The following is a 72,089-nucleotide window of genomic DNA, read 5'->3' as shown; positions in this document are numbered from 1 at the left end:
CAATTTTTCATGAAGCTCATCAAACATTATTTTGGTGTCACGGGCTTGGACTGCACGAATGAGTTCTTTGTAGTCATCACCCAGCCCGTCCAGAATTGTGTCAGTGATGTCCTCATCATCCATAGGGGCGCCCAGAAGGGCCAGTTCATCAGTGTGAGACTTTACAGCCTGTAAAAAATCAGTGACAGATTGAGAGCCCTTGGTGAGTGATTTGATTTGATTCTTTACCTGTTTGATACGACCACGAGATGGTGTTGCATATATGGTTTGCAGTATTTTCCATGCCTCCTGGGATGTGGATGCCCGAGCTATGAAGGGGATTATTATAGGAGACAGAGAACCCACCAGGGCATTGAGGATCAATTGATCCTGTCTGATCCAGTTATGACAAGCTGGATTAGGGACAGTGGCATTATTGAGTGTTATGGTGGTGGGTGGGCATGGTTTTGTACCGTCTATATATCCTAGGATATCATAGCCGATAAAGAGGGTGTTAAATTGAAGCTTCCAAGAAGTGTAGTTCGTGGTAGTGAGTTTAATAGGAGCTTGAGCAGAGATATTGATGGAAATGAGAGAGCTGTTTGGGTCGGTGGGAATAGGTGCAGCAGCAATAGCATTTGGGTTAGTGATGGCTGGGTTTGATGCGGTAGCTGCAGGATTGGGTATGGGTCCTGTTTCATTGGTGGTTTCAAGATTAGTGGACATGATGTTGCTGTAAAAAAAAAAATGGCAGGCTAGGAAAGATTTTGAGGAAGAAGAAAATAGCAAAAAAAAACTATGCCCGCTCCGATACCATGTAGAAGTTGAATAACTTGACAAAGTTGTAAAGAATAACCTTGATTACTTCTGTATTATGTTCACGTATAAATACATGTGGGTTACAACAGTATTAGGCTTAGTATCTATCTAGTTTGTTATAGATAAGAGTACATGAAGGTATCTGATATGTACTACCTGGTATGAGAAACAGATTGAGGTTGGTACAACAAACTATAACACTCAATATTATCTGATAGGTTTGAGGTTTATATAGACCGGGATTACTAATATTTATTTGCAAACCCACTTTATATAAACCTCCAAACCCCTTCCCATCCAATTTTATTTACCAATATTGAATAAAATACCAAAAATATTATATTTAAGCTCCAACTACTTCTCATGCAACTACTTCTTTCACTGTCTCCACTACATGTTCCATATTATACTTTTTGTTCACAACAATCGAAGGCACTATATATCATACTTAAATTAGTCAAATAATTAAAGTTCATAGCATTGATTTGATATATATGACTACATTGTGTGTACAAATTGTGTCTTGGTTTGATGGTAGCTAGTTTTATACTTTGTAACAAAATTAATCTTGGGTTCCACCTTTATTACACAAAAAGTCAAGTCAAACATGTATTCTAATACAATCATATCAGCAAAACACATCTTCCAATACAACCACATCAACAAAACACAAATTTATATACACTTTCTCGTCCCACCCAACATGGAGGCCAACAACATTCCATTCCTCCAAATTATCCACAACAAAACTACACCAAAACACAAAATATCAATACATCCACTTCAACAAAACACTTCTGATGGGGACTAATTGCACCCCCAAATTAACTAAGTACACCTCAAAAAACCTCAATCTAATAACACCCCTATTAACCCTACCACATCTTCCCTTCTTTCTCCTTCTTCCCTCCTTCTTCCCTTCTTTCTCCTTCTTCCCTTCATTCTCAATCACATCTACACAAACACACATACCAACCGGAATCGGATCGCTGCAATCCGCTCCGATGATTTTGTCATAGCTAATATTAGCTTTTATGAACTGAAATCTACTTTTGGGATCTACCAACCGAGATCTACTCATTGCAATAAGCTTTTTACCAATCAGGATCTACTTCTGGGATCTACCAGATCTACTTTCGGGATATACTCGCTGCAAATAAGCTTTTACCAATCGGAATCTACTTCCGGGTCCATGGACCCATAAGAGAAGTCATGAAGATGTTGGACACAACTCGCCAGTGACTCTCAACTTACTCATATGCTCATAGTTATACTCGTCGTAGAATCATGGCTCATAATATGCTTGTGTAGATCAAGCACTAGTGCATGTGTGTCCACTGTCCCCATTCTTTTTGTACATGAAGAACATCAGCTTTTTGTAGATCAAGGGCTACTACGAAGAAGATGAAAGAACTTCAGGTTTTTAATTTTTTTTTAATTTCAACCGTTGATGAGATCCAACGGCTGAAATTATGGGGTGTAGATTGTTAAATTTGAAGAAAAATAGAAATTGGGGTACACTCATAAATGTTTTTTTTTGTTGAGGTTTATTTAGAATGGGGTGTACTTAGTTAAGTCAGGGGTGCAAATAGTCCTCATCAACACTTCTCCCAATACAGCCATATAAACAAAACACGTTTCACAATACAATCACATCAGCAAAAGACAATATCTTTGTTGGCCTAATAACACTTTACCATTACAAGTGCAAGTCTAAGTTCAATAGTCGTTGGCAGCTTCTTTTTGGTGTTATTTTTTAATAATTATGATATGTTTGTTTTTTCTTCTTTTGTATTCTTCGTGATTTTTGTGTTCTTTTCTAGTAATTATTTTTTATTTTTTTGCTTCTTTTGTGTTCTTTGTTTAATAATTATTTTGTTTTTTTTTAAAAAAAACTATTTTGTTTAGTCTTTAGGGAGTCTCATTTCCGATACATGTTTGTTTATAATTTATTTTCTTTAATGGATGATTAGATTAATTGTTCTATGTTGGGTGAGATACAATAGCCCACAATTATTAAAATTAGTAATTGTAAAATATGTTCTTTATTTTGCGTGTTCTCTATATAATTCAATTAAAATGGCTCTGGTCTTGTTGATCGAGTTATATTTACTCAATTCGATATTAACAAATGACACATAAATAGCCAAAAAAATTCGAAGATGCTACCACAAATCTTGTTGTGCACCCGAATTTTAAATCCTGGCTACATCCCTGAGGATGAAATTAGATAAATAATGTGATGATTATATGTTTAATCAATCTTGTTTTCGGTTTAATATCGCGCTAAATTTAGTATTGGTGCCTAAAGAGGCTATTTTAAAGCATTTGTATGATCAAAAGATGTGAAGATGTAACCTAAAAAAGCATTTGTTATAATTATATGTAGACATTGTTTATTGTGTCTCTCACATTAAATTCAAGGTTCTCAACTGCATTTCTTTCTATAAAATAGATATACGCACAATTAACTATCATATATAGGGGTGGCAAAATTTCGTCCGGTTCGGATGATCGAATTTGTCTGAACCGAATCAAACCAAGTTTGAACATAAGTTATATGTCCGAAATCAGGGTCCAAACACATAAATCTTGTATGATTTACTTGTTCAGACCCTAACCCGAATTAGATTATTGTCTTATTTAGTTGTCCGAATTTAAACCAATCTAGGTTTGGTCAATAAATACGTCCGAAATCCAATCCAGGTTTGAGTCCGAACATGTAAATATTTCGTAAACACGTGATGTTATCTGGCTTGGAACCGAATTTTTGCCACCCCTAATCATATACATAATATAAAAAAGGAAATGCTTTTGGTTGTGCCACATCAGCTTCAATATTCACTTTATGGTTGACACGTGGAATTTAGGTACAAAAGAGATTAAATTGAAAAAAAAAATCCAAGTTATACGCAATCATATACATCATATAAAAAGGGAATAAAGAAATGCTTTTGGTTATGCCACATTAGCTTCAAATCTCTATTTCATTTCATTTCATTTCATTCATCAATAATGCAATGAGTGATAGAGTTGGGATTAAGTGTAGAGATTAAATTGAATTGAAAGAATGCCTTGATTGGTGATATATTATAGTTAGTGCTGCTGAGATAGAGAGATGAATTAACTATTGATGGAGCACGATATTGAGATTTGAAAGAAAGTAACATTAGGTAAGTGAAAAAAGTTGGGTGATTGTGATGTACGGTGGATATCCATTCTCTTCATTGGATTGTCTGCTCGAAGAAATAATGCATTTAATGGTGATCCTCCGTAACACAAAATGGGGAGTTTTTTAACCTTTCCCTCACGATACAACTTCTTTATCGATTACTCAAGAGTATTTATCCTTGTAAGATGATCCTATTGATTCACACATATTCCAATGATTTACATAAATACCATTAGTGTTTCCAAGAACATAGCAAGTATGTTTCTTGTTTTAGTGATAAAAAAGAATGAAATTATTTTTTATTCTCAAGAACAATTAACTAAAAATACTAAACAAATATGTTTTCATGTTTTTCTATTTTAAAAACAAAAATATTTCTATAAATAGATACCAAATCGACCATCAATGATTCAAAATAATATTAGAGATTAATGGTGTATTTAGCCCACAATTTTGAGTAACATATATGCTACTCATGTGCCAAACACCAATTTTGACTCTAGGAAGATTGAGCAAAGAAATAAAGAGGAGTAAAAATGTAAGAACAATGCTACATCCCCATTTTGTGACCCAAAAAAACCTCAAATCTATGTGGTATTAAAATAGTTATTGATTAAAAGCACACATATAGAGTCTACTTCACATCCAGCACTCCATATTAAATAGGAATCTTTTAAGGGGTTCTTTTTTAGGGGTCTCAAACATTATCTAAAATGTAAAAATCTAATATAGATTCTAGAGAATGAAAATCAATCTAAATTTCTCAAATGTCTAGAAGGGTATTTTTTGTTTTAGGCCAAATTAAAAAGTTATTATTGACATGTATTAATCGAATGAAGAATAAATAAATATACGTATATTTTGATTAATGTCACATTGCATTGAATAACCATTGATCTCCATCAATGAAGGACATGTTAAGGAAAGGAGAAGCTTGTGTATCATTAAGTCTCTGAACATAGGAGGCTCTCATTGTCATATTGGCTCCTGCACCTGTACAATTGTACTCTCCATAAAAAATACTCCTGCACATAAAAATCAGCAATTATTGCCTAATTAATGAAATCAGCAATTCTTGCCTAGTTAAAGAATTGTTTCACATTGAACAAAATTAATACTAATTAAGTAGTAATCATATATATTTGATACATACTGGTCTCTTGCAGGATCATTGAAGTCATTCCAACCCTCAGGAGCTATAATATCAGTCATGCTTGTATACGCAAAAACGACACGCGAAAATGGCCTCCATGCTCTACCTAGCCATACCCTCCCATTCCCTCCGACGATGCAGTTCACGAACGCAAACCCAGAGTTCTCATCATTGGAAGCTCTTCCTTGTGCTGTCAAAGCTCCATTTATGCCCTTTTCTACCGGTTTCGCCATGGAAATCAATTGGCAATTCTATTCACAATCATATAATTAATTAGTGATCAAATAATGTCATTGACGATTTATAAAGAATGTCATTACCTCATAGAATGACCTTGCATTGCCAAAGATGAAATCAATGGAACCCTGTATATAACAATCCTTGAAGTAATGGCGACCCTTATCATCATGAAGTGTGTCTTGGGCTCCAAAGAACCCACAACCTAGAAAAGCAGACTGGTCTCCAGATATTCTAATGGCCACTGCTTGCGCACCAACATCACCTGGGCTTGGAATTGGTGCTACATTCTAGCACACATATGACCAATGTCGATGTTTTTAATTTTGATTAGTAAACATAATTATAATACTAATTAACTTGTATTGATCATTAGTCATACCATGAAGCTTATGTTCTTGGCAACAAAGTTGTTGGCGAAAACTTGAACCGAACCGCTATAAAATGTTCCACCAGCAGAATTGGCAGTGTCATTCCATGCGATTGCAGTGGTTGTGTAGCCTTGTCCTTGGAATGTTATGTTCTGTTTGGTTCTTGGAACCATAACTTTCTCGCTAAGGAGAAAAGGAAAAAAAAAAAAAAGGCAATGTCAATGACAAATTGTTTTCATATATATACTCACTAAAGATATATATATATATATATACACACACACGCACACAGAGACATATATATATATACTCACTAGTAAATGCCAGAGTTAATCCAAATTATGGTCCTTTTCATGCTTAAATTGGCAACAACATCAACAGCTGCTTGAACTGTTGTGAAATTGCAGCAACCATTTCGATCGACGCATAAATAAGAGGTAGTATTAGTGTCCGGAGGAGGTATGTCAAACGGAAAATCGTCGCAAACAGATACTACTTTACCCTTATCAGGGTGTCGTCGGTGATGATTGTGACGATGATAACTTTTAGGCTCAACGAGTGTGGTTGATGAGGATGTGGTGACAATCAATTTGGTAAGGTAATTGAGGAATATTGAAGGGTTATTTGTGGTTATAAGACTAGTTGTAGATGCCAAAATTGCTAGAGTTGCAACAAGAGAATTTAGAGAAAGTGTTAGAGGACTCATTTTTTGGAAAAAAAAAAATTTGATGGGAAGCTATGCAATAGAGGGAATGTAGATGGGGATGATAATATAACTGGTACCAACTTGAAGTGAAAGGGTTTGATAGCATGTCTTGCAAATCACCCTGTGCTATTCTTAGAGAGTATGTATTTTGTAACCTACCAATCTTGAATGTTAGCTATTCTTGGAATTTTTGGTTTTTCTATATATAGCTATTATTGATGCTTGAATTGAGAATCCAACGTCACTAAAGCTGGAAAATGGGCCAATAGAAGGAGCTTGGTGAAATCACTTTATGAAGTGGCCCAGCCCGGCCATTTTATTAAATGGCTCATGGCCCAACTATTCTAATGTCTCCATATCAAAAGCTATCCCCATCACCCCCTAGTTGAACGCGAATACATTGAGGGATTAGTAATGTTGTGCTCACTGAGTACTATTTACTTGGGTTTTCTTGTTTTTTTAAGTGAATTGAGAATTGATATTGCCTAAGTATTTCATTTGTGCATATTTCAAATGTTTGAGGCATGCATTGAAGAAACGGAGTAAAATCGAGTCAAAATCAGTCACTTTTAGAGATAGAGCCACATCCCAATCGATCGGGATTGGAGCCTGTTCGATCGGGCAATGTAAAGCTCAATTTTCATATTGTATTTCCAATCAATCTGAAATATTCTTGATTGATCGTAGTTACTATTTACAGCACAACAAATTTCGCGAAAAAACTCTAAATTTAAGTGGGTCCAAGCCGAAACGACCCAAACTTGTTAGAAAAATGGCATAGGGGTTTAAAGAGGTATAAAAGGATAGTTTTAGGGTCTTAGAGACATTCTTGGTTTGATCTTGGAGGCTAGGACTTAGAGCTCTCAAGAGTGGCAACCATTGAAGCTTGGGGAAGAAGGGGATTTCTTTTTCTCTCTCCTTTCCTTGTTATTGATGATTGTAATTGATACTCCTATGATGTATTTGCACTCTACGAGGAACTCAATCCTCAACTAGGGCTCTAATAGAGTCCCACCTTGAATATTAAATAAACTTTATTTGTGATTCTTGATTCTTCTTTCTTGTTGATTATCTATGAATGTTCTTAATGTTTTTGGATGCTTATCACTATCTAAATGATATTTTGCCTAGGTTGAGACTAGAAGGAGATACCTAGGGTTTAATTTATCATAGATGACATAGGTTGTATGAGCCATAAGAATATAGAGGCATGACATATGCAATCGCTATGCGATTATCCATTGTTCTTAATGGGTTTTTGATATTTGAATCCTATTGGTAGGAATGGTATTGAAAATACTTTTGATGTATCTAAGAATAGAATATTGAATAGGAAAAGAAAATCGATTGTCAATGATTGAATAGGGAATTGAGGATTAACGAACCAAGAGAGTTTAATTGGATAGGTGGTGGTGACAGTAGGTGCCCTAATATTTGTATTCTTTTTGATTTCAATCCTTGTTACATTAGTTAATTGTTTAATTTCATGTTTTAATGTTAGTTAACAAACAAACCCAATTATTCGATTCTTCATCTAGCATAGTTTTAGCTTAAATTGATATTAATTTGAATTATCAACACATCCTTGTGGGACGATACTCTATATTTACTCTTTATTACTTGAGCGATTCGTACACTTGCAAATTTGTACCAATAAGTAACTAGACAAGAACCTGGACTCTCCATGACAATCCACACAAGGCACAATCTACTAGGCGGATAGAATACGTAGTAGAAAAATAATCTATACATTTTGCTCCTTATTCAACTTTTTTTGGCTTGTTTTTCTGCTTTTCTCCTGGCACGTCTTTCCCTGAAGCTTAAAGATGTTTTGAATCCTCCATCTTCATATTCTAAATCTTCTAAGCTTAAAATGTAAACAAAACCAATTAGATAATTAACTAATGTTCCAAGTATCAAGTATCATCATCATGAATCATGAATCATGATGAGAAATAATGAGAATACTTTGTTAAGACCCCCTAATAACACCCATATGAAAAAGGAAACTTAGTTGTTTTTTGTGCTAAATGGGCTTATTGGCATTTACTGCCTTGACTCACAAAAGGTATGAAAAATTGGATGATGCAAATAATAGAAAAATAATAAAAAAAAACTTTTATGAAGAGAGAATGGGAGAAAGTTGATAGAAAATTGGATGATGCAAATGGTTAGAAAATAACTCTATTTATAGAGTTTGTGGTGACTCTTCACATAGGACATGTTTTTACAATGAATCATCATATCTTTACAATGATGACTCTTCATATAAGACACCATCAAAGGACGTGTATTTACAATATGAAGAGTTGCCTCCAAACCAATTTAAACATGTATTTTCAAATGAAAGAGGATGTTAAATGGTCATGACTTTTCAAAGGAAAACAAAAACAAAATAATTTTGAAAATCTCTAACACCTTCTAGTACTCTTTTCTCCTTTTTTGTATTCTACTTTGCTTTGTCTCAGTTTGGATTTTTTTTGTCTGTTTGGTGATTGGGTGGGTATCTTGGTTTCAAAAAAATTGGGGTTTAGGGTTGAGGAAATTGAGAAGGATAAGGAGATAAAATATGGAAGTCAATCTTGATGTTAGGTTTGTTTTGTTCGGACACAGAGGTGCCCTTATCAATTGTCCATCTGGGTATTATTGATATATTCAGTAAAATTTGAAGCTTTGATATTTGAAGAGATTTAGTAGCTGAGAAGTTCAAGAAAAGATAAAAGGAATAAAAAATTTCTTTACAATTCTTTGTCTGATGTAATAGTAAAACTTTTCAGTCAAAGCTAGATCATTGGAAAATTTTGACAACTGTGCTCCCAGTTTTGACATCATATACTCCATGTCCAATCAACATACATATTTTATAGTTCCACCAAATACCTATTAACATATACTCTAACATATATGGACAGCGTATACGCTGTCAACAATATAATACCCTCTATCAAACGCACTCTTAACCACTTCATGGACTAAGCCCTTCGCTGACCACTGCAATGAGAGGAAAAATATCTTGTTAGTAATCTTAGCATTTATGCATTGATGGAAAAAAAAATTGTTATTCCAATATCGTGTGATCTTAGCATTAATTGCGTTGAAGGGAAATTTTTTGGTATTCCAAAATTTTGGATTTTGTCATTCATTACGTTGAAGAATTTTTTTTTTAATATAAACAATAAACCAAAAGGATTATTATTCATTTCGTTTTAGGTTTTGAAAAAACTAAAAAGACTTCCAATGGCCGCCTTGAAGATTCACGACATCCCAAAAGATGTGTTGATGGATATTCTTACAATATTGCCAGTGAAATCGCTGAAGCGATTCAGTTGCGTATGCAAAACCTGGTTTAATCTTTTCAAAAACCCCAGTTTTGTTGCCAAACACCTTCATAATCAAACTAATCCCAGTGTTGTAGTATATCATCATGCCGATCCCGAGATGACAAAGACTTCTGTATCTCCATCCTCTCTTATTCTGACGGAGATGATGGAGGTATCGAGATGCTTACTGATGCAGGGAGCACGTGACCTCGCTGTTCAATCAGTTCAGCCTTTTCTTTTGTAGCCAGCTCAGCCTTTTGTCCTTGTCTAAGAGCAAGGCTCAATGTGTTGCGTATTGTCCAAAAAGCTGTGCTCTTTTGTCAATAGTCTTGTCTTGTTTTATAGCCGTTGTAGTTTTAAGCTTTTTAAGTTTGGTTGTTGTAGAAGTCCAGTAGTTTTTAGCTTATCAAGAAATCTCTGGAGAGATTATTTTGTAGTTTGCTCTTAACTTACCTTGAAGAATAGATCAATGCATTTTCATTTTCATTTTGAGATCACTCTTTCATGCTGTTTCTTTCACTTGTGCTGGTTTTTTGCTAAGTGTTGAGATTAAACGTAATAGCTCCACCCAGTTCCTCCGGGGGCTGCATCAAAGTGGTATCAGAGGATCAGTTGCTCATGTGCACTCGGAGTGGGCAACCTTACTTGCCTACAACCATGACCGATCCAGCACGTGATGAGGCTTTACTGGAGCTTAGCCAACAAATCCAAGCTTTGACCTTACTGGTCTCACAACGACTTGATATCTTGCCTTCCAATAGTGGTAACAAACCCTCCTCCTCCGCGGCTGTACCTAAGATCACCTCCAACGTTGGTGGTTCGCGTTTGTTTCCGCCAGAAGAACACAGTACCCCATCTCCCCCTTCTTGTGGTACCAACCGCAACCATACTCACCAATTTGACACCAATTTTCTACAACGCCGTAGTGATCCTACGGATGATGTAAAACGGCTAGTTCGATTAGATGTGCCGGATTTCTGGGGAGATCTTAACCCCACTACTTTCCATGATTGGCTCATCTCGGTGGAGGACTATTTTCGTTGGTATCGAATGCCTGTGGAATGTAAGGTTGATTATGCTGTTATGAAACTCAAGGGAAGCGCCCGAATTTGGTGGCTTACTATCGAAGAACAGACAGTGCGCTTGGGTCGGCCTGCTCTTAGTGAGTGGACAGAGATGAAATTTCATCTCAAAGAAAAATATAGGCCCACTGACTATGTGGGTGCCATATTAAGGGAGCTCTGAGGATTAAAGCAAGGATCCGCTTCAGTTACCAATTATACTACCCTTTGGCAAGAGTTGACTATCAGAAGTCAAATCATTGAACCTGAACGGCAAGCCATTGCCCGTTATCTAGCTGGTCTTCGAGAAGAAATCCAATATGAACTCCTTTCTAGATCTCTATCATAAGTGGATGTTGCGTTCCAAGCAGCCCTTCGAATGGAAGCCCATTTAGCTCATCAAGCGTCCCTGGCTGTTAGCATCATCGAACACCACCCCTTCTCAAGGGCGAGGTAACAACGTCAATTCCCATTTTTCTACTAACAATTCGGCTCCTCTTTCAGGTTCTTCATCCAGGAACCCAAACTTCCAAGCCTCTCAGGATCCTCGCCGACGGATGGGAGATGTCAATCCGGGCAGCTGTTTCACTTATGGGGGCAAGGGTCACTACTCAGTAGTCTGCCCAAGCAAATTCACCAAACTGGGTCTAGTATGTGAGGGTGAACCCCTCCAACAGGAGGAACCAGGGGACACCATTTCTAGTGAACCTGAAACTGAAAACCCTGTGGAAGAATCTTTGGAAGCCTCCCAACTTCCTAGTTGCATAATTCAACCTATTTTGCTTGGGGAAACTTCTTCCGCTGGCCCAGAATCGTGGCTAAGAACTTCTATCTTTCATACCCGGCTCGAAGTCGGCGACAAGGCCATCGATACTGTGATTGACAATGGTAGAGGAATGAATGCTATTGCAAGTGGGGTTGTTGAGAAATTGGGTCTTTCTAAAGAACCACATCCTAAACCCTATAAAATCAGTTGGGTGGATGCTACATCTAAGCCCGTTGCGACCCATTGTCGTGTTCGTTTTTCCCTGGGTCCAAATTATGTTGATGAGACCTGGTGTGATATTATTCCTATGACAGTGTGTCAACTCTTGCTGGGAAGGCCGTGGTTATATGATACGAGAGCTTAATATGATGGATTTCACAACTCCTACTCATTTCTCTACAAAGGCCACCGTATCACTCTCCAACCAACTCGGCCTCCACCGCGGTTTCTACCCACACCAATTGAGAAAACAGAGATCTTAACCGTAACTCGCAGTTCTAACATTCCTCAGGATGCTCCAATGATATTTCTCCTTTTGAGCAAACCCATCATCATGGCTGGGACTACTCCAACTAGTCAATCTAGTTCTCTTCATGAACTTCTTTCAGAATTCCAAGATCTCATGGGGTGCCCAACACGTTATTGATCTAATACCGGGGTCTTCGCTACCTAACTTGCCCGCATATCGATTGACTCCCAATGAGCACTTGGAACTCCAGCGGCAACTATCTCAGCTATTAGGCAAAGGTTTTATTAGAGAGAGCTTATCTCCTGTGGCAGTGCCCACTTTACTCATTCCCAAGCGGGACGGATCTTGGCGTCTTTGTGTCGATAGTCGGGCAATCAACCGTATCACCGTCAAATATCGGTTTCCCATACCGAATTTGGAGGACTTGCTTGATCAACTTGCGGGGTCAAACATATTTTCCAAAATGGATCTCCGCAGCGGATATCAACAAATCCCGCTTAAACCCTGGGATGAATGGAAGACGGCCTTCCGTACTAAAGATGGGTTGTTTGAGTGGATGGTCATGCCCTTTGGCTTGACTAACGCTCCTAGTACCTTTATACGTGTGATGACCCAAACCTTCAAACCTTTTTTAGGAAAATTTTTGGTGGTTTACTTTGATGACTTGTTAATATATAGCCGCAGCAAGGAAGAGCATTTGGAACACCTTCGCTTAGTTTTTCAAACTTTGCGATCTCATTCTTTCTTTCTCCATAAAAAAAATGCTCTTTTCTACAACCGTCGATTAATTTCTTGGGTTTTGTGATATCGCAGGAAGGACTTGCAGTAGACCCCGAGAAGACTCAAGCCATCTCTGCTTGGCCGACTCCACAGTCCTTCACGGAAGCACGCAGCTTTCACTGGCTTGCTTCTTTCTATGGCCGTTTCATTCGTAATTTCAGCGCTATCACATCACCAATTACAGATTGTCTTAAGGGTAAAGCGTTCAGATGGACTACGGCAGCTACTAAGGCTTTTGAGATCATAAAATCCAGGCTGGTTTCCGCACCTATCCTACATCTGCCAGATTTCTCCAAACCATTTGAAGTTGCTTGTGACGCCTCTATTACGGGTATTGGAGGAATCTTAAGCCAGGAAGGTCACCCCATAGCATTTTATAGTGAGAAATTAACAGAAACTCGCAAACGGTATTCTATTTACGACCTTGAATTTTATTCTCTCATTCAAACTCTGCGCCACTGGCGACCATACCTTTTGCATAGGGAGTTCATTTTGTTTACAGATCATAACTCCCTGAAATATATCAATACACAAAAAACTTTAAGTTCTAAACATGCTAGGTGGGTAGATTTTCTTCAACAGTTCACTTTTGTTCTAAAACATAAATCTGGATTGGAAAATAAGGTGGCCGATGCCTTAAGTCGGCGTGTTCACCTTTTGACTACTTTTTCTATCACGTCCACAGGATTTGAGCATATCAAAGACTTGTATGCTAATGACCCTGATTTTTCTTCGATTTGGACAGCTATTACTAATGGTGTTCCGAGGGACACATCTACTGTTTCTTTTGTACTACAGGATGGGTACTTATTTAGGGACAGTCGGCTTTGCATACCTCGAGGCTCACTGCGGGACTTTGCTATCAATGAACTCCATTCGGGGGGCTTAGCCGGACACCTGGGCCGAGATAAGATCTTGGCTCTAGTCTCTGACCGATTTTTCTGGCCTCAACTCCGAAGAGATGTAAGCCGAGTTGTACAACGCTGTCGCACTTGTGCTCTTCAGAAGGGTACCAAATCCAACAGTGGATTGTATACACCTTTACCCGTTCCGCAGCGACCTTGGGAGGATATTAGCATGGATTTCATCTTGGGTTTACCTCGCATAGCTCGTCACCACGATTCTATCTTAGTGGTGGTGGACCGTTTCTCCAAGATGTCTCATTTCCTTCTTTATGCCCGCACATTTGATGCTTCCCATGTGGCCTCCATTTTTTTCCAAGAAGTCGTCCGTCTCCATGGATTACCCAAGTCTATCACAACTGATCGTGATGTTAAGTTCGTATCATATTTTTGGAAAACATTATGGATGAAGCTGGGTACTAAACTCCAATACAGTGGCGCATTTCACCCACAAACGGAAGTCACTAATCGCAGTGTGGGAAACCTCCTACATTGTCTAGTGACTGATCATCTGTCTTCCTGGGATTTGGTGTCACCTCAAGCGGAATTTGCTTTTAACAACTCTATCAACAGATCTACAGGTAGTTGTCCCTTTGAAATTGTTGCGGGCCTTAAACTCAGGACTCCGGTTGACTTGGTACCATTGCCCGGAGTCCAACAAGCTAGCGGCGAGGCTCTAGAATTGGCCACGCACATCCAGCAAATCCATGCCGAAGTCAAGCAACGTATTGCAGCCTCCAATATTGCCTACACTTCGGCGGCCAATTCTCACCGCCGACAAGTTGAATTCCAACCAGGGGATTCTGTTTTCATTCGAATACATCCTGGGCGTTTCCCTCCAGGTTCCATCCACAAGTTACATTCCCGCCGGGCTGGTCCTTTTTCCATTCTTAAGAGGTTGGGTCCTAATGCATATCTCGTGGATTTGCCTCCAGAATATCATTTCAGTCCTATTTTTAATGTGGCCGACCTGCTCGCGTGCCATGAGGACTCTTCACATCAACCTGCTTAGCTTCCTACAGTCCCAGTTCAAGATCTTCCTGGTTCTCCTAGTGCTAACCTTCCTCTAGCCTCACTTCCAAACACCTCTAATGAAACCTGATTGTGAAACGTGACCATGTCACTACTTGCCGTGGAGGGTACTGGCGTTACTTGGTATTGTTTCGTAATAGGCCTATTTCAGACGGCGTGTGGCTCTCCGAGAATCATCTTCGTCACTTTTATCCAGCCCTACTGGATCAATTTCTTCAGTTGAACTCGCCGGAGTTGAGTTCTTCTTAGGGAGGGGCAGTTGATGCAGGGAGCACGTGACCTCACTGTTCAATCAGTTCAGCCTTTTCTTTTGTAGCCAGCTCAGCCTTTTGTCCTTGTCTAAGAGCAAGGCTCATGTGTTGCGTATTGTCCAAAATTCTGTGCTCTTTTGTCAATAGTCTTGTCTTGTTTTATAGCCGTTGTAGTTTTAAGCTTTTTAAGTTTGGTTGTTGTAGAAGTCCAGTAGTTTTTGTCTTATCAAGAAATCTCTGGAGAGATTATTTTGTAGTTTGCTCTTAACTTACCTTGAAGAATAGATCAGTGCATTTTCATTTTCATTTTGAGATCACTCTTTCATGCTGTTTCTTTCACCTGTGCTGGTTTCTTGCTAGTGTTGAGATTAAACGTAATAGCTCCACCCAGTTCCTCCGGGGGCTGCATCACTTACTCGCAGGGAAAGCGATTCCATACCATTTGTGAAAAGCTTTGCACCTATTCCACAGGTAATTGGTACTTGCAATGGCTTAATTTGTATTGGCGATTTTAGGGAGACAATTGTTCTCTGGAATCCAGCCATCAGAGAATTCAAATCTCTTCCTTCGTCCCCCGTTGAGCGCCCACCTACTGAAAATCTTTACATGTATGGATGCATTGGATTTGGTTTCGATCGAAATACCAACGATTACAAGGTACTTAGAGTTGTTACTGATGATCATTACCCTCCCGAACACCATCAAATCGAATTATATTCTCTAAACAGTGACTCTTGGAGAGAAATCCCTGATGTTTCTTTCGATCATTATCATATTAATTCTTTCGAAACATACAACAATGGAGTTTATTATTGGTGGGCCTATGACAACATTGATCATCTGATCATGTCTTTCGACTTTGCAACTGAAACTTTTGAGAAGTTGCCACTACCTGATTGTGAGGGTGCTTGGGTTGAGTATGCACAGGAAACAATGTATGGAGTACTTGCTATTAGGTATGATTACCATAAAGTACTTTGCACCTTTAATGGATTGCCTGCAGTTATATTTTCCCCCATACAGGCTACAGAGAAATTGTTTGATATATGGGTGATGACTGAACACGGAGTTAAAGAGTCTTGGGTTAAACAAATGAGTATTGGACCCATTTCAGGTGTTGAGAAGCCCCTGGGATTTTGCAAGAATAATGGAATGTTTTTCGAAGACTCCAACAAGCAGCAAGTCTTGTATGATTCTAATACTCAGGAGCTTAAGAATCTTCAGTTCCATGGCTTCCAAATGAGTCAAGGTGGATTGAAAGTTGCAAGCTATGTGGAGAGTCTTGTTCCAATTCATGGTGTAGGAGAGGATGATGATGAACCTCTCATTATGTCTTGTTATAGGGAACTTCTCTTCCTTGATCTATTGCAAGCTCTATGAAATTTTACAAATCCCACCACCCTAGTTTACTCTACATTGGGTATTATGGTATTAACACCCTTATGATCTATGTTAAAATCAACGCTTGTGAATAGGGGGACGAGGGTGAGATAAGATTGGGTGGGATCTAGAACGGTCCCATGTTTCATTCTTTATGTTTCATTCATGTACTGTATTGAGAACTAATTACTTTTTGCACTTCGATTTTTAAATACTTAGAATTTAAGAAGTTATTAGGTATTGTTCTCAAATTTATAACTATTTTGTTATTGTTATTGATAATAACAATAATTCTAATAATTTTAGTGGATAATAAAACCGAAAATGATATGTGTCCATAATATTGTCATCCTTTTCATAATCTAGATGAATGTCCAACTCAGCATGCCACCTAAATTGAAAATTAGAAAAGTTAAAATAAATTTCAAGCTTCTCTCCTATGTTTTTTTTACTTGTTTTCCCAGTAATGCACTCCCCAATAAATACTTGTTTTCCAAAAGACCTCTTATATCAAAAGAAATCTCACGCGCGTGATCACAATTTCTAATCAGACGGATGCGATAACGAGAGAGTTTGAGAGTGAACGAAAATTGAAGTGTTAACTGCGAGCATTTGATAAAGTGGGATTGTGTATAATTATAGGGTTCATCTAAATACACCATAGTTTTTACTCTATACACCCCCACCCTTTTTTTTTCTCTATACACCCCCTCGGTCCCACCATTGACCCCATGTCTTTTATATTTTCATAATTTTAAATTTATTTGGTTAAAATACAATATTATTAAAATAATTATTAAAAAACAATATTATTAAAATAATTATTAAAAAACAATATTATTAAAAAATAATACTATTGAAATATAATATTAGAATTTGATTTTAATACTTTGTGTTATGATGTGAATTTTTTTTGTATATTTATAATTATTTTAATTTGATTTTTTATGATGTGAATTTTTTTGTATATTAATAATGATTTTAGTTTAAATTTTTTTGTATGTTTGTAATTATTTTAGTTTGAATTTTTATGATGTGAATTTTTTTTGTATGTTTATAATTATTTTACATTGAATTTTTATGATGTGAATATTTTTTGTAGGTTTGTAATCATTTTAGTATGAATTATAATTTTTATGATGTGAATTATTTTGTATGTTTGTAATTATTTTAATTTGAATTTTTATGATGGATTTCACTTACAAGACAAATAGGTTTCGTATGTCACTTTTTGAGATTGTTGGTGTAACATCAACTGAGAAGACATTTTCTGTAGCATTTGTCTAGCTCCAATCAGAGAAGGAAGATAATTACACTTGGACACTAAGTTGTTTGCGCTCCATGATAAATCAATGTCTATTGCCAAGGGTCATTCTCACCGATAGAAGATTAGCTTTAATGAAGGCAATTGCATGTGTCTTCCCTGAGGCTACTGCTCTCCTTTGTCGATGACATATTAAGAGAAATATTTTTACCAATTGCAAGAAAAGGTTTTGGGACAAAAAAACATGGGGCACATTCAACCAAATGTGGTCAGCTTTGGTCATATCAGAATCAAAGTATGAATATGAATTTCATCTTGCAGAAATTGAGTTAGAATTTTATAATTATCCTATGATTCTTACTTACTTAAAGGACGTTTGGCTGACTCCTTACAAAGAGAAGTTTGTATCTGCGTGGAGAAAAAGGTGCATGCATTTTGGAAATACAACAACAAACAGGGTAGAGAGTCAACATGTAAATTTGAAACTCCAGCTTCGTACATCTCAAGGTAATTTTGAGTCGATATGGTGCACCATTCATAATTTGCTTGAATGTCAATTTACAGCAATAAAGAGTACCTTGGAAAAGAGCTTAAATGTTGTTCAACAAAGATTTCGAACATCATATTTCGAAGAGCTTAGAGGATTTGTGTCTGAACAAGCTTTACAAAAAGTCTTAGAAGAGATGGATCGGGCAAAAATTGTTGGACTCAACATCCAAGCTTGTAGATGTATTGTTCGGTTAATTCATGGATTTCCTTGTGCACATGAGATCACTGGCGGATGCACTTGTAAGGCATTGGGGGCCTGGGCCCCCAATGAAAAAAATTTTAATTATACTTTTATATATAAAACAATATGGGCCCCCACTGATACCTTAAGGTCCCCAATGCTCAAGTCCAATCTAAATGAAACGGTAAAAATATTTTTTATTTTAACCCATTCAATCATTCTAGCTCAGTGGTCTAGGGTCTCAGCCTTGGTCTCTACTATCTCAACCTAAAGGAATGTACCCATGGTAGACAATATTATCTATCATCGAAGAAATGTGCATGACTTTTGAGCATCAATTAGAGATATATATTACAGAACAAATGACACATTTATTATCTTCATGCCATATAAATAACCCTGAAAAAAAAAATTTCGGGGGCAACCCCCATTCCTCAATTGTGCCCCCAGTGAATTCGAATCCTGGATCCGCTACTGCATGAGATATCATTATATGCACACAAAAAACGTCAATTCCTTTATCTTCTGTTAATCATTTTCGGAAAAAACTTGACTTCAAGCCAATCAAGTTATTAGAAGATGATGGTCTCAGCTGTACAGTTGAGATGGAGCAAATTGTGGATCAGTTTCAAATGAAGCCACAGTCTGGTAAAATTGGACTATTGAGAAAGCTATGAGAGATAATCAAACCATCCACTACCTCACTTTTGGAACCAAAAGTCATACAATACAAAATACACGTGGTCGACCCTCATTGAGAAAGAAGGATAAATCGACTCGTAGAGATCCCTCTACGTTTGAGTATGTGGAACCTTCTTTAAAGACTTCATATGTACCTCATCGTCATAGTTGTTCATCAATTGACATTGCTTCATCAACTATATCAAGACGAGGACGACCAGTTCCATCACCAATTTATGTCAACCAATTTCCCCTAATACTGAGAAGATACGTCGTGAATGTCATCGATGTAACAGCCGACGATAATTGTGGGTTCAGAGCTATTGCTGGCTTGTTAGGTCTCGAAAAAGGTGAATTTGCTTGGTCTTCTGTTAGGCGTGATTTAATTGAAGAGGTAAGGACATTTTTGGGAAGAGTACGTATCTTTGTTTGGTAGTTATGAGCGGGCATGCTATATTCACAATGTGTTTGTATTTTTCGAGACAAATAAACCAGCACCAATGGACTGTTGGAATGAATATGCCTGATATGGGACACCTTATTGCATCAAGGTACAACTTCATCTTGCATCTCATAAGCGATGTACAATCTTTAACTTTTTACCATTACGATCCATCCCACCTCCACATGCAGAACATAAGGCCATCACTATTGGATATGTGAATGGTAACCACTTTGTTCAGGTATTTATGAGTGGGAATTATCCGATGCCCCCTATTATGATCCAGTGGTTTTCACACAAGTATGATTGTGCAACAGCATGGTCGACACCATATAAGAAACAACTCCGTGATTTTGAGAAACTTGTTCATTTGATAAATGTATCTCAATCCATTGTAGACATAACCTCTGATTAATGTACTTTTATTGATAATAATATTATTTTTTAATAATATTTTTTTCCAAATAAATTAAAAATTATAACTAAATAAATTAAAAATTAAAAATATAAATTATACAAATATAAAAATTTAATTATAAAAATATAAATTATATATTAAAAAATATAAATTATAAATTAAAAAAAATAAATTATACAAATTAAAAAATATAAAATATAAATAAATTGAGGTGGGGTTGAGGGTGTATAGAGAAAAAAAAATTAAAAAAAATTGAGGGGGTGTATAGAGTAAAATATGGGTGCATTTATACTTTGACATAATTATATTGCAATTTTATTTGGGAAACGTGTCAACTTGACTTCATACTGCTTATTTTTAACGAAATTAGTGTTAGAGTTGTTCTGAAATTCCTAAAATGCCATTGTAGATTCTTTGTCACTAACGTAACCTTTTGAGTTGTTCTGATTTTTTTTTTATCTTCGCATGTTTTTTTGGGTTGAAATCATCATCAATTTAATAAGGCAATTCCCTTTTGAGCAGTTTTGTCCCAAATGGAGACGATACTTTGACTCAAATGGATATAGTTCATTATTACATTATCTTAATGAACAGTGTAACTAATTATATTGACAGTGTAATAAGCCACTGTAAAGTTTGATTATGTTGTCCAAGATGGAGAAAGTGCCTTAGTGCGAGATTTCTTTTGGAAATCGATGATTAGTCACGCTGTTTGCAATTAGACAATGTAATAATACAATATCCTATTAGGATGCTTTGGCTCAAATGGATAGAGTTTCTTATTACGCTGTCGTAATGGACAGTGTAACTAATTATATTGACAGCGTAATTAATTAAATTCAATGTGTAATAAGAAGTCAGAGCATAAAATCCCATAAAAATTCTATCTAAAATAATTTCAATTCATTTTCTATGAAAACTAAAACACAAACAAATGCACTCAGTACCTTTTTTACACCGTCCAGATTGAACAGTGTAATAAGACACTATGCCCCTTCAGAATAATGTAATAAGGCATTGTACCCTTCAATAATTAAAATAAGCCCAGATCGACAACATGAATTGATGAGACAACAAGAAACAGTAAGCGATATTGTAGATCTTGGATGTTGAAGATGAAAATGTTGAACAAGAAACATCACGCGCCTTTTCTTCTTCTTGTAGGTCTCCTGATCTCCTTAGACGGCACCGTTGGAAGCTCAGATTTGCTAGTGGACACCATTAAGGATGGGGATGGAGAAAAATAGATGGAAACCCAAATCGCAAGGAAAAGTTTGAGAAGGAGACCGTCGATGGAAACCCGAGTTACAACATTGATGCCATGGATCTTGAGTAGAAGGCCGTCAATGGCAAGGATCTTGAGAAGGAGGGAGAGAGGTGGAGAGAGTAGAGAGAGAATGAGGGGATGGGTGGAGGATGGAGAGAGATAAGAGAGACGTAGAGAGATAAATGGATTTGAAAAATTTTCTTCTACTTTTACTCTACTTTTGTCTTTTTCTTTTGCAGGTAAGCTATTCAATTTATTTTTTTTAAATTGCTTTGTCATCATGTATATGTAGCATGTCACCTAGTTATGTAAAATTAGGAATGTACATTTTAGGGATGTCAGGTATTACCGTAATAAAACTCAATTACAAATTGTATTGTGCATCAATGTGCCTAATCAAACCCAGATTCACTCTCAATCAACTCAAAATATATATGTATATATATATTGCATAACTTCTAATCAAAAAATTTTAAAAATGAGTCTTGTATCACTTGTTCTAAGTTGTTTTGCAACTTTAGCAATTTTCGCATCTACAACTGATCTTATAAGCTCAAATAACCCTTCATTACTTGTCAATCACCTCACCAAATTAATTGTCACCATATCCTTATCAATCACACTCGTTAAGCTTGAAGGCTATGATCGTCAAAATCATCACCAATAACACCCAAATAAGGGCAAAGTAGTATCTGTTTGCGACAATTTTCCACCGAACATACTAATAATATAGTTATCTATTTTAGCATAAAAATAATGTTTAAATTTCTCCTCCAGCATAATTATTTTTGAAAGTCTAACTCTTATTAATTAATTAATTAGGATACCTTTTTTTCCTTCATGAGAAAATTATCGTTATGTAATCACACAGCTAATTTTGTCTTAAATTCATTTCCCTTATATAAATCAATCAACCATTCATGTGAGGTAAAAATCATGAGTAATCAACAAATAAAGGGGCTAAAAGTTCAATTGACTAAGATGATTTTTTTGTCACAAATTATAAGACCACACGCCTTCACGAGTGCTAAAGCGTGCATTTGCCTGCCAATCTATCACTAAGGCTCCGTTTGATAGAGCGGAAATATTGATTTTCAATACTAGTGGAAATGCTGTATGAAAAAAAACTGAGCTTAAAGCTGTGGAATATGTTGTGAGGTGTTTGGTCAACTAAACATTGATGTTAGCGTAAATGTTGTTGAAACGGTAAATGTGTCAAGCATACTAACAAATAAAGAAACGGTAGCACTTGTTATTCATAAAACTAGTGTCCATAATCATCCATAACCTATGTAGCATGTCACATGTGAAAGATGACGTGTTTTTTTTTATACAGAAATGCTCTTAAATATTAAAACAAAGAGTCCACTTTTCTCTCACATGAAATTATGATTTTTTTTTTACATTTTTCTTTTCTTAAACGAAACTTTAAAACGTTTTATCTCTCAAAATACATGCTAGATTTCGAAAAAAATTATATATTCGGAATTAGGATGTAAAAGTCTTTCCAACAACACCTATTATCGATATGTTTTACTGAGTCGTTCTTAATTACACTATTTTCATAAACAATGTAATAATATATGAAAAAATAAAAAAATGTAATAACAATATGTAACACTAAAAAATAATATAATAGCAATCTATGATACTAAAAAAATAATGGAAATACATTGTTCTTCAAAGTAGACCGTATAAGGTGAAATTTAGATTAAATTAACATTCCAAAGAAGCATAAATATTTATTTTCTATATTCTTGCTTAAATTACATTTGAAAAAATAATATAATTATTTGTATAGCATGAGAAATCTCATTGTTTATTTTAAAAACATTGAAATTATTTGTATAACATGAGAAATTTTATTATTTCAATACATGAATTTTTATCAACACAGACCTTTATTACATTGTTTCATATTCTTATTACATAGCATGAGAAATACCTCTGGTCTATTATAGAAACATTCAAATTATTTGTATAACATGAGAAATTCCATTATTTTATTACATGATATCAACACAGACCTTTATTACATTATTTCAACCTCTTATTACCTTATTTGAAACCTTTATTACATTGTTTCATACTCTTATTAAATAGCATGAGAAATCCTTTTATTTATTTTAAAAACATTGAAATTATTTGTATAACATGAGAAATTCCTTATTTTATTACACAATTTTTATCAACACAAACGTTTATTACATTGTTTTAACCTCTTTTTACATTATTTTAAACGTTTATCACATTGTTTCATACTCTTATTATATAGCATGAGAAATCCCTTTGTTTATTTTAAAATTATTGAAAATTGATTGTTAACATATTGAAATTTCTCTATTACATTTACATTGTTAAACATGACATATTGGGAACAATTCACACTTCTTTTTTATCAATACATATTTTTATTACAATGTTTTAGTCTATTATTACATTGTTTTCGATCAAAGACCCATCAAAACTCAAACCTAGAACCAGACCCATCTCTATTTTCCAGATCGACCTTATTTTGAGAATTTGTATTAGCTGTATAAGCCAAAAAATCATTGTTCCCTATGAATTTCCCTTCTTTGATCCATTCCTTCTCCCACTTTCACTTTCTCGTTTTCTTTTCCCTCTCATGGATGATAGCAAAACCTTTTTTTTCCTTCAAGTCTATTATCTTCGACAAGCTCTCTGTAATTAGCTACCCACACATGCACAATAATCTTGCAAGTTCACATATTCATCTCCCTTTCTTAAACATTTTTTCCTAGATCTTGTTTTCTCGACAAAATCACCGAAAAGAAAAACAGAGGTGGATAAACATGCATCTCTATGAACCTCGATCCTAGCTCTCTATACACAGTCGGCTATGTAAGGAGGCAACGAGAAAAAGGAGGAAGAAGAAGGAACTTTTGAGTCCCAAAGAGAGCAAAGGGTGAACGAGAGAGATGTGCGATGAATTGGGTGGGAGAGAAAGGGCACACGGATCGTTGATGAGAGAAATATTTTCTTTTAAATTTATGCCATGTCAACTGTTGTGAAGTGTTGTGCGGTGCTGTGAGTTATAAAACTACAATGCTGTGAGGTGTGTTGGAACGCAGAAGCTGTTTGGCGCATCACTTTCAAAATTGTGGTGAGGTACTGTCAAACGCAGTTTTGCGTTTTGCATATATAAATAAAGGTTATATTAGATAATTAATAATATTAATATAAGTTAACAAAATGTTTACATTGTATAGTAGTTTAACATAAAGTACTTTACATCATTGGATGACGTTGGACAATTCAGGAAAAAAAAGTAATCTAGTATGATGCAAACACTTTCGCCGCAATTATATCGTGGATAACTGCCATCTCTAGGTCCTCACTGATGAATGGTTGGTCCTCCGAAGTGCTCGCTCCAACTCCTTTGGTACTGGATTCCATGCTTGCGACATGAAGAGTGATGTCATCATCACTATATGTAGTGAAGTCCGGGTCATCCAATGCGCGCAATCGTATGAAATTATGTAAAACTGCGCAGGCCACCACGATCTTCACTTGAGTGCGAAATGAGTAAGGGGGCATTGTTGATAAAATGTGCCACTTATTTTTTAGCACACCAAATGTGCGCTCAATAACCGAGTGGAGAGATAAGTGAGCATGATTGAAGGCTTTCCGTGGTGTTGATACATCGTGACCATTTCAAAATACCTCTAAATGGTATCTCTGTCCCCTATACGGTGCTAGATATCCACTTTGATTCGGATATCCTGAATCAACCAAGTAATATTTTCCTATAATATATTATAGGGACAGTTAATGTTACTTACTAAAGAATTTTAAAGCAAAATAGTAGTTTATAAAAAATATGTTCATGTACCTTACCAGAGGGAGGGTGGGGAAACTTTGAGTTTCCATTAGAGAGAACCGTACTAAAAATTTGAGAGTCATGTGCTGATCCTTCCCAACCCGCACACACATATGTGAATAACATATCGAAGTCACATGTCGCCATCACATTCTGCGTGGTCATGCCTTTTCGCCCAATGAATCTTGTCTGATCATCATTCGGGACTGATGCATGAATGTACGTACCATCAATTGCCCCGATGCAATCCCTAAAGTATGGAAAATATCTCTCTTCTTCTTCTATGTACTTTGGGACAGTCGAATATGTTGGATCCCTTGGTCTGATAATATCGTCTGACATTCGAATCAAACAGCTCAATACATTATGAAACTGGCAATGGACTGTTTCCCCATAATGCTGGAATCTATCCTACACTGTCCGATTGTCGACCCCATTTCCTACAGTGTAAACAAACATCCCGACTATCTCTTTTACACTTAGTTCACGAGATGGTTTGAGGCCATACCTCATGCTCAATTCACTGCACAAGTCCCTGAACACCCACCTATCCATCCTCAACACAAACAAACATTTAATTCTATTACAACATAACAAGTCCATGATGAACATATGGCCTGTGTACCATGACGTCCAACAAGGTGTTCATGGAATTTGAGACATAACCTCACCGGCATATATATCCATATCCTATTAAGAGCAATGTCATATCTTAATGTTAATATTTCCTCATACTATATTCAGATTTAACACAATTGCATGGAATAACAGAACACCTAAGTAGAAATTCACATAACAGCTCCACATTGATATTTAATTCCAAACAGAACTTGATAAGTAAACTTATTGAAAAGATAAAACAAATGTCAAGCTCTAGAAAATTGAAAAACTCCACAAATGTTTAGTTTTAATAGTCTAAATAGAAAATGATTGAAAATTCAAGCTTTCTTTTTTTTGATTCTTCAGTTGCTACCCCCTGCACCACCCCACTTTGTGTCCGCGTACATCATCTTCAACCACGCAAGCTGTCAGTCCCTACGTAACATTGCAGTAAAGTACTCACGGTGTTCTTTGTTTTGGAACAGTTTCAAAGCAAACAAAAGCAAATCTCCCATCTCAGCAGTCTCTGGAATGTCCTCCAGAATACACATACAGTCAGTAATTTCAGCTTTCACCTCTAAAATAGGGGTACTGGCAATAGAATGAGTTTGGCTATTCACAGCGGACACAAAATTTCCCAAGGACTTGCTAATGTCTTCGTGATAGTCAGATGTAGATGCCCTGCGCTTTTTCTTCCCACGGGTCCCTGACGTGCCTAACCTCCTTCTAACTTGACGAAGTGGTGGAGTGCGGGAGCTAGTTACTTCATTACTTTGCTCAATGTTGATGTCAAACTCTGGATCAAGAGAGTAATCATAGCCGAGATGGAGATAATCCACATTTTCTCCGGTGCTTGTCCTTGGCAGCTCATCATTAGGGTTCACATCATTCTCGTTTGATGCTCCTGCAAAAAATGCAAATTCACTAATGGCCATAATTCCATCAAAAAGTGTCTCCAACTGCTCAAGGTTTTCAGGTCCCTGGATTCGAAACTTGGCAACTTTTTTGTCTTCCTGAAATGTAGTACAAGAACGTTATGTATTATAATGCAGCCAAAAAAATATGTTATTTAGCATTAACAAAGCTATGTACATTTGTAGAATCATAATATAGACAACATATACCAGCATTAAACAGCTACAAACACAGTCAGATATAGAAAAGTAAGAACAAGCATCGATTAAATAATGACACAAAAGGTTAGGTTTAATATAGTAAGCATAAACAACTCTTACAGTTGTATATCTTTTTTGTGGTTAGCCAGCATAAGGTTACAGGTTTAACTATTTGTCATGATATCTACAAATATTACATAAAGAGAGTGAAAGTGGTGACTAACTTACTAGGTGACACAAAGATCACAACACCCATAATATTATATAAAACTAACATTATATAGTCATGGAAAGATATTTCAGTCCCAAACATTATGTAAGTCAATAAAATTACTACAACATAACATCTAGTTATATCTGCCATTCACACAGTTATATATCATTAACAGAGTTATATAGCAAATCCATAAGTTATTGACATTCACAGAAGTTTTTAAAAATTAAAATGAAGTTAGTAAACATTGACAAAGTTATAAAACAGTTACGGAAGTTACCCTAAGGCTTGTCCTTACCTTAATTCTTCTCTCCCACCAATCATTGTCAGCAAGAATAGTGTCACGGACACTGTCCCATCCAGTCCCAGTGTCATGAAGCCGTAATTTCTTCCACAATTTGTACTCCTTCTTCAGATTGTCCCATTTGTTCTTCAACTGTGGTTGATCATAGTGCTTTCCAGTTTTCTCAACAAATCCAGCAACTATCTTTTGCCAACCTTCTTTGGTGAAGTGTGAACCAAGCCTCCTTCCTTCCTTAACTTGTTCGACACAAAGATCCAAAAAAATTTTGGTTTGGGTAGAGTCCCAATTGGCATTGTCTGCAACTTGCCTTGATGGTGCAAGAGGTGTGGTGGTATTACTCATACTACGTGGCAAGAATATAGGTACCCATAAAGGAATTATGGTAGATAACAAATTATGCATCCACTCATTCTACGACATTTTCACCAACAAGCATATATAAAGCAACAACAAGGTGTACTATGGGCATACAAAAAAATGAGGCAAGCAATCAAAATTTGATTTGAACTGTTTGCTACCCATAAATATGACATACATATCTAAGTACATATCTGATGTTTCAAGGTAATTTGTAACATATACTCACCAAAACTACATACCTTCTAGTATTATCTACATACGTAATCCTTCAATTAATCATTTAAAAATATTTTTTCAAGGAATAACATAACACAAGGTAGCTTTTATAAGATCTTAAACTCATCCTCGAACACTAAGCCATTAAAACAGAACATTTAGACAGCAAAGTCGTACTTTCCCATAAAACATTGATTAAAAAGGTTTTGTCGCCATATCAAAAGCTGGAATCATATGAGGTACTTTCTCATAAGCAATCTTAACAAAACATTAACCACTCCTTCAATCCTATTGAAGTATCGTAATGTATTTAAACTTTAATCCCTAATACAACTAGAAAGATAATTCATTAAGTAGAACATTAGTGAAAGGGGGAGTAAATTATCTCAAATTGCAGCAATTGAACCCGATGCACCTTTGAATCAATTGGTAGTGACGCCAATCTGATAAGTATAGGTGAACAAGATCAATTTTTAGTGCACAAAACAAGTATTTGAGTAGATGAAATTCAAGTCGCAGACCATACCTCTACTCTCTATCGACTCTCAGTTCTGCTTCCCGACTTCACTTCATGTTCTCCCGCGCTTCAGTCGAAAGCGAAAACGAAACACACGCAAACCCTAAACCGAAGAATAAAAAACCCATTACATAAAGCACTGACCCTCACATCGCGAACAACAAAAAAGGTCATGAAATTGTATAAAAAATCGAGTCATACCTTATTAGAGGAGTTGATTGACGACAGTCTCGTCGCGAATCAAGACGGTGGTAGATGTGTCATAGCAACGGACTCCGATTGCTTTTAGACGAGGTGGGAGCTGATGTACGATATGAGGTTGCGATGGAGGAGATGCAAAAATGCTTTTCATAAGAGGGCTGAAACGTGGTTGCTCAGCTGCATCCCGAAACGCGTACGTGGGCTAGACGTAAAGCTGTTTGGCCCATCGAGGCCCGTTGCGCCTCAACTCAACCAAGAGCGTGGGCCCATGAACATATACCCAAACCCACACTATGTATATTTATTTTATGGAAGGTAAGCATTTCCGATAAAGAAAACCCTTAGTAAAACTAAAGACACCTATCAATTCTCAAATAAAACTTTTGAAATGACAAAACTAAAACCATGTCAATGGGCCAATGGATTGGGCTTGACCAAATTAAAACGTGTCAAGCATCAATTAAAGAAAAGCATGTATAAATATGTTTTTCATTATTTTGATTTTAATTATGTATAAATAATATATAATTAAATATATATTAATTTATTTTGTATTATAAATAAGCAATTCAACCATCATCGTACGATCCAACCGATCCAACCTTAACTTAAACGGTTGGATGCACGGCTCAGTTTTAACAACTACGGTGTAAATCAGCGAGCCACAGGGCCACACCACTTTACAACGTTTGGCTGTTTCGTACCGGTACCACCATCACCACTGCTGGTTCTGGACTCCTGTGCTCTTGGTTCGTGTGTTTTTCAAAACCAAAACCGCTATTCCTACAACTGCACGCCGACCACCACTGACTGAGTTTTCGAGAGTCGTAAGCAAATCAATTAGCAAACCCTAGGAAAGCCGAGAATGCCATGAGCATTTACCGAATTTGAATGGAAAACCCGCCACAAACCCAATTCCGTTCTCTCGGACCCTCCAATTACGCCTGCTTTCGCATCCTACGCTTCTCCCTATTCTTCTCCGGGGGCTGAATTCACCACACACACACATTAAGTGACAGAGAGACTTTCGTTTTGTTCTGTATTTTTTTTTTGTTTTTTTTTTTTTTGGACGGGAGACTTGTTAGAAAGATAGAGAGGGAGGGGAGGAAGAGAGTGGGATCAGGGGGATGAATAGTTCTGGATCGGGTGCGGCGGATTGCAGCGTGGGGTCGATAGTTTGGGTGAGGAGGAGGAACGGGTCGTGGTGGCCGGGGAAGATACTGGATGCCGACGAGCTGGAATCTTGCCATCTTACATCGCCACGATCAGGGACTCCGGTCAAGCTACTTGGAAGGGAAGACGCTAGCGTGTAAGTCTGTTTTAGTCTCAAATTTATGCCGTCTGGTATTTGTTTTAATTTGTTCAAAGCTTCTTCCTTGTTTTTGAAGGATACGATTTAGAAGGATTGTTTAGCCTGTATGTTTCGTTTTGAGACATCTAAATATCTTGATTGATGTGCCCTTTAGGGTTTGTTGCCAAATATTCTTTTGAGTGAGCGTTTAGTCCATGTTGTTGGTTTAATTTGCGCAAAGACTATAGTGTCATGTTCTTCTGGGGAGTTTTTGAATCTTGTGCATTAAGGATTTTATAGTTTGTGGTTTGGGAAACAACTCATACAATCTCACCCTTCAAGCATTGACTACTATTCTGGATCTTGAAAAAAAAAGATAAGCACTATTCGTGGTTGTAGAGAATAGCAAGCTGCTTGTTACTTTTTTTAGCTAGAAAGTGTCACGATGAATATATATTTTTTAAAATTTGGTGTCTGGTTTCCTGTTCCTCTTTCCTTTTTCTTTTTGGTTTCGCTATTTCTTTAGTTTTCTGTATTTGCATTTGCATAGCTGTACAAAGTCATGATGTTAGGTCCTTTTTCCAGTGGAAGGACATTTCGTGTAGATTTGCAAATTGCAAGGATGTTTCAGTTGGTTCCGATACATAGAGGCTCTTTTGGTGCTGCTTTAATGTGTTAGTTTGTCATTTGATGTCCAGTCCTTGATGATGTCCACCTCCTCTCTTATATATACTTGTTTACTTATATCTTTTCATTTCAGAACTCAATATATTCAATTATAGATGTGCAAAGGTTGGTTGAAAACTAGCTTGACTGACTAATTGTAGCTTCTCTCAGTCCCTTTTTGACATGCAGCAAATGTATTAAACATCTGCAAAGCACCATATTAGCGAATAGGATTGTCACCTTCCAGCTTACGGTTAGCTGCAAATAGGAAATGGTTTTACTTATGACTCATTGGTTAAAACTAAGAAGTGTGTTCTTTTTGGGATTTGGAAGTCCATAACTGTAAAAAAAAAAACTCTTAGATAACAGTTATTCATCAAAAAAGATGTTCTATGTTAACTACTTATGAAAAAAAATCATATTTTGCTTTGATTGATAGTTATGGCATTGGTGGAACTGATCCTATGGCTCAGATCAGAGAAGTTTTTAACAGTTTTCCATGGAAATCAGAATTTTTTTTCATTGCTTCATATAATGGGTGATGGGAAGGTTTGTGCCTCATCTGCCACTATAATGATTGTAAGACAATAAGGGTCTAATTTTAAGAATATAACTTTTTCCTGAGTGGCCAATGCTTGTCAGAGCTGTACACTTGAATTATTGTATAGGACTATGGCATGAAGTGATGGGCAATTGTGCGATTGCGCTTATAAAGTGATGGGTTACTTACCAACTTACCGGTGGGGTGGTGGCATTGCAGGTCTCGTCGGTGCAATTGCATTCTTTGATAAAAATATGCCACTTGCTTTTGTAATATAATGGCTCAATGTGGTTTTAGGAAATTATGACCTATACTTTGTGAAATGTGTCTGGAAGAGGGACAGGGTGCCAGAATTTTAGAATTACTTAGTTTTGCTAGCATTATGATGGCATTTCCAAGGACCTGAGCCTTATGCAACCATTTCCACCAAGCACCCAAGACTTGTATGGTGAATTTTATACTTGCAGCTGCCTCTAAGTCCTTACTTATCTAATACATATCGAGTGTTTGATGGAAAGCTGTTAGAAAAGAAGGTTCTACCCCTTACCATGTAACTGTCATCATCTTCACATCTACAATATACGATGACGGCGCGGGCTGCCTATTATCCTACCATTTTCTAATTTTTGTTGTCGAACAATGGCTTTAAAGTCATGTAAAGAATTTTGTTCCATTTTACCTTTTTTTGTTGAGGTTGTATAAAACTTGGTTGACTTTCTTGTTGCTTTGGGATTTGCTCAATTTTAACTGGTGACTTTTTTCCCTGAGAAGTTGGATTTTGCTGCTCTACTTTTGTTGCCTTCTCTTTGGTATCAGTCACAATATAGGCTTATATCATCCTGAAGTATGTTGTCTCATATATGTCTAATCTGCATCTACTCAAAGCTGGAGTATAGAAAAAGAAGCCAAGTGGCCCATTTCTGTTGTGAAATTATTTTTTCCTGATATGGCCATCAGTTGTACTGCTACTGCTAGTTCTGCCTGACAAAGTACTCCTTTTCATTTACCAGTTATACTTATAGTGGCTAATTTTCTCTATTTCATTTGTAAGATGTCTTTTGTGGCATGTCTTTGCAGGGATTGGTACAATCTAGAGAAATCTAAGCGTGTGAAGGCATTTCGATGTGGTGAGTTTGATGATTGTATTGAAAGGGCTGAATCCTCCCATGGCATACCAATCAAGAAAAGAGAGAAATATGCACGGCGTGAAGATGCAATACTTCATGCACTTGAACTTGAGAAACAACAATTGAGAAAACAAGGAAAATTAGATTTAGCTTCTGATAACACAAGAAGTAAACCATCTGGCTCTGTCAAGGAGTCAGCCACATCTTCAGAACATTTGAGAAATTGTATTGGAAAACCAGGGAGTTCTAAATCTACTAAAATTTCAAAAAGAGTGGATACAACTGTCAAGGATGAGATTATCAGCAACCTTTCCTTTCCTCAAAAAGCGAAAGATGGAAATCTACCATCATGGGAAGATGATCATACTGAAGTCACCCCTCGAATGCGAGGCTTGCAGGACTTTGGGATTAGGACTGGCCCTTTAAAACGAAAACTTTCACCTTCTGTTTCTTCAGACGCCTCTCAGAAGCTTCCAGCTAATGATCACACTAAATCTCCTTCTGGGGCTTCTAAGATGGGCAGAACTGATTCTGCAAATGGTATAATTTCTTTAGATGAAAAGAACACATCATATGCATGGTTAAGAAATATAATAGGAAGCATCTTCTTGTTCTATTTTTGCAGAGTGGTACAAAATTAGATTTCCCTCGTTTATTGCAACCTTTACTGCAACCTGACGCTGGTTTTATTTTTCAGAAATGGATCAAACACGAGCTAGCTTTCGGGCAAAAAGAAGCAAGTGTGTTTACTTACCAGACTTATCTAGTGATTCTTTGGACTCTAAGGAAGTTCCTCCTGGCGACATTGAGATTTCAGCTTCCCAACTTGGAGACGATGATGGTTGTCCTCATCCTGATTCCCTGGCTGAGGAGAACGCTTCAGAATTATCAGAAGATGTTGAATCTGATTCAACAGAATCTGATGCCTCTGAATCTGAGACTGATTCTTCCAAGACTGAACCAGATATCAATGAGACGACTGTTCATTCAGGTTAGATGGTTAGACCTTGTCGCTTTTCAATCCTTTATATATACATGAAACATTTGTTGTTTTCATCGTGGCTGTGGGTATCTATCATGCTTTGGGTGTATGATTTTTTATACTGATAACAGAATCTTCCATATTTTAGGTGAGAACTTACCTCGTTTATACTGCAATTAAATTATTTCCAGTCTCAACCTCTATGCCCATATGTCATTCTTTTCATTGTTGGTATCAAATTCCTTTTTGAGCAATTCAATTCTTACAGTGCACACTATTCCGTAGAAAAAAGTTACTATTGCAAGAAAGTTAGGTTTCTAGACTTTACCCCTAGGTTCCTTGACATCATCACTGTTAGGAATTGATTGCATCGTACAATCAAAACAAGGAATGATTGAGAAGAGAAACTCTGTTCTGTGAACATCAGTAGTATGTATATTTAGCTTGGAGTGAATTTTGACATTCAAAGGTTGTTGATAACAGGTGAAGAGTAAGGGTGGTATTTGGAATTTCATTTTTTTGAAGTCTAATAAATGAAAGAAAATACTTGTAGGAAATCTACTTCCTGTATTCGTGATCTATCAGGACTTTAAAGAGAGACATAAAACTTCTATATACTCCTAGATGACTTTAGATACAACAAAGGGCACACCAAGAGGTCAGGCATTAGAAACCCAACTCCTTGCTTCCATTCTGGCACTCCTAATTCGAAATGCTCTAGGACAAAGTGATGGCATGTATGCTTATTCCTATCTTAATGTGGGTGGATAACCTAATTCATGTTATGGGAGGCACACACCTTGGATGTAAAGAAGTTAGATCTGGATGGGTTTATTAGTTTCTTTTTTTTTGAATGTAAAAGAATTTTAATCAAGCACCAAAGGGGAGCAACCCAACAAAGATTACAAGGGAGCAAGATTAAAGACAAACTGCAAAAGTTAAGGCATTCAAACCAACTATCTACGAAATTGTCAATGGAGGATTCTTTGTTGTTGAAGATTCTGTTGTTTCTCTGTATCCATATCATCCAAATCATAGACATTGGAATCAATCGAATGAAGTTTCTTTGGTGCTTGTCCTTGCCTAGGGACTTCCATGCTATGAACTCTTTAACCACTGTAGAATTTGTGACCCAACAAATGCCCAACATCAGCAAGGCATTTGTCCAACTTTTGTGGACCACGGGCAATGCAAGAGATGATGAATGATTGATTCTGAGGCCTCCTTGCATAAGCAACATCTATTCACCAGAAAAAACCCTCTCCTTTGCAAGTTGCAAAGTTGTCCATAGTTCAGATTCTACCCCAAATAGCCTCCCAACAAAAGAAAACAACTTTAAGAGGAGCCTTAGAAGATTTCCACAGTGCCAAGGAAAGTGCAAGTGGAGTTCATCCTGTAGGAGCTCCTTATAAAAAGAGCTCACAGAGAATAGCATGTTGTTTGATGCCTTCCACAATATTTTGTCATCAGCCGTGGTTTGATTTTAATGTTGTACACGAAACTCCAGAAACTTGTAAATATCTCAACTTCCCACTTCCCAGTCCTGAGAATCATGGATAAATGTAATGTTCCAAGAGGTACCTCCAGCAGAAATGTGGTATAACTGATTGATGGAAGCCTCTTTTATAGAAGCTAAACTGTATAAGTTAGGAAAAGCAGCCTTAATGGTTGTTTCTCCTGTCCAAACATCATTCCAAAAACTGATGGAGTTTCTCCTACTAGCTTGAAAATGAGTTAGGGCAAACCAAACATCCCAACCATTCCTAGTTGGCTTCGACAAACTGCATCCATAAGGTTCTCTATTTTGTTTGGTGGACCAGCCTTTATTATCAGTACCATACTTGCAAGCAATGACTTTCTGCCACAAGTGATCTTTGTTGGTGGCGAACCTCCACAACTATTTACCAAGTAAAGCCTTGTTGAATGTGGTCAAGCATTTGATCCCTAAGCCTCTAGCCTCTTTTGGAAGGTTGACACACTTCCAAGTGCATTCTTCTATTCTCCATAGAATCACCCCACAAAAATCTGCACATGATTGCTTCGATTCTACCCATGATGGAGGACGAAATGGGAAGGATAGACATCATATAAACAGGAAGGTTAGAGAGCGTATTTGATAAGCGTTAACCTTCCAGCTTTTGAGAGACTAATCCTCCTCCAACCTGGTAATTTTTTGGCGAAGTTAGTCACCACCATATTCCATATGTTCTGATCTTTGTATGTTGCACCCAAGGGAAGCTCCAAATAACTAATAGGCAGCAAGCTAATCCCACACCCAAGAACTGCAGCTAGGGTCTATACATCTGTAGTACAACCCAAAGGAATGATCTTGCTTTTGCTCAAGTTTACCCTCAAAGGTTGATAACTTGCTTAAAACTTCCTCAACAAAAGCACAAAGTCTCATCAGCCGTACAATAGATTTGATATTTTGATTTATTCTGATCTATTGTTGATATTGTCCCCATCTAGAATGCCATTTGAGACTGCTATATCTAGCATACAGCTCAAGATATACATTCCAAGAATGAATAAGAAGGGAGATAACGGGTCGCCCTGCCTAAAACCTATAGATGAATGGAAGAATACAGTTGCAACCCCATTCACCAAAATTGAAGAGGAGGTAGAAGTCATACACTTTTTAATCCAGGAGATCCATTTTGATCCGAAACCCTTTCTTTCGAGAACTTTTTGCAGAAAGTTCCAGTTTTTCAACCCGAAACCCTTTCGAGAACTTTTTCCATGTTGAGCTTGCACATGAAACCATATTTTTTGAGCTTAGAGTAATGATTTACAATCTTGTTTGCTATCATGGAAGCATCAATATCTGTCTATCTTCTCAATAAGCATTATGAGCGACACTCGTGACACGTCCTTGAACTTTCTTTAGCCTTTTTGCAAGGATTTTTGCTAGCCATTTGTAGATGCTTCCAAGCAGACTAATGGGTCTGAAATCCCTAATATCATGAGCCTCCGCCTTCTTTGCTACCAGAGCGATGAAGATGAAAATCCACGAATCCACGAACTCTGCATGCCTATGGATCTCATTGAAGAACTCCACTATGTCTCTCTTCATGATAGACCAGAAACTCTTGAAGAAATCCTGGAGCTTTTTCACCGTTGCAACTGTCTAGAGCAGCCTTCTTTTCCTCCTCTTCAAAGGGCCTTTCAAGCCAAAGTGCTTCTTCTGCGCTTAAAGCGCTAAGAGGCAAATCATCAAAGGATGGCCTCCAATGAAAATTCTTCTCAAATAAACTTTTATAAAAAGCTGGAATTTCAGACTCCCTTCAAGAGTAATTATTCTCTCATTAATGCGCATAGACTTGATGTAGTTTCAATTCCTGTGAATTGTGGCCATCCTGTGGAAATTTTTTTTGTTTCTATCTTCCATTTTGAGCCAATTAATTCTGGATTTTTGTCTCCTCCGCACTAATAAGATTAGAGAGTTCTCTTCTGCTAGCATCTCTTAAAGCTCGGTCATCTTCCATCAGACTGTTCCCCATATTCTCTTGATCATAAGTTTCTGCATACCAGACATAAGTGTAAGTATAGTGTCTTTTTTTCCTTCTCATTTTAGATTGTTATGCTTCAATCCACTCAGGCAAAGGAAGTGGATGATTTAACAAGTTATAAGTTTATGTGACTATATGCATAAGTGAAAGGAGCGAAGAAGCTTTTTGTTCTTTCTGTTTATCATAACCAAAGGATTGAACTTCTATCCCTGTCAGTTCATTTCTTTAGTAATCTCTTTGGGTCTTTGTTGCTTTTGTTTGAAAATATTTTTATACACTGCTATAGACGATTCATCTAAGTGTCCTACAGCCCTTTCTCAGTTTGTGCCCGGAATTTCAAAAATTTCTTACTCATTTCCTGTTATTTAATGGCTGTGCAGGTTCTGCTGCGCCTGCAGTGGCAGAATTGCACTCTCTGGGACTACCTGAAGTACCAGGAGAGCATAGAGGCACAAGTAGCGAGGAACCAGATGAGTCGGAACTTTCAGGTGAAATGTTTCAGCTACATCCTGATGACTTTTTTCATGCTAATGAAGCCGTGTCCAAATGGCAATTGAAAGGGAAGAGGAACATTCGAAATTTTACAAAGAAGTCTTTGGATGTTGCTGGTGAAAAAGGGTTCAATGGATCCATTCACGGAACTACTTATGGAATGAACCGAACCAATTTCGGGCAACGAGTGTCTGGGCAGAGTTTGAGATTACAAGGAAGTGATTATTTCGATGATGATATTGATGATATTGATTTTGATGAGAAGGATTTCGGGACCCATATGGTAGGCTTGTATAATAGAGGTTATTCTTATGCATCAATGTCTGTCCCCATGGGACGAAATAGTTCGGGTTGTACCATTGTTGATTCGGACGACCAGACTTGGGAGGGTCTTTCACCTTGGCAAGGTCAATGGAAAGACAGCAGGGAGTGTTTTGATGCAGCATCCATTGGCCGTCATCATTTAGGTGGAAGGTCGAGATCCATCTTATTTGATGTAGATTTGAAGGTGCAAGCAAGCTATCAAAAAGGACGTGTCCCTATTGTGTCTCTCATGAGCAAGTTAAATGGAAAGGCGATAATAGGTCACCCAATCCAAATTGAGGTGATGGAAAATGGCTCTACGGAAAATCTTCTTTCCACAACTGCTCATTTTGGCAATGGAGCGACTGAGCATGATGGAAATACAGTACTTCCACAAGCATGGAGGACTGCTAGAAGGACCAACTCTCGGGTCCCACGCCCTCTATCATCATCATTGGATTGTGGAGATGCTGCTGATGGTGAAAGCAGACCACAATTCAAGAAATCAAATTCTGGGAATTTTAATAAAAACACTAGCCTTTTTGTGAAGAAACTTCCTCAGATTTCCCGGCCTCCAGCAGATAGGAAGATAGCAAGAAAGCCAATGAAGAAAGTTAGCTTATCTTCTAGTCAGAAAACAAGGACTCTGTCGTCAATTGCTACTGAGCAACATCTCGGAAAGCCAATACATGGTAGCAGTAATTGTCAAATAGATGGGCTGCTTAAGCAAGAATCATCTGGTCCCCCAACAGTTGCTTGCATTCCTGTCAAGTTAGTATTTAGTCGGTTGCTTGAAAAGATCAATAGGCCACCATTGAAAGCAGCTAGAAAGGTGGTTTTTCCAAATAATGTTGCAGAGAGACAACCATCATAGGATACCTGTACAGTATTATATGGGAATACTAATCCTGTTAATGCAACAATTGGTGCTACTTTACTTTTTCTGACAATAGAATCATCTGCCGGAGCCTGTGCACACATTGACAGCATGGCCTGGGTAAGACTGCTTTCTTTTGGAATAATCTTGCGCCAGGGAAGAGACTTCTCCTAAGTGTCGATGTTGCGGAAGAATTTAAACAATTGCAAGAAGCTTTAGATAGGCAGGAAAAGGATTGTGGAAGTGAGTCGTATGGAATTGAAGTAGATTGATATCTTTTTTTCTTTTTTTCTTTGCGATATGTGTGTATGTATCTTAAGTCTTCCTTTTTTATTACTAATGTAAAGTATAGAGAGGGACTCAAGGTACGGGAATACCAGTGATAGGTGCAGACTTGGCCGATCTTTTAAATTTTGTAATTCTGTTAGGTAGGTAAGAGTTGCAGCCTGATGCTTTTGAGCACATAAAATAATCTCTTGGAAGAACATTGAAGCTTTATTAGACGTGATAAGCAAGTTCTAAACTCCTTGACAAGGGGATACTTTTTATGGGTGAAGTCTTCATTGATATGCTTTATGTTGGAGTTCTTTGTGTTTTGAAAATCTCTGAACTTGATCTTTGATGGTCAGATGCCAGGTAGAAAATGTTGGAATGACTTGCCTTTTGTTACTTTTTTTCATGATTGTGGTATGAAATAAGAATCATAAGTAGTTTCCATGGCATGTTAAGTTATTCTAGCCTCCATTTCTTGTGCCTGTACTCAGTCGGGCAGAATCAACTATAAGCATCCAAATGCAGATTGGAGAACTTTTTAACCATAGAGTCTGGTATATTCAGAAATGGAGGACATCTCAAGGAAATTAGGTAAGAGGAGATGAATGTTTGAGAAAAAACCCCCATAAATTATTGAATTCCTGGGAAAAAGACTCAGAAAGATAAACTTCTATTAGAACGTTTGCAATATGTTGCTAACAAGAGCAGTAGGGGTCACACTTTTATCTAGACTTGTAATTTTCTATTATTAAGAAGCAACAAAAGTAATACTAGACACAACAGTGTACTAATACCAAAATATAATTCAATGAGAACAATTGCATAAAATGTAACATACCACTTCATCACATAAACATTTGGCCGAAAAATTATTGGCAGGAAAAAAAAGTTGGGAGTTGCTAGGTCGCATTATTCCATTACAATTGAAACAAGGCATCACATACTTATTAAAGCTGCAAGATCTAGCTCTCGATCAGCAGAAATGTTTTGGCAACCACAATCATCAATGAGGTGCATCTATACAATTGAGCTATTCAAACCACTGTAGAAGAGCTGGTTGTTGACTGCGATTTTTTATTGCCATACACACAGTGGATTGAGAGACACGAGCGAAGATGTTTTGAGTAGGTTATTATGAGTCCCTTAACTGATTCGCTGCCAGCCAAGAAATCCAAAATCCAAAGGGTAGAGGCACCACAGAAGAACCATTCAACAGTAGACTGAACTGAAGTCTACTCATCAACAACAAAGAACGGAAGCCCCCTGACAGAGAAATGGTGAACTTGGTTAATCATTTTCTGTTTATATATCAAGCAACATTGCTATGAAGACGAAAAATTTGTATTATTGAAAGACCAAATCATGATTACAGAAAACGAACACCAAATGTAGGGCATGAATGGGTAGAAATCAGAAAGAGAAAAATAGAGCAGAATATAATGACTTTACCATCCACCATGCCTCGAGAAATAGTCATTATCAAGAGATATAGCAAGAGCAACAGCTACAGCTCTCTCAGAAAGAGTCAGTTGACGAGCAACATCCAACTCCAAAACCTGCCACCAGGTTATGAGAAATTAAAGAATTTCATTAAAATAAAAAATGGGAAATGCTACCTTCTAATGTGGGTATGCTACCTCTTCAGCAAGGCCAGTTTTGGAGCCAGGGTCAGCAGTCCCAAACCGGATTACGTATTGACCAGCATCAGTCAAGAGCTGCCACACATTGGAAATGAAAGAAATTAATATTGTGGGGACGCAACTTTATCCATGGACATAAAAAACCCCATAAGACCATGTAGCCAGGTAGAGTTAAGCCATTTCATTCCTATTTGACATTGCTAAGCAGCAGTTTGGGTCACATAGACGGGATGAAACAAATCACGTAGCTTTGCAGTCAGCCTTTTACACATAAATAGGACTTCAGAATACATACAGTGAAGAAATATAATATGTAAAACATCTGTATCAAAGCCTCCCAGTCATAAGGCATATGACATAGCTGAGGTAGAGTTCATCCATTTAAAGACTAGTTGACTGGGATAAATAGCACTTCAGGCCTCATAAACGGGGAAGAATCAGATCACATAGGTTTCGAATCAGCTTTTAAACAAGTATAGCATCTCAGGTGGAAAATCAGCTTATCATAGAAGACTAACATTTCTCCATGCATGAAAAACATATCATAAAATAATCCCCCCTAATTTTCTCATCCAATTTTCCCCATTTTTTAAATTCCGGGAACATTTTGGAAGAGAGAAGCATTCTGAGAGATTAAAATTAAAACAACAATATCACTTTATTTGCCATCGTAATATTTAAGTCAATATTTTTATAGTAGCTTCCTATTTCATATACCCTGTCAGATTTCAGAAATAACACAACGAGCATGTACTCAAATTGTCACTATAAAACTGAGCCACAAAATTTCTGTTACGAGTTGGACCAGAATACAGAACCAATTACAGCTCCAAGACCTCAGTTCTTCAAAGTAAATTTTTGTTCAATTAAGTTTAAAGTACTTAATGGCCCAGAGAACAATAAGAATGAAGAGTGATTGACTGATAGTTACTCTTCTAATTTTTTGAGAAATGGTACAACCTCAAATCCAAAACCTCTCCAGTTGCGATCAATTTCAGCCAGCACCTTCCCATGATTGTCCTTCAAAGTAAATGTCCAATTCCAAAAGCCAGGATTTTCGACCACTGCAAACTGTTTATTTCTATACAATACATGATAAAAGGATGGACATATTACCAGTAATAATGTAAAATACAAGCACTTAGAAAATCAAAATATCACAAAACAGGATAATATTTAAAGGACAAAACTAGTGACTGAAATCCTTCACTGATTTGATAGCTACCAGTGCATTATCCAACACCCACAATATTAAAGTTGGTCAAATGAAGTGGAAAAATGCATATAAAGTTTCATGTAACCAAAGGACGTCCTTGAAGTTTAAAAGTGCATTCTTCATATTTGTTAGGTTATATATATAAATGATGTGAAACCCCACAAACCAAAAGGTTAATTTATTGGATTGAATGGCGAAGTAACTAATCTCAATATGGTATCAGAGTGATGGTCTTGAGTTCAAACCTTAACTTCCGCAATTTAAACTCCCATTTGTTGTTACGCAAGTGTGGGCCTTTATGAAAGCCCTTAGTGTTGGACCTCATTTGTTGTGCACGTGTTGGGCCGTCAGATTGCCAAGCCCACACGTGAGGGAGAGTGTTAGAATATATAATGTGAAACACCCCAAACCAACAAGTTAACCTTTTGGATTGAATGACAAAGTAACTAATCTTAAAAATATTTGTTATATGTATCCCAAGGATGTGTAGAGATGTTAGGACTATTAAGAAACAAAATGTTCAAACAATGATTGTAGTAAAAATGAGAGTGTTTTGCTAGACAGGTAGCAACACCAAGAAAAAAATGATGAGATAGTTTATCTGAAGAATGGATAGATGCAATCGAAGATGAGATGAGAGAATCATCTAAAATCATTTTGGCATGTAGAACATAAAGATTATGGTACCTAATGTGAGAAGTTGAAAACATTCAATGAGGAGATACTAAAAAGAAAACGAGGGAGGCCATGAAAATATGGATAGAAGTGATAAAAAAAAGAACCTGGACACTTTAGGATTAGTGGAAAGCATACTTCTAGACAAGAAGAAATTAAAGAGAAAAATCTAGGTGTTGATATCAACTAAACATTCCGATGGATTTCACGTTTCCATTTATAAACTGTGGGAGGAAAAAAATTTAAAGATGATGATAATACAAAGGTTATTGAGTCATCGAGCCAAGCTTTACTGATCTCAGACTCGGTAGATTTACAAAATGAACCAAGTGGTGCCAGCTAACTTAGGCGAGGAATAAGCATGAAGGCATCTGTAATGGAAATAAATCAACACGCAGTGGAAAAAGAGAAAATTTCAGCAAAAGAAACCATCAAACAAAATTAGGTGAGAAAAATAGGTTGGGCAGCTCGTACGAGTCTTTATGGTTTCGGTTTCAGTTGACAGTTTAGGTGTATTAGATTGGTTCAAACTTACTTCTCCCTATTGAAATGCATTAACAATAGAGAGTGAACCAAACCAAAGGGTCTGGCCAGTTTCATGAAGTTAATCAGTTGTCAAAAGTGTTCAAGATTTCTGAATCAGTTCAGTTTTCATTGTCTTTGTTTTGCAGAACACCCTTTTTAAGGTAAACCCAAAAAAACAAAAAAAAAAAAACACATGGCAATGAATTGTGGTTGCCTTTTGGAAAAAAAATTAGTTCTTGTTAGGGATCTGAAGCAAAAGTACGTTCAATGGAATGTTGCAGGTGCTAAGGACAAAGGGGAGCTGTTGGATGAAGTGATGAATTTTTATGGTATATGGCTATATGCTTGTAGTGGCACATGGTAATTGTCTAATTGAACATTGAAGTGCATGAAACATCAAATTTTCCAAGCGGAATCCCACTTCTTCCTTTCTGAATTACACAATAAACTCAGTTGCATTGTACAAACATTCAAGGTATAGATATGCAGTGGTTGGTATAATGAAATTACCCGAGATATAAATCATAAATCCTTTTCCATAGATGCCATCTCCTATGAACCACACCAATTTCCTAGTGAGGAACAACAATTAGTTGAAATTGTCAAAAACCAAAAATATATTAGACATTCTGTTTCTCATTATTTTATAAAGGTAAAAAACATAGCTGTCAGATTGGGATACCTTGCCATCAATCTCTGCATAAATTGAACTTGTTATCCACCAAAAGGGCCTGCGAACCTAAATTAGTAAAATTAAATCTTAAACATGAAATAGCAGCAACATATGACTTTAGCAAATTGTAAGTAAAACAGGTCAGGAAAGATATTTCCACAATATGCTCACCCTGAAGAGCTCATTCTGCATAGCATCAGTTATGTAAGCAACAAAAGGGCGCCTGAGACGAAGCAACTGCAGAGAATGTGCAAAATGTATCAGCAAAGGGATATTTAATAGTATAAGACTATCTATTCCAAGGGGGAAAGGTATAGCTCCTAATGTAGAAACTACAAGAAACCATATCCATCTAACCTCGTATTAATATTGTTTATGCACATGAAATCAAATTTGGTCCCAATCATCCAATATTGCAGCTAAAATAGTAGAAACCTTATTCATCAACAATGCTGCTAAACTAGTGGCAACAGGCAACCTTTTGAAGCCAGACCAACCTGATGAATCCCTTAACACTATATTTTAAACAATTATGGGTCAACTGATTTTCCAAACCAAACAATGGTTAAGATGGTATCAGTATTTACCTCCGCAAAGATGGATTAACCCAAAAGCTTTCCCCCCACCACCACCTAAGAATATGAAGGATGATATGGAATGCCTATCAAGCCTTGGGAGACTTTTTCCAAGGATCCCGAAATAGTAATCTGCTAGATTAACTGATTAAGTCAAATATGGGGAGTAGCAGGAGTATGAGGCTTCATTAGATCCTCAATTGGTGTTGGAGAGAGGAGTTCACATTTGAGTTGGAGAATGCAACAGATATGGAAAACGGAGATCCTCGTTATTCTTAAAAGGAGCTTAGGATGCTGGATTAAGAAAGGTTAATTTAGAAACTGGTAGCATGAAGACCTGTGGGTTATATTCAGTGGACAACCGTTCTGTTGCCACTACAAGAAATTAACAAATTGTCATGCATGATAAGGAGTAGGACTGCTTAGCACATCACAACTGCAGCAAGGAAAATCCTTGAGCAGCAGGAAGGCAAATGCCAATCTAAATCAAGATCTGCGAGTGCTCATTCACAGAGAGAAGCTAATAATAATCATCAACCATATACTGAATGATTAACTAGGTATGCCTGCACCAGATACGCTCATTTGCACTCTTGTAGCCCCTCTTCTGAGTGAATAAAGGCTCTCTTTTAGGCCCTTACAACCAACACATATAGAATGCCTACAATGTCAGATTTAGAGGGATGAAAACTAAGTCTAAATCAAGATCTGGGATAGATCATTGAAGGAGAGAAGCCATATATAGCTTGTTATTTTTTGCTTAAAACTCTGCCTCTCTGCCTATGCTGAGTTTAGAATCTCTGCCAAATCCAGCATAAGCCAGAAACCTAGGAGAATTCATAAGATTGATGGCCAGCATAAAAGTTGACAGATCACGACAAAAATGACCTTCTGAATTGAAAACACAAATAAGAGGACATGATCAAAATGGCCCGGCATTAACAGGGATTGATTGTTCACACAGAAAAGTCACCTCTTATCGGAGATTTGGGTGTGCTTGGCTACCGTTCGTTTTCTAATGTGTGCTCCTTGAAAAGAGATTTTCGCTAGATTTGAGTTTCTTATGGAAAAGGGCAGCTGTTCTGGCTCACCACTTGAGCAACTAATGTATATTATCAGAAAATCATTTTTTCGTGAGGATTTTATCAACAGTGGATTCAGTCTTCATGAAATCTATTAATTAATCACATGGTCTACTCCAAATTGCTGCGTCACCATCAACATGATAAGAACAATCCAAAAGAATATAGTAAAACATGATGCATGTAACATAAATGTCTTTAGCATGAGAAATTCATATTAAGAATATTCAACATAAGGTTAGAGAGTGACGCTTTTAGAGAACAATATGACTTGGCATGAGGGCACAACACAAATAGTTCGAGAGGATGACAATTTCACAAGATAGTTTTGATCATGGAATGTGTTATAATCAATATTGCTAACTTTAAAAATCTCAGGAGTGCCATAAGGAATTTGCATAGATATAAGCATACCTACCTAAAGTCAAGAGCTCATTTGTTTTTAATGCAACCATGTTCTAAGATATGTGTGAGATACTATTTGTCTTTAGCAAAATATACTCAGGAACCTGTTTACGGCTCCAGATTCAGAAGCAAATGATAACTTAATAAGGTTACTTGCCAAATTAAAGAGTAGTGTACCTGTCTAGCAATGATATTGCTTTTTTCACGAATAAAACCTGCTGGCTGTAGAAAGAACAGAGCATCAGAATTTTGTGAAAAAATTAAAATGCATACTAATAAACCTGTATGAAAGGTAATTTCCCGCATGTAACTGTATTCAAGAAAACAAAACGATTTTAACTATTACTTACCAACTCTGGATAGCACACATCTACTATTGCATAACGATTTTCCTGCAATATTATCAAAAACAAATGCATCAAAAAGAAAAAAGGAATGAACAATGCATTGTTCAACAAATGAAATTATTTTCAGAAAGCAAGCTTGACTAACATAAATCTAACTTCAAATATGGAACAGAATAATAAATCACTCTCTCCATTGTATGCATTAATGAAAAAAACCAAGACAGTCATACAATAAGGATTTTGCTTTATTACTCTAATTGAAGTTCAAATTTTTAACAAGGAGTGAATAAATACGACTGTTACAATAATTAAATATCACAAAGTGCTCACAACTGTAGGCAAACATGTGGTCCAATTGTAGATTGCATGAGTGCAACCTAGAGACCACAGGTTCACGGGCGTTGTTTTCCTTCAACATGCGAACATGTGCTCAGTGACAAGGGCGGATCTAGAAAATGAATTTAGGGTGGGCTTGGTTAGTTGGGATGTAGGAATTTATAAGAAGAGAGCTGAAGGTTGACGGGGTTCGCCGCCCCCGAAATTTTTTTTAGAACATTTACTGAAAAGTGACCAGAGATAAGCAAATATCTATGTAGTTATTACATTAAGTAAATATTTATATAGTCATTAAATTACACATCAAAACTATATATTGAACAATGATCGGGAATAAAGAATCGTTTAAATTGTGCTAGACGATTTGTCATTGAGTGGAAATCTTCTATCATGTACGAGTGTGTAGCAATCAATATTCGCTCTCTTGTATGAGTGTGCATGTATCAATCAATAATTATTAAATTAACCATACATATATATAGTTATTAAATAAATCTAAATAAGTGAATTTAATTTGAGATTTGGGTATTTAGAAGTATATATGGTAATTTTTTTCCAAAATTTGAGGGTGGGCTCTAGGCCTTAGCTAGATCCGCCACTGCTCAGTGATAGAGTTGCACGGGTGCAACTTAGAGGTCACATGTTCAATCCTAGAAACAGTCTCTCCACATATTATGTGCGATGAGGTTTGCGTACATCCTGTCTGTCCCCGACCCCGCCCACTACTGAGCTTGTGCACTAGAGTTGTTTTTTTTTTTTTAACAAAGTGCTCACAAGTCAGTACATTAATGGAAGAGCAAAAAAAAACATACCTGCTCAAGACCAAGTACAAGATTTCTCCACTCTATATCCCTGGTAATCAGTAAATTGGACCTAGCAAGAAGGGATGCAACTTTGGCCTGGAAAATATGTCAATAGATAAATCTTAAGAAATCAAACATCAAAAACCGAAATCCAACAATTACAAAACACATGAATCGGAAATTGTTTACATATGAACATCTATATTACAACGAAAGTAAAACAAGCTATGATCATGCATACAACTTCAAAACAAACAAACACAAGGTTAGCAAGTAAAATTGCACATCTTGGCAATTACAATGACCAAGGAAAGCATTTGGAGGCAATAAGAATAAATATATGACTTTAAGCCCATAAAACAACCATAAATAAGCACAATAAAGCACCCCAATATAGCATATACAGAAATTCTTGCCAATGTATGTTTCCCAGACTTGTCAGGTTTAGTGAGGCATTATCTCTTTAATAAAGACGATGTTCAGCATATGCATCAAACCAGTCAAAAGGCTGGCCCATTTGGTCACAGCACACAAACCAAATATTCTTTGTATACTTTAGCCTACAGGTCACAGGTTCAATTCCTGTAACAAGCTGAGAAGAATGATAATCAATCATATATTTTGAGTAGTAACGAATTTTTTTGAAGAAAGGAAACAAAGTAAAAGAAGATATTGTCATACTAAAACATATACAACCCAAAACAACTATCAAGTCCACAATCTAATAGTCATCAACCGTTCCATTCTCCTCATATTATAAACATAGGTAAACCCAATAGTGAAAAAAGTTTAAATACAAACTATGAAACCACCCAAGTAGTTAGTAAAAGATTTAAGAATCTTCAAAAAGGTCCAAAAAACTCTTCCAACTTCTTTCTTCTTTGATAGGACTAATGACCAGAAGAATTTAAACAAACCCAATTTTGTATATGACTAAATGCATTAGGTAATGACAAGAAGAATTCAAACAAACCCAATTTTTGTTCTTCGAGGTTTAAAAGACCATTGGAGAATAAAGTTTCCTTTCCTCGCATGAGTTCAAAAGAATTGTACTACAAATCAGCACATCTTCTGAGAAGTAAAATGAATTTTTATGCATTCTTAGAGCATCCACTAATGCTATGATCCTAATGGCACCACCACTATGTGAGCCTTGTGCACTTGTTACCTTTTTCATAAGACTTCATTTTTATTACATGATTCTATTTCAGTGATCCATTCTTTCTCCCCATTTCGAAAACAAAGAACAGACAACAAACACAATCTAATACAGTAATACCCTTAACATTCATAAAATAAGAAGCAAAAGATCGTGAAGGGGCAAGGATCCTTCCAGGTAAATCCATTGGCAAATAGCAGTAAGAATCTATCTGTTCAGAAGCTGGGAGAAGGAAAGGGAAAAATCATTTTAGTAACCCCCGTCTTGTCCCTCCCTCCCACCATTCTATTACTCTTTCACCTCCAGTTTTACATCATTTTTTAGACTTAAAACTCACAACATTGAAAATAAATTTAATGGTAAAACTTCAGAGAAAGTCCAACCAGTATATATTTTCCGTCTTTACAGGTTTAAGGCAAGTCCACAGTGCAAGACATTAAACAATATGAAAGAATGGGGTGCAGGGTATTGACATTGTATCGGGTGAGGAGCAAATCCACATAAATAGAGAATTAGATTCACAAAGAAAAGCTAAGCAATGGAAGTGCTAGTGGAATACATCATGGAAATAAAAGATGAAATGCAAACTACGACAGTTCACCAAGTAATCTACAAAAAATATAATTATTGAATTCAACTTTATTGTCATGGCTAGCTTTTGTGGAATTTCAAACTTAAGATAGCTGACACGGGACACACTTGAAAGCATTTGAAGAATATGCATAAATACTCTTTCCTTTCCAAAAATGATTCCGATCATGAATATTACTCACATCAAATAGAAAATGTAGCTTGACCATCAGATCAAGTAGTTAAATATATCTACACACACATATAAGCAACTCTAATGCACAAGGCTTCCAAAGAGGAAACCGCGATGTGGAAGGGCAAGATATACACATCCTTACTTCTGATTGTTAATGCAAAAGAACTTTATTAGAGGCACAAAGATAGTACAACCTAAAGAGAAGAACAAGGCTACAACTAGTCAGACCTCAACAAAAGAAAAACAAAAAAGGGACTGCATGACACTGCAACAGACCTAGATAAGGCTACATCTGCAGAGATCACATCAAAGAAATTATTACAATATCTTGCCAACCAGAGCTTCAGGGTTGAAAGCCAATTCTCGATAAAGTTTTCCAGGGAATCTTCTTTTTTAGAGAACATCCTCTTGGTCCTCTCAAGCAAGGTATGCAAACTAGTAACTATATTTAAACTCACCGACGGCTTAGCGGGAATACTGTTTCCAAGAACTAAACCTACGGCTTACAACTGAATTCAAAAGAATTGGGCAGAGTGTGATTCAAGCCACACTGCAGAATTATAGATAAACTGAGTAAGAAGGAATGATCTCCAAAAGAGATCAAAATTTCTAGCCACAAAGGTGATGCAATTTGGTTTCACAAAAGATGGAAGATTGGAATGAAGACGCACAGATGAATTCACATTATTGGCTCTCTTCAAACCTATCCTTTTTTCCAATGCAATGTTCTCAACAATTAGCATCACAAAAAGTTACGAATTGACAAACAAACATCTCTCATTAAATATTTAAAGAAAAAAAATTCTAAAGATAAATAACAATGATCGAAAGCCCACCTCTACAGAACCTGGTTTCAGAATACCATCTATCGACTGGCTAACAGGTGGTTGTTTCACAATTGGTTCACCTTGGCCATGCAAATTTTCTTGCCTGACAGTTGCACCGGACGAATATTTCTCAAATGGATGATAATCACCAAGTCTTCTGTGCCCAACAATTTGTTGTTTTCGTTTTTCCACAGACTTGTTTTTTTTCCTATCTGCAATCCAAAGTTGGGCAAGGAAATTTCTATCCAAGCAATCACCCTCCTCAGCTCCATGCCCAAATCGCCGAGAAATGCATATCGTGCCTTCCCTCGACCAAAGGGGGCCGGTTTCACTAGCGCAAGTCAATAGCTTATGTCTCCACAACGAGGACGACGCAATTTTATGAACTAATGCAGAGTTCGATATCAGCTTCCTCGAACTCCAATTCATTCTTATACGATGAGATCAGAATCCTGCAAATTAAATTGATTAGAATCGAAATCTAACCGTACTTTTCGGACGACGGAGAGTGGATGCCCGAACATCTTGATTCTTGAGGTTTCTCTTCTTTAATTTCTAGATTTTTTTTATGATTAAAATATTAGGGCTTATAAATTTATAATTAAAAAATGACATATTAATTCCACTTTGAAATTGTTGAATATTTAGATCCACTCCAAAATACTTCATCCCTTAATCCATTTTTATTTTTTATAATATTTAAATCATTTAAATTTTATATAATTCTTTTTTGACCTTTTTCCCAAAGTGAATTAGATCTAATTTATTTTTTATAATATTTAAATCATTTAAATTTTATATAATTCTTTTTTTACCTTTTTCCCAAAGTGGATTAGATCTAATATGATTTATCTCTTGTTACTTTTTTTATATGTTACATCTCTCTTCTCTCTCTACTGCATCTCTCTCATCACAGCAACTCTCTCTCCTACTGTATCTCTCTCGTCACAACAACTTTCTCTCTCTTGCTGCATCTCTCTCTTTACTACGTCTTTCTCTCTCTCTCTCATCTCTTTTTATGGTTGTCATTTTGGTTCAAATATGATTGGGCATTATGCGTCTCTATGAGGAGAGTCCAATGGTGATGTTGGTATTGCAAATTATCGTCGAAATTGGCCGGATCTGAAGTTTTTTCTAAATAGAAACACTGACAGACCATTGTTACTGTTTTGAAATAGTGACATTGATCGACCAATGTTACTATTTTAAAACGGTCATATCCAGTGGTCGTTTTGGGCCGTACCTGGCTAGGAATTGTGCGTCTCAGTAAGGGGAGTCCAACGATAATTATGGTATGGCGAACCGCCATCGAAATCCACCAGATCAGAAGTTTTTTCCAGATAGTAACGCTGACCGACCAATATTATTGTTTTGAAATAATAACATTGGTAACACTGGCAAAACCAATGTTACTATTTTGAAACAGTAACATTGGTAACATTGGCCGACCAATGTTACTGTTTTGAAATAGTAACATTGACAAACGAATGTTATTGTTTTAAAACGATCATATCCGGTGGCCGTTTTGGGTCGTACTTGGCTGGGCATTGTGTGTCACAGTGAGGGGAGTCTAATGGTAGTGGTGGTATGGCGAACCACTGCCGAAATCTACCGGAGGATTTGAAGAAGATGAAGATGGAAGAGATAGGTAACGACAGTGAATCAACAAGAGGAGTTGCAGTTGCTTCTTGACCCTCTCGCAAATCTCAGCTCGTCGATCTTCCAGTGTTTATGTTCCTATGGATGTTTGCTTAAATGCTTATACGTAAAGAGACTAGCAGATTATAATATTATATAGTTTCTTTGGAGGTGCGGTTGTCTGGAGTTTAGGTTTGAATGCGTGTGAAATTTTGATTGAATATATTATATTAGGTTTTGTTGATTTCAAGGGTAAGAAAGTAATTAGCATAATGGTACCTTAGAGGGATATAGTTTTTTGGACTAGACTTAAGTTTCTAAAAGTTTCACAAGTGGTATCGGCATGAAATTTTCCCATTTATAATAGCTCCTTGAACATAGCCGAACAAATAAAGGCCCAAACAAAAGAATTAAGGTCTCGACACTTGTTATAAAAGCATTTATTATTAGGGGACCGAAAAAACATAAATTGGTAATTCTTGAGTGACACATGTCCATAATATATACATTCATGATAGTTCATAACTAGGTAACATTCCACCTAGGATAATTCAGCCCAACAAATTAAAAAAAGAAAAACAAAACAAAAAACAAAACTTGATATTTGTCCAAAAATAAGCCACGAAACCTGATATTTGCCTAAACATTCAAATTTCTTTCTCTCCCCTCTCTTCCTCTCCACGAGATGCTCCCACCCCACAGGTCAAAATCATGTTTCTTCTTGCGGCGATCATTTTGGTCAGAGCTTGGTTGGAAATGGTAGCCTTCTGTTCAGGAAGTTGTTTGGTACAAATGGTGTGACGAACCGTCGTTGGAAACGGTTGGATGTAGCTATTTTTTTGACAATAACTGAAACTTCACAGTCAACTAGGTGATTTCGGTTGACTGAGCGATCATTGGAGGCTGAGTTCGGTTGGGTTTCACTCCTGATCAACTAGGGATTTTATGGAGGTGATGATGGCCGGATGACGAAATTGTCATCTTTGGCCGTTAGGGGGGACTGTTGATGATGTATGGCAGAGTAGATTCTATGGCAAATGCTATTAAATTTCCTCTATTAAGGCATTGCTGTGTAAAATCATTTGTTCTCATTTGCTTACTAAAATCACCAGTGGCTAATTACACTATCAATGTAATAAACCACTGATGATTAAACTTGACATTGTTTACTAATTAAGCTTGGCAGTAGCTTATTACACATTGAATGTGACTAGTTACCTTGTCAATGTAATAAGTCACTGGTGATTAAACTTGCCATTGCTTGCTTATTTGGCTTACCAATGACTTATTACATTGTCAATATAATTAATTACACTGTCAATATAGTAAGCCACTAGTGCTTCTGTCTTTTTTCGTATCTCAAACGTAATATTTGCGTTTTTCTGTGCTTCTTTGGTTGTTAAAAGTTCACCTATTTTCAAATCAGGAGTGAATCAAAACCAAGCCTAAATCAAATAATTAGGAGTGAATCAAAACCAAGCCTAAATCAAATCTCCAATGAAATAAAGAATCACTTGAAAAATGACGATATCAACAACATTCTACAATCTAAGACAAAAGCTTAGACTTTTTTGGAGTAGATTTGTAACCCAATAAGTCATTCCCACACCTAGTTTGAGGAGAGAGAAAGAACAAGTGAACAAGAGGTTGAGGCGAGAGAAGAAAGAGAGAGAATAGAGAAAAGAAAGAGAAGAAAGAGATAGAAGAAAAAGAGAGGAAATGGACAAAATAAAACCCTATCAGAGAGAGGCAGGAGAGAAAGTGTAACTTTTTCAATTTTTTTAATTATCCTAGGTGGCATATTGTCTGAGTTGTCCACCTAGATTATGAAAAATTATGGATCCCAATATTAGGAACACTTAAGCATTTTCGCTAGTTTATTGTTGAACAAACTAACATACTCTTTAATAAACTATTAAGTAACAATCTACAAAATAATCATTAGAAGATACATGCAGCGAGAGCTCTAACAAGATTTTAAAATGAAATAGTTCTCAAAATCAATAGTAGGTGTAGAGTGAGAGAGATTTTTTTGCCAATAACAACTAAAAACTCAAACAATCTCCAAAACTATCGAATGAAATGCTGCATCTAAAGGTCAAACAAGACAAGAATCTTGTGTGTATGTGCATGAGACAAGAAGTTCAAGTTTTGCATCAAACTAGGGTGTACATGTCTTTGCACGGAAAGAATAGTGAGTGTACATGTCTTTGCTCTTACGTGATTGAACAAAACAAGAAAGAATAGTGGGATTCGTTATCATAGTCAGGGTTGTACATGTCTTTGTATGAAATGCACCGTTAGTGAATCCTTTGGGTTGGATAAGTTCGTTTTTCTTTGACAAGATTGGGTCGATTGAATTTTGAGGGATGTGGCTGATACCATTGGGTAGGTTCTTCACAATGTAACAATGTAATTATAACCTGTGTTACTCATAAAAACAATGTAATAGAAGTCTGATTCATTGAGAAAACAATGTAATAAGAGACTAAAACAATGTAATAAGAGGCTTAAACAATCTATACCTATATATTAAGCAGAGACTCTAATAATTGCTCCTATTTTTTTGACACCTAGCCTACTAAAACTCTCTGTTTATTCCTATGTGGACTCTCAACACTTCTTTCTCTCTTTTTCGGATGCTCTCAACTCTCCTTATTTCTCCAATAAACTTGTCTCCAATAGAACGTGTCTGGCGGCGATAAAAGAAGGGGAAAAAAAACGCACGACCTCAAAGCCGTTTCCTGTTTTGCGTCTGCTGCTCCTGTTCTCTATTTCCATCTCCCAATTAAACATGCCCTACGGCAATAAAGAACGTTGTCCATTTGTTGATTCCTTGCTTGGGTTCCATAGCCCACAAAATTAGCAATCGATTCTGCGGAGCTGTTGTCCTTTTGGTGATTCCGTGCTCGGTTTCCATAGCCCACAAAAGCTGCAATCGATTGCTGCTCCCGTTGTTGCTTCCTTGCTCTGTTTCCATAGCCCACAAAAACTGCAACCGATTGCTGCTCCTGTTCTCTGCTTCCATATCCTCTGAAATTCAAGTCTATAAATCCGTAATCCAAGGTGGGTTTTGCGAGAACTCGCTTTCTCCCTTGATAGCTTTACAAGAGAAGTCATGGGTCGTCTTCCAAGTAATGGCGGGCTAGCGTTAAAGAGTAAGTTATGTATACCAAGCCCAAACCTAGTCAAGCCCACACAGAAACAGACCCAATGAAGAGTTACAATACAGCTCATGCTCAAGACTGTATAAGTTCAAATTAAAGTGTTTAGTTTCAAACGGTTCCCTGTACAGACATTGTAGTGTCAGTCTGCTATAGCCGTTACTCTCAAAGCTTCGTGTATATATTCTTATGTAATTGCTCTGTTCATGTTAATGAAAATTATCTTACAAAGCTCTTTATGGTATCGGAGTAGTTGTGAAAAAACTCCGACGAGTGATCCTCCGTCATGGCTACTACTGCTTGTTCTTCTTCATCTCTTATCACCACAGTCTCTGTTTCTTCCTCTAGTACAACCAATGTTACAGTTCATGCAATCTCACCAATATCACTGAAACTTACCACTACCAACTTTCTTTCATGGAGACTCCATCTTTCCTCTCTTCTAAGAGCATATAATCTTTTGGGTTATGTTGACGGAACTCGTCCATGCCCACCTCAACCTACTGAATCTGATGCTGCATCCTCTACTTCTGATGTTCTATATCATACCTGGAAAAGCCAGGATCACTTTATTGTTCATGCTATTCTTGCTTCGATTGATGCAACTGTTTTACCCCTACTTGGTGATGTCACCAATGGTGCTATGGCATGGAACAGGGTCCATCAGCTATTTGTAAATAGCTCAAGAGCCCGTGTTATTCAGCTCAAATTTCAGCTGTCACGATGTCAAAAAGGAAACAAGACCATGACTGAGTATTTTCAGTTTGTAAAAGCCATTGCTGATGAGCTGGCTGTTGATTCAGATGATTTAACTCTGTATATCCTTGATGGTCTCAGTCAGGATTATGCTAGTATGGTTGGGTCCATTCGTACCCGTGAAAAACCCTTTACTTATGAAGAATTGAAGGATGTACTGGTGGCTCAAGAGGGTTACTTGACCCGTCTTACTCCGTCTTCAGATTTATCTCTTGCCACTGCTAATCTTCATCAGATGCAACCTTCTTCTTCGTGGCAATCTAACAAGAACAACAACAAGAACTCGAATTCATCTTGGCACCAAGACAAATCTCGCACTCCCTGGAATCCCTCTCAAAAGTCCTTTAATGGTGGTCGTGGCCGTGGACGAGGTCGTGGTCATGGTTCCCCGCGCATAATTTGTCAACTTTGTGGCAAGCCCGGGCGCACTGCTAACATTTGCAGAAATTTTAAAATCTTTGCCAATCAGCAATCTCATTATAACTCTGCTCCATCTGCTCACTTTGCTTCCGCATCATCTATTGATTATGCTCCTTCTCATCAGTCCTGGCTACTTGATTCTGGAGCTAGTCATAACATGACTCAAGATCTTCAAAATCTTTCTCTTCATACTGATTATGACGGCACTGATGATGTGAAATTGGGTGACGGTACAGGTTTGCCTATCTCCCATGTTGGTTCTACACAATTACACACTACCACCAGACCTTTACAAGTTACTAATGTTTTATGTGTGCCTTCTCTTCAAAAGAATCTTTTATCTGTTCATGAACTAACCAAGCATAATGATATTTCTATTGAATTTTTCCCTTCCTATTGTGTTATCAAGGATCGGCATACTGGTCACACAATGGCAAAGGGACAATGCAGTGATGGCCTTTATCATTTTGAACAGCGACTCATATCATGTTTTGCTACTACCTCCAACACCCAAGCGATACGTACTACTGTTGATGGATGGCATTGCCACTTAGGCCATCCATCCTCTAAATTGTTGACACGAGTGTTTAAACATTCTACTTTGCCTTGTACTTCTTCTTTGTCAACAAAGTCTCTGACTTGTAGTTCTTGTTCACTTAATAAAATGCATAAATTGCCTTTTGGTCCCTCTACTGTTCACAGCACTGCACCTTTACATATTATCTATAGTGATGTTTGGGGTCCATCTCCTATACAATCCATTGATGGTTTTCGGTATTACTTACTATTTGTTGATCATTATACACGTTATATGTGGCTCTTTCCATTATACCAGAAATCTGATGTGTTCTCTATCTTCCTACAGTTTAAAAGACTAGTTGAGAAGCAATTCAAAGCTAATATTCGCACTCTATACACTGACAATGGTGGTGAATTCCAGCGGCTTAAAACCTATCTCAATGATGAAGGCATTAGTTGGTTTCAATCACCACCCCACACGCCACAACATGTTGCAGTGGCAGAGAGAAAACATAGACATTTGGCTGAAATGGCACGGACTCTTCTTCACTCAGCAAATCTGCCACTCTCCTTTTGGACTCATGCCTATCAAACTGCCACATATCTTGTAAACAGACTTCCTATTCATCCCAAATCCCTTCTTACACCATATCAATTATTGTTTCATCAGCCTCCCAATTATCTTAAATTACGTGTATTTGGTTGCCAATGTTTTCCGTGGCTCCGTCCTTATACTCAAAACAAGCTTCAACCTCGTTCTACACCTTGTATCTTTCTAGGATATTCCACCTCGCAAAGCTCCTATAAATGTTTTGATCCCACCACCAATAAAATCTATCTTTCTCGTCATGTTCTCTTTCATGAATCCACCTTTCCTTCCTACTGTAATCCCTCCTTGCAACCTCCTTCTGTTTGTTCTCCTCCTACTTCGTCTTCTTTAGTTTCACCTTTGGCAACCCCTATCAGTATTCCTGTTCCTCTCCCTATGACTCAGCCTCCTTTATCTACCACAATTACTTCCTCTGATGTTGATCCTTCTCCGCCCTCTGATGTCCCCCCACGGTCTCCCCCACGCACTCATTCCATGACCACTCGCTCTACGAATAATATCTTTCATCCCAAACATCTTCATCTTTCCACCATTCATCCCCTTCCTACTACTCTGGAACCAAATTCAGTTTCTCAAGCTCTCAATGATCCCACTTGGGCAGCTGCTATGCATCAAGAATATGATGCTCTAGTCAAACATCAAACCTGGGTTCTTGTCCCTCCTGTTCCTGGCTGCAAACCTATTGGCTCTAAATGGGTGTTTCGCCTTAAGTACAATCCTGATGGCTCAATTGCTCGTCTTGTTGCTCAGGGCTATGCTCAACGTCATGGCATTGATTATATTCATACTTTTAGTCCCGTCATTCGGCCTGCCACCATTCGAGTTGTTCTTACTATTGCGGTCTCTTCTGGCTGGTCTCTTCACCATTTAGACATTAATAATGCGTTCTTAAATGGCCACCTAACTGAAACTGTGTATATGAAGCAACCACGGGGGTTTGAGGACCCAAATCACCCTACTTATTTGTGCAAGTTACAGAAATCACTCTATGGCTTAAAACAGGCACCACGTGCGTGGTATATTGCTCTTAGCAACAGCCTCCTTCGCCTCGGGTTTCATCACTCTTTTGCTGATCCTAGTCTCTTTATCCTTCAAGAAGATTCTCATCTTATGTATGTTTTAGTTTATGTTGATGATCTCATTCTTACTAGCTCCAATTCTGCACTTATCTCCAGGGTGACAAAGTCTCTTGCTGCTCAGTTCTCACTAAAAGATTTAGGTGATTTATCTTACTTTCTGGGCATTGAAGTCTTACCTACTCCCTCTGGCTTGCTGCTATCTCAACAAAAATACATTAGAGACGTGCTGGACAAGGCAGATATGGCCAGTGCAAAACCTGTCCACACTCCCTTGCCATCACACTTCTATGCTTCTCTCACCACCGGAACACTCTTACCTGATCCCTATCTTTATCGTCAGCTCATCGGTAGCCTCCAGTATTTGAGTTTAACCCGACCTGACTTAAGTTTTGCCGTCAATCGTCTCGCTCAATTTATGAGTGCTCCCACGGATACCCATTGGTCCCTGCTCAAGCGGCTTCTTCGCTACCTCAAAGGGACTCATAACTTCGACATTCATATCACCAAGTGTTTTCCTCTTCATCTTCAAGCTTACTCCTACTCCGATTGGGCCAGCAACATAGATGACAGTACATCCACATCTGCATACGTTATCTTTCTCGGCACTAGCCCTATTTCTTGGCGATCCCAAAAGCAGAGAGCTGTTGCTCGGTCTTCTACCGAGGCTGAGTACCGAGCTCTTGCCTCCACTGCGGCTGAAGTAGTTTGGTTAACCCATCTGCTTCGTGATCTCCGGCGGTCTCTTCCTCATAAGCCTATTCTCTACTGTGACAATCAGGGCGCCACAGCTCTTAGTCACAATCCTGTTCATCATTCTCGAATGAAGCATATTATTGTTGATATTCACTTTGTTCGCTATCTTGTTGCTCAAGGAGTTCTCACTGTTCAAAAACTCTCCACCGTGGACCAGCTTGCTGACTTGCTTACTAAATCCCTGCTTCGTACCAAGATTGGCATGACCTCTGGTACATCCATCTAGAGGGGGAGTAAAGAGGAAGTTATGTATACCAAGCCCAAACCTAGTCAAGCCCACACAGAAACAGGCCCAATGAAGAGTTACAATACAGCTCATGCTCAAGACTGTATAAGTTCAAATTAAAGTGTTTAGTTTCAAACGGCTCCCTGTACAGACATTGTAGTGTCAGTCTGCTATAGCCGTTACTCTCAAAGCTTCGCGTATACATTCTTATGTAATTGCTCTGTTCATGTTAATGAAAATTATCTTACAAAGCTCTTTAAGCGTTTCGCTTCATGGCCACAGAGGTATCACCTTCAATTTGAAGTTTCTCGCTTTTGATTTTTTCCCCTTTCGTATGTACTGGTAAAACCACATGTCATATATTTAACGGTCCCGCTAGTTGTACATAGAATATATGTACATAAGTATACATAATACATGTGGCATGACACATAAGCATAATGACATGGCAATTGTTTGAATTTCAAAAAATTAAAATCTAAACTAGAAAAGCTGTGCAACCCTTTCTTTCTCTCATTTTCCAACACTTTCTCTCTCTCACTTTCTCCCTCTCCATTTCTCTCACTTTCTCCCTCTCCCTTTCTCTCACTCTCTCCCTCACTCTCTCTTCCTCACACAGAAAACGAAGAGAGACTCAAACAAGTTGAAGATCCGAGAAGCCCAGAGAAAATGAGAGAAGATGATACCCATTTCATCATATGGAAGGCCATGTGGGTGGCGACGGCAACCAATATTCCATTTCCGGCGATGATTCGACTGGTTTCCGACCATAGATGATATGGAATCCATGGATCTGTGTTTATATAACGATTTTGTAAGTAAAAGTGGTATTTGATGTGAGGTTTGAGATTTGTTCGAATTTAGTGCTTAGTTTGATAGTTACACTTTCTGATGAATCAATGTGTAATTATTTTGAAATTGTTACACTTTCTGAGACACTGATGTGTAATTAGTTTTCTGTCAACATAATTCCTTATGTTGTTGAAGTATGTGTAATTAGTTTACAAAACCATTTATTTTAGCGTTGATATACTATAATTACAGTATCTTTGTGTCTTTATTTGGCAAAAATTAGGCCAACAAAGAAACCATAGCCGAAGAAGTTGTGCAGATGATTAACAAGTAGTGGATTATCTGGTATGATGTGTTTTGTGTTGATAGTGTATGATGATACAATAAAACTGTAGATGTTTACCGTTACACTGCTACTTGTTGTAATTACATTAACGTTGGTGCTAATTACACTCATTATAATACTTCTAATAATATGTCTATTACATTATTTCAATTCGCAATTACACTTCATCCAGTCCGGAAGATTACAAAAAAAATTGAATAATTACATTATTCCAATGCGTAATTACACTTTGATAATTTCTAATTACATCATGGTGGTCTTGAAAATTTATAAAGGTGAGACTTTTTAAAGCAATGGAAGAGGGCAGCTTTAGCTATTGCTAGAGGTTGCAAGGGAGGCTTTAGCTACTATGCCCACTGTTTAGGGTCTTCCATGTTGTGAGTTTGTTTGTTTATGGTCTTCCATGTTGTGTTGTTTTTGCCCTAGAGCTAGTGGGGTGCTCTCCTCTTTCTCTAAACGTTCAAAGCTATATTCGAAGAGAAGATTACATTATTTCAATGAATAATTACACATTGATATTTCTTAATTACCTTATTTCAATGCGTAATTACAATGATAATTTTTAATTATAAAACAAAAGTGAATAATTGCATTATTCTAATGCGTAATTACACATTGATAAGTTGTAATTACTTTATTGTGCTATTACATAATTCACAATATATTGTTGTAACGTCATAATTAGAAATTGTATCTCAAAAGTATATAACAATCTATTGAATCATAAAAAAGATCGAGTTCAAAACATATAAATATCAATGTGAATCTAATTGGCTTAATGTTTTGATGCTCTTGGCAATATATATGTAATTACATTGTTTGCAGTCCAATTACACTGAAGAAATTTATAACTACACATTATACTGTCTTAAAACTATACATTAGGCTGAAGAAATTCATCAACGATGTTCATATTTTCACAGCCAACAATCATAAAAAAAATATGTCAAATATAGTGTGATGAAAAATTGAACAATTGCCCAGTATTTTTATTACTTATACATGTTATTAGGTAGTTATCCAGGTTACCATAGTAATCAAACAACCATAATTGAAACTTATGATGTTCTCAAATCATGTCGAGTACCTACCGTAACTAATATATCCAAATTTTTCCACTCAAAAAAAATATAGCAGACACCAAAGAACTTATTCTTTTTTTCTTGTAAAGCAACTAGTACACTAATTCCAATAATTAGATTGTTTGGAGTCATAAATACACAATTTTAACATACCTTTATTACATTGTTTCAACCTCTTATTACATTGTCTCAACTTCTTGTTACATTGTTTAAGTCTTTATTACACTTTTTAAACCTCTTACTACATTGTGTTTCATCACACACAAACGCCTATTACATTATTTAAGAATCTTGTTACATTATTTTGCCCACCAAAGATAAACACAAACAAAACATGAAAGTCCAACCCAAACCCATGTCAATAACTCTTATAGAAACGGAGCATGATCCATGTCATGATCTCATCTCCCGTCAAAATCCTCCTCAAGACAGTTCAGCAACCATTCAAACCCATACATTTATTACACTGTTTCAGTCTCGTATGACATTGTTTCAGACTTCTATTACATTGTTTCTTCCACTAAATACAAACACAAATAGGGGACGAAAACCCAAACCCATACCCATTTTTTATCGTGACGAGAAACACAAATAGAGCATGAACACCAGATTCATATCTACAGGTATCAATCAACTTCTTTTGTCAAACTCCTCCTCAAGATATGTTAGCAATAATCCATCTCTTCTTGGCATAAACCTTCATCATGAACAACTTCATATCTTCGTCGACGTACCGACCAAATTTTCTAATTGTGGTTCAGATTGACATAAAAGAATGGAGAAAAAACAGGTGGAAGGGGAGAGAGAGAAAGCGACAGAGAGGGGTGGATAGGGTAGAGATAATGAGTGGATGGGTGTATGAGAGATGAGATTTAAAAATGAAATAGAAAAGAAGAAAGAGGAGAGAGAAGAGGGAAAACACAATTCTTTACTTTGACTTTTCTAAAACCATGTGGCATGATGTGGCATAGTGAGTTGTCATGCCACATGTGTTATGTATAATTATGTACAAAAATTTTATGTACAAATATCTTTTTCCTATATTTAATTTGTTTGACTATTGGTTGATAAGAATTTACGCGTGAGGTTCCATTTTTTTGATTCTGTTTGTGTGAGTGTTTGTTTGTATATGTCTATATTTGTGTCTTCATGAGGAATACATACCGAGATATTTTCATTGGGTTTTTGTGTTGAATGATATGAATTGGGTTGGTTTGATACTAGGTTTATCGACTTTGATGTTATAGGCATTGAATTTCTTTTTGTCTTTGCTTTGTTTTGTATCAATTTTGGGAAGATTTTCATGTCTGGCATTATACTAATTTTGGGAAGATTCATTGTCATATATATGATTGGAAGGAACTTTTTCATGACTACAGGGTCTAGAATTTGAGGGGGCATTACCTGATAAAATGAGTGGCTATGATGGAGTATTCAACAACTACTTTAGCATAGGTATGCTCATTCAAGTTTTAGATATTAATTCATAATAATGTGCTATAGCTTTAAGAAAATTTATGACTGGAATATGTGAGCTTTTAATTAGCCACGATTTTGTTATCCATATAGATTCTTTCAATCTCTTTTGTGGAACGAAAATAATTGGATGAATTACCATAAGCCAGTATTTTTTCAGGATTTGAACAGTCATATTCTCTACTCAATAATGCTTGCTCTTATGGCCCTCTATGTGAAAGTAAAAAAAAAGATTGAATTTTATATTGGAGCTAACTTTCCAAAGTTTTCAAATAAGATGAAGTAGTAAGCACATGACTTCACATTTTTTTCAAGGTTTTCGTTTGTTCCGAATTGCAGGAACTTGATGATGGAAAAGTTCACCTTCGATTGGCTCATGTGTATGAGGTTAGAATTCTTCTTGAGACTTGATTCGTATTTCCATCTACAATCAACGTACTGTTGAAAGTAGCTTTTGTGTGCAAAAAGCTGCCCAATAGTCTCAGTGATTGACCCAGAGTAAGCATCTAGCAATTGATATTGCTAGAAACCCATCAACAGTTAGAGATTGTAATCACCAAGAAATTGTAGAGACAACAAATTATATTTACACTACTTCTCCATGGAAATCTTAAAAAGTCGTTGCCTTGAATAAAAAAATCTTTAGTTTGGGAATTTTTTACTTGAGGCTAATTTTGAATTTATAAGTTCCTGATAGTTTCAGAAAGTTTTGGTTCTTAAAAAATCAGAATTGAGCATCAAGTGTTGTATGCATCTAATATGAATCATGAGTAACTTGAATATTAAATGAATTTACTTTTTTATTAATTAAATCTCACTTATTTATGTTGTTAATTACTATTATCTTGTTAACAGGGGTCTATTCTAGGTGTTGAGGTGGAAATTCAGGGTTTAGGTTCAATTGTAGGTGTTGAGGTGGAAACTTATCAAACATCCTATTCTACTCAATTAATTGCACAGGATGATAAAAAGGGCATGGAAAAAGCAGCTCGAGCTGAAGATGGAGGATTACTGAAGCAGAATATTTCCACTTTAACAATACCACAGGTAGTTGGCTACTCCTTTTACATGTAGCTCAAATAAATCTGATACAGTTATGGCTTCCTTAAAAATTGGGTAATAATTGCTATCAAAAACTTATAAAACTCTTGTTATCTCAAAGCAGGGCGTCAAGTGGCTCTATCATCTTGGGGCCTGGATTTGACTTCAGCTGAAAGGGTTGCCCTTTAGTTCGTGGCCTCACTTAGGTTAGTGTTTTCTATTGTTAGTTGGCATTTGCTTATTGAAGTTTATTCATTGCAGGTTTTGATAAAACTTATTGACATGGTTTCAAACACTTCGATATGCCCGCAGGTTAAATATAAATATAAATATATATATATATATATATATATATATATATATATATATAAATTTGAGCTTGAGTCATATCTTTCTTTACAGTATATAGTGTTTTCAAGTGCTATTATGTAATTGTTTTTTTTTTTGTTTTATCATGACATTGTTGTAGTTTTTGTTTTAGTTTATAAAATTCTTATCCCACGAATTCGTTTCTGTATAGTATTTGTGCTTTGCAAAGTTCATATAATAGTTTATATTATACACAGATTTGGTCAATTCTATAATTTATGGAAAACTGAACATGTACATTATTAAAAGGATCCATTTGTTAGTGTATGTTCTTATCGTTAAGTATGTTTGCATACAATATTCTGCATTTTCCATTATACGAAATATCCGCTTATTTGGGTGTCAAGAGAGGTGCTTTGGAAAACCATATTTTTGTTAGAACTTCTAATTGTGTTTGACAACTTCTCTTTCAATCTCCCAAGTTTGATATTTGTATATGTGGTTTTTTTTTATATGAAAGGTGAGTTGAGATTTTCTTCTCCGCATCACGGATAGTCAAGCCACTTTCTCAAAGTGAAGAAGAGGACTCTTCAAGAAAGCTCAAGAGCTCGCATCGTCTTCTTTACAACAATAAAATTCTATGAGTACTCCAGTACAAGATTTTTCTCTACTCTTTCCTTTCTGAACTCATTTTGTTTTCCATGATGGTTATAAAGCCAATTTAATTGAGATGGATCTATTTGTAGTTACAGTAACTATTAGTCCTGGTCTAAGTCGGAACACACAACCGACATTCCTGTTCCTGTTTTTGCAGTTACTCATTTTGGACTATCGTTCCTGTTCTCCTTCTTCAAGACATTTGCATCCGACATTCTTCTATTTTCATACAACCGGTGGTTGGGAAAGTTTGAGGTTTTTCTTGAATTTGTTTGTGAGTTTTTCGTGGTCGAACTCTATGAATGGATTGCAAAAGCTTAGTATTAACCCTGTTTTGGTTTAGTATTAACCATGAATCTAACTAATCTATCAGTAGGAGACAATCAAAATAAGCACACAAATACATTGTTCAAACCATGTACATTTATGAAAGGCAATTATACAAAGCAGAGAATAATTTATGCAATTCTCAATCCTAAACTTCCATGTTCTATGTAAATTTGTTAAGATGATTAGGTAATATAATGTATGAGATTTTTTGTAATACCCTTTTGTGTGTTTTTGGATTTGATGTTAGGGATCCCTAAGTGTGGATGGTAATATGATATCTCTTTTATATTTGTTTCTCTCTCTCTTTTATATGTTAAGTCTTTTATATTTCGTGGGAATGTTTCAAGAAAGATTTTTGTTTTTTTTAATACATGATGCATGTTTAAATTTTTCCAAAGATCCTTGAGGAATTTATATTCGCTGAAATTTTACTCATGGGATACAATCATCCCATTGCAAGATACCATGTCTATACTTATTAACCTTATTGTGATTTGAAGCTGGATTTTAGTGGTTCTTGAGAACTTGGAATTATACGGAATACATTTTCTGCAGGGATGATGCCTTGGAAATGAAAATATCTAAAAACAAATTCTAATTGTTTTTAAAAATTTTTGAAAAAAAAAATACTGAAACATTATTGTATTGGAGAAAAATACAATATACAATAACAATCTAAAAAAAGAATAAAAATAATAATTCAAATGAAAAAATTGTAACATCTAATGACTAAGTACTAAAAAGTATGCGCAATTTAAAAAGTTAACTTAATCACTACAATAGTTCAAAATTAAAAAAAAAACTAAAAAAGAGACGCCTTTTACAATATATTTCATTCATTAGTTTGATTTAAAAATAAAACGTTAAAAAAATATGATAAGATATATGCACACACAGAAACACACACACATTTTTTTTATCAAGTCTATGAAAGTACAAGTGTCAACAGACCTCACATAGAAGGCACAAATCAAGCCCACGAAGGGGCAGACTAAGCCCACACACCTCCTTATAAATATTCGGAGGAGGTGAGACTAGAACCCATGACCTGAAGTCAACATATACTATATACGTTTAAACAAATATATATGAAACAAATTTGAGAGTAAAATAATAAACAAAGTTAATTAATACTTCCAAAAAATGTTTTAGAATATAAACCTACAAACTTCAAAATAAAAGACACCAGAAAAAAAAATTAAATGAAAATTAGAATACTTTTACAAAAAAAAAAAATCTCAACCAGTAATAGCTTTATCATATAAAAAAATTAAATCAAACTAATTAACTATTTAACTCATGATAATTAATATAATTATTGAGATATCAAAATAAAAAAAAAGAATATCATAACAATATTAGAAAATATATATATTTCTAATATAAATTTTGTAAAAACAGATTTGATATAACTTATGTATATATATGATTTTGGTACTAGACCTAGCACATGATTCCATGCGTTAATGAAGTTTGATTTCCTAAATCAAATGTGAAGACATTTGAGGAATCAAAAAAAAAAAAAAAACTGAAATCGATTAATGCGGAGAAATAGTTGCATGTATTTGTTTGTTGTGACAAGTTAGGTTTATATAAAGGGATATTCAACTTGATGTACATGACAGTCGGTGAATATAAAAAAAAGGGATTTGTTAAAAAAAAAAATTCTGTAACGGACAATAGAATCACATCAATTATATTGATTACAATTTAGACTCTACATCTACAAACAATTAATAATATTTTAAAAAAATAATAACACATTGAATAAGAAAATAAACATGGCTATTAATTACATGAAAAAAAGGGTAAGAGTTTAAAAGAAACATATTCACAATACAAGTATTAAAAAACATAAAAAAATATTTAACATCACAAAGGAGATCAAAAGAATTCTACAAGAAGGCAAGGGGAAAATGAACTACTTCAACAAAATCACTGAAGATCTGACCCCGCAGATCATGGAAATAGTGGTTAAGCAGCAACCAAATGATTACGGATCAATAAGATAAAGGTGCAAGTATTTTACATTTTTTTATTGCTTTTACACATTTGAATAAAAAATATACCAATTCCAAAAAAATAAAACAATAATATGAATTCTTTTTGGTGTCAATAGTTCTGCAGAACTTTTGCGATTGTCAAAAGATAAAAAAACTTACGCAACACATTGACATGCGGAAAATGAGGAAAAAAATATTGCTGTTAACAAATGAAGGGTTGCGTTTTCTGATGGATCTTGAACAACAAGGAAACATAGACTCAAAACTTCTAATAGGAACAAGATTTTTCTTCCGTATAAATGCAAGACGTTCGGGGATGGCTTATATTATGGAATTAGCTTCAACTTATCAACCAAGATCGCTATATATTTTGGCAATAGCACAAATTATGGAAGAAAACAAAAATGGATATGAGATTTTATCATCTATGTTTAGGGAGAAAGAAAAAGGGAACAAGACAATACAAGAATGTAGAAGAGCATTAACATAAATACTGACAAGAACAGATTGCAAGAAAATTCCAGTTAATCTACTATACACTGAACAAGGAAGCCACATTGGAACGGTTCAGAAAAATATATTAGAGGAAATATAGAGCAAAAAATAAAATGTATAAGATACAATATAGAAGTAGAGATGTATAAACTTAAAAAAAATTGCTTGATCAATAATTACATCTAAAAGAAATTAATTTCAATATTAAAAAAATCCGCACATCGCGCGGGGTTCCGACTAGTGTAATAAGAAGCTTAAACAATGTAATAAGAGGGCTAAAAAAATGTAATAAAGGTCTGTGTTGATTAAATAAAATGTAATAAAATAATATAATTTTTCATCCTAAACAAATTATTTCAATATTTTAAAAATAAATAATGAGATTTCTCATACGACACAAATAAAAATTAATGTAATTTAAGTGAGAATATAGAAAACAAGTATTTATGGTTCTTTCAAATGTTAATTTAGTCTAAATTTCACATTATAAGGTCTAATTTGAAAAACAATGTATTTTCATTATTTTTTAGTATTATAAATTGTTATTACATTGTTTTTATTGGTCTAGATTATTATTTTATTGTTTTCATTGTTGCAAATCTTATTACATTGTTTACGAAAATAATATAATTAACAACGATCAAGTAAAATGTATCGACAATATGTCTTGTAAGGAAGAGTGCTACATGTTGATTCCGAATATATAAAAAAAATTTCAAAATCTAACAAGTATTTTAAGAGAAAAAATATTTTGAAGTTTCATTTAAGGAAAAAAAAGTCAAAAAAATTTGTAATGCCATTTGAGAGAAAGATGGACCATTTGTTTGAACAATTAAGGGAATTTATGCAAAAAAATAACACATGACACAACTTTACATGTCATCTAGCACATGTGTTATGCCACATAGATTATGTATGGCTATGGACATTTAGATGGGGGTATGGGAGTCTATATGCAGACCCACAATTTGCTACAAACCCATTTTTTTATTTTTTATTTTATTAACCCACCTTTTTGATTTCTGTTCCAATTGCTGGATAGTTGGATAACAGTGCCAATCATGTCTGTTTTTTTGGCTTCCTCACATTTGCTACTCTGTCTCTATTTTCCTAATTAATTATTATTCTTTATGTACTTAGGCGTACGTTTTTATGTACGTAAGCATTATTTGTTCGAAAATTTAAATCAGTTGTATACACATTTAACACAACATCATTTGAAACTTTATCTCAATTATTCACCAAAAAAGTGAAAAGATTCTCCATGGGAAAAGACATGTTTACAATAATAATTGTTGTTGTCATTCAAACATGCATTATTTGTTTACATGACATGTTTGCAGCAATAATGCAAAAAAATATATTTTTAAAAATTAAAATTAAAATTTTTTTCGTGAGGATCTCTATATATTGGGAGGCTAGTCAAGTAATTGGATGAGTATGCTTGACATGAGTCACTTAATTACTTCTTGATACAACGTTATTTTGATTTTGATTAGCGACATACAATGCATGATATTCCTATTGCTACGATCTTTACCACCACCACCCTCAGAACAAATTGTGATTTGTATTGAATTTGTCAACTAAAATCATGATTCCAAATCATCTGATGCCACCCATCCTGATACAATGGTGTATGTACAGATATGAATGTGCGGTATACTAGCCATTTATTTACCATCATAATTTTATTTTTTATGATGAAATTTTTATTACATAATTTACCGCACTTGCAATTAATGTAATTTTGAATTTTAATTATTAAAAATATATTTAATTTTACTTTAATAATTCATTTCAACATATATAGACTTAGACACTCACTTGAGAATCGTAGACATGCATGTTTTGAAAGTAAATTTTTAATATATTTTTAAGTTGAAAGCAAATTATTAATATACTTTAAAGTAAATGAATTATTAAAGTAAATGTAAATATTGGAACGAAAATCAAGGTTGTTTATTAAAATGGGTCTAGCAATTGGAACGAAAATAAAAAAAGTGGGTTTGTACTGAGTAAATTGTGAGTCTGCATATAGACCATCCCATTTAGATTATGTATAATAAGTGCTATCGAAAACATAAACTTGATTTTAATAATATAAGAGGATAAGGTTATGATAATCCTCTAAAATATTCTTCAAATTGTTTTGTCCATGCAATAATAGACATCTAAAATTTCTTCTAACATCAACAAAAACTAATTACAAATTCCGTAAAATTAGTTCTCAAAATAAAATATGTAGCCAGAGCGAGAGAGCACTTATGTCAATAACAACTAGGGATGTACACCGGGCTTCAAAACCCAACTCGACCCAGCAACCCGGACCGACCCGATACTTATTGGGTAGACCCGAAAGATTTCTTATCGGTCCGGGTTAAACCCGACCCACTAAACTTTTAATAGGACCGGGTACCGGGTTATTACTTTCATGATTTTCGGATAATCGGGTCCCGGTAATAAAACCTTCATATAAAGAGGCCCAGTTTTAGTGAGCTCTTGGTGCTAAATCCTTTTAGGAAATGTTTATATAACCTACCCGACCTTTACTGGACTTCATTATGGTATTAAAGAGGCTTGTATTACTTACTCTTTTATAGTTTTCGATGTGGGATACTCGACGTCCTTGCCACCAACAGCGGAGCTGATCTAACGTTGAATCCTTTCTATAAGTGATTCTTTACTGTTTTAATGGCTGCTATCTTCCTAAAAAGGAGGGTCAAGAGACTTGACTGTCATCAAAAGTCACTTCACTACCTAAAGTGATGGACTCTTGCCATCACGCTTTGGCTTTAGCATATGCCAAGCACATCTAAACACAAAATAGAAAACAGTGCTTGGATTTCAATTGGATACTTTTCTTCTCTGTTTCAGATACAAGTCAAGTTGAACACAAAGAATGAAGGAGTATCCCATACCGGAAAAATAAAAAGAGAAACAAAGAAAAACATGTTTTAAAAGCCATAGCCCATTGACATTCAACATTTATTCTCATAACATTTCCAGAATCGGGTTACGGGTTAAATATGACCTGAACTTGGTAACCCGATAATCCGGTGGCTTGAAACTCAATAACCCGGATTTTTTTAACAGGGTTATCGGATGGGGTCATGGGCCTCTAAAAAATTATCAGGTCGGGTCAAACCCGAACCGATAACCCGGGACTCGGCCCGATGTACACCCCTAATAACAATTAGAAACTCAAATAATTTCCAAAACCATCGAAAAGAGCATGCAACACGAGATCTAATAAGTTATGTCAATAACGACTATAAACTCAAATAATTTATTTGCACTGCATATAAATATGATTTTATCTGCACTGTATACGAGTTTATCTATATTACATATAATTTATATACCCTGCATATAAATTTGATTTATCTACACTACATGTAAATTTGAGTTATCTTTACTAATAGACAACAAACACACTGACATCAAAAACACTACGCTAACTTTGAGCCTAGATTTGATTTTTAAAATGTTCGAGTCTTCAAAAGTATATTAGGTACAATTGCATGGGTTTCTTCTTTCCAACGTCATAAAAATCATCTCAATTGGAGCTCAAATGAGTGAGTTATGGATGTCTGAATACACTAGCATTGAACACACTGATGTAAAAAATACAGTTATATTATGCAAACTTTGAGTTTCGATTTGACCTTTAAAATATTGGAATCTTTAAAAAAATATTAGACACAATTCTATGGGTTTTTGAGTTTTCCTTCTAACGCCACAAAAATAATCACAATCGGAGATGAAACGAGTGAGTTATGGCTATCCGAACACACTGATGTCCAATCTTATTTGTATTGTTTTAATGTTTATTTTTATTAGTTAATTATTAAGATTATTCTTTATATATATATATAATTAGTTAATTATTAAGATTATTCTTTATATATATATATATATATGATTGAAATATCTCATGGAATTTTATATTTAATCTCTTGATACAAGTTTTCCCTTTCGACATACTTTTTTTATTATCACTCAGGTTTATAAAAGTAGAAACAATGTTAAATAAGAGTATAAAATTAGGTAGTAGTATTTTTTTTGAAAGGGCATCATGACCCTAAAAACCTTCATTAAAAGGAATCACATATCACACAGGCCTAGCATTCACCCTAGAATGCCTCTTGGAGAGCATCTCAAGAGAGATGAGTAAAAAAACCAAAATAAACAAAGTGATTGACTTGGTAATCGCTATAATTATCCAAAAACTCCGCTACAGTTATCCACTGCAATAACTAGGATTGATCAAAAAAATTGAGTCAAACTGAACCGACCACCAAACCGACCAATCGTTCGGTTATTGCTAAACATATGTTAGTGAGGACCAACCGAAAAACCGACCGGATAATCGAAAAACTGACCAAACTGCCAATAATCGACCAATTGATTGGGTAAATTTATGTCAAAAAACTGAAGAAAAAAAAACCCGACCAAAACAAACTGTGGACACCCCTGGCAATAACTGCAAAACCACTTAAAACTCCACTGCAGTTGTCGACTTGGTAACCACTACAGTTATTGACCAGTTGTTGACTTGGTAATCACTAAAGTTATTGACCGATCCACACCTCCTTGAACAGTGTCGGGGGGACCGATGAAGTAGATCCCGATGGAGAAGAACGCTGTTGAGTAGCAACTAACTTTGGTCGAAGAGATAGGGTCGCTCTAAACCAAGAACCAAATCTTTCGCTCTCAACCTCGCCACAAGGGT

General features: G+C 36.1%; 5 protein-coding genes across 5 annotated transcripts; 2 read left to right on the top strand and 3 right to left on the bottom strand.

Annotated features, from left to right (window-relative positions):
- Window positions 1-4,734: 4,734 nt before the first annotated feature.
- Window positions 4,735-6,445, bottom strand: LOC119997842 (probable pectinesterase 8). The gene is made up of 5 exons (XM_038845045.1): window positions 6,046-6,445; window positions 5,743-5,914; window positions 5,444-5,650; window positions 5,124-5,374; window positions 4,735-4,995 (listed from the first exon to the last, which is right to left on the bottom strand). The coding sequence occupies exons 1-5, from the start codon at window positions 6,435-6,437 to the stop codon at window positions 4,842-4,844; spliced, it is 1,176 nt and encodes a 391-aa protein (XP_038700973.1). The 5' UTR covers window positions 6,438-6,445; the 3' UTR covers window positions 4,735-4,841.
- Window positions 6,446-14,852: 8,407 nt separating this feature from the next.
- Window positions 14,853-16,398, top strand: LOC119996935 (F-box/kelch-repeat protein At3g06240-like). Its single transcript, XM_038843714.1, has 2 exons — window positions 14,853-14,890; window positions 15,534-16,398. Exons 1-2 carry the CDS (start codon window positions 14,853-14,855, stop codon window positions 16,396-16,398), a joined length of 903 nt encoding a protein of 300 aa, XP_038699642.1.
- Window positions 16,399-24,494: 8,096 nt separating this feature from the next.
- LOC119996934 (putative nuclease HARBI1) lies at window positions 24,495-25,383 on the bottom strand. The gene is made up of 3 exons (XM_038843713.1): window positions 25,059-25,383; window positions 24,885-24,967; window positions 24,495-24,776 (listed from the first exon to the last, which is right to left on the bottom strand). The coding sequence occupies exons 1-3, from the start codon at window positions 25,381-25,383 to the stop codon at window positions 24,495-24,497; spliced, it is 690 nt and encodes a 229-aa protein (XP_038699641.1).
- A 3,841-nt stretch (window positions 25,384-29,224) lies between these two features.
- On the top strand, window positions 29,225-38,939 carry LOC119997515 (uncharacterized protein At1g51745-like). The gene is made up of 4 exons (XM_038844601.1): window positions 29,225-29,877; window positions 32,144-32,733; window positions 32,891-33,184; window positions 37,065-38,939. The coding sequence occupies exons 1-4, from the start codon at window positions 29,696-29,698 to the stop codon at window positions 38,351-38,353; spliced, it is 2,355 nt and encodes a 784-aa protein (XP_038700529.1). The 5' UTR covers window positions 29,225-29,695; the 3' UTR covers window positions 38,354-38,939.
- Window positions 38,940-39,400: 461 nt separating this feature from the next.
- LOC119997584 (altered inheritance rate of mitochondria protein 25) lies at window positions 39,401-50,218 on the bottom strand. The gene is made up of 11 exons (XM_038844708.1): window positions 49,668-50,218; window positions 46,916-47,002; window positions 45,771-45,812; window positions 45,598-45,642; window positions 43,530-43,595; window positions 43,368-43,424; window positions 43,196-43,257; window positions 41,230-41,350; window positions 40,267-40,344; window positions 40,079-40,185; window positions 39,401-39,892 (listed from the first exon to the last, which is right to left on the bottom strand). Exons 1-11 carry the CDS (start codon window positions 50,085-50,087, stop codon window positions 39,862-39,864), a joined length of 1,116 nt encoding a protein of 371 aa, XP_038700636.1. The 5' UTR covers window positions 50,088-50,218; the 3' UTR covers window positions 39,401-39,861.
- Window positions 50,219-72,089: the final 21,871 nt, after the last annotated feature.

Source organism: Tripterygium wilfordii, chromosome 4 (assembly GCF_013401445.1).
Source record: "Tripterygium wilfordii isolate XIE 37 chromosome 4, ASM1340144v1, whole genome shotgun sequence".
In the NCBI taxonomy this organism is placed as follows: Eukaryota; Viridiplantae; Streptophyta; class Magnoliopsida; order Celastrales; family Celastraceae; genus Tripterygium; species Tripterygium wilfordii.
Note: the sequence above shows the minus strand (reverse complement) of the source record. Positions and strands in the feature narration are given on the sequence as shown.

What these genes read in the sequence shown, in the direction of transcription:
- LOC119997842 (XM_038845045.1), bottom strand. Translation starts at nt 6,437, where the DNA reads ATGAGTCCTCTAACACTTTCTCTAAATTCTCTTGTTGCAACTCTAGCA. An exon ending in ATTAACTCTGGCATTTACTA is followed by an intron (nt 5,915 to 6,045) that starts GTGAGTATATAT and finishes TTTTCTCCTTAG; the next exon opens with CGAGAAAGTTATGGTTCCAA. An exon ending in ATGCAAGGTCATTCTATGAG is followed by an intron (nt 5,375 to 5,443) that starts GTAATGACATTC and finishes GATTGTGAATAG; the next exon opens with AATTGCCAATTGATTTCCAT.
- LOC119996935 (XM_038843714.1), top strand. Translation starts at nt 14,853, where the DNA reads ATGTCACTACTTGCCGTGGAGGGTACTGGCGTTACTTG. An exon ending in GAGGGTACTGGCGTTACTTG is followed by an intron (nt 14,891 to 15,533) that starts GTATTGTTTCGT and finishes TGGCGATTTTAG; the next exon opens with GGAGACAATTGTTCTCTGGA.
- LOC119996934 (XM_038843713.1), bottom strand. Translation starts at nt 25,383, where the DNA reads ATGTCAGACGATATTATCAGACCAAGGGATCCAACATATTCGACTGTC. An exon ending in GTTTCCCCACCCTCCCTCTG is followed by an intron (nt 24,968 to 25,058) that starts GTAAGGTACATG and finishes AATATATTATAG; the next exon opens with GAAAATATTACTTGGTTGAT. An exon ending in GACAGAGATACCATTTAGAG is followed by an intron (nt 24,777 to 24,884) that starts GTATTTTGAAAT and finishes CTAAAAAATAAG; the next exon opens with TGGCACATTTTATCAACAAT.
- LOC119997515 (XM_038844601.1), top strand. Translation starts at nt 29,696, where the DNA reads ATGAATAGTTCTGGATCGGGTGCGGCGGATTGCAGCGTGGGGTCGATA. An exon ending in CAGAACTGATTCTGCAAATG is followed by an intron (nt 32,734 to 32,890) that starts GTATAATTTCTT and finishes TTTATTTTTCAG; the next exon opens with AAATGGATCAAACACGAGCT. An exon ending in TGAGACGACTGTTCATTCAG is followed by an intron (nt 33,185 to 37,064) that starts GTTAGATGGTTA and finishes ATGGCTGTGCAG; the next exon opens with GTTCTGCTGCGCCTGCAGTG.
- LOC119997584 (XM_038844708.1), bottom strand. Translation starts at nt 50,087, where the DNA reads ATGAATTGGAGTTCGAGGAAGCTGATATCGAACTCTGCATTAGTTCAT. An exon ending in TGCAGAATGAGCTCTTCAGG is followed by an intron (nt 43,425 to 43,529) that starts GTGAGCATATTG and finishes TTACTAATTTAG; the next exon opens with GTTCGCAGGCCCTTTTGGTG. An exon ending in ATTTATGATTTATATCTCGG is followed by an intron (nt 41,351 to 43,195) that starts GTAATTTCATTA and finishes TGTATTGTATAG; the next exon opens with AAATAAACAGTTTGCAGTGG.